Genomic DNA, 63,433 nt, shown 5'->3' on the forward strand with positions numbered 1-63,433 from the left:
CAAGCTGCTGGAGCCCATCATCTGCATGGTGAGAAACACACATTCACATACAGACATACTCACATTCACTGCTCACAAACATACTGGAACATGCTGTTTCAACATACACATCCAGGCATTGCAAACTGACTCTCACATTTGTGTCATTTCTGAACCATGCTCATGATTTTGTTTGTCTTCTGTGTGTGTCCCTCTGCCCTCCAGTCTGACATGCTGTGCTCACTATCCACCACGCAACCCACAGTCAACATGGAGGTCTTGTTCAAGGTCAGGAAGTTCACAGAGGACTTAGAGCAGGAGGTTTGAGAGGCCCTGGTTGGCAGGGGCTTTACTACTCCTTACTCAGTCTCTCCTATCAAGACCCAACTCCAGTCAAATAGTAGCTACAGTATTACAACACTACGGACCTGCATTGGCAGGAATGATGGAGCATTTAAATTTACACACAATTGTGCAATGGAAATGTTTTTTTTTTGCATACCCCTACTCCCTCTGAGACACCCACAAGTGCCTTGCTCAAGGGCACAGCGACATCATTATTTATTTTCCCACGTTGACGGCTCCGGTATTTGAGCCAGCAACCTTTCGGTAACTGGCCCAATGATCTAATCTTGAGGCTAGATTGCCCCTTAGATTGTAGGGTGACTCCCCTAGTGGGTCCTGAACCCAGGTCAGCAGCACTACATTGCTGTGTGTCTGTATAGTTGAGGGTATATTGGTTTAGTAATACTCAATTCAGTTCTGGTACCAGAGGGGACATCAATGCTGTTACACTTAGCCATGATCACCAAGCTACCCTGACTTAATAAAACCTGAATTCAAAAAGAACAAGATGTGTTTGTCATTATTTTATTTGAACTTGTATTATAGTATGCCCACATTTCTGTCCACAACTTTTGAATCAGGTAGGAATTAAATGTAAGGGGCTTAATACAGTTCCAGCCACTAGGGGGTACTCTGGTGAAGCCCATGGGAAATAAAGAAATGTAGTTTAAGTGAATTGGGAAGAGTAAGAATGAAAAACTAAAGAAAAGACTGTAAATGGCTGTGACCTGTGCTGACATGATAAAAAGTACTGTAATGAAACAGCAGGGAGCAGGTCTCAAACCCTCGACTTTCGAGCCCGAGGTACGGCACGCTATCGACTATGCCGCGACTGTGCAGAGTCGATTTCCGCGCTTATAAACACAGGGTCGTTACAGTACTCTTCGCTTTGTAGTTTATATGATAAGCTCATTGGAAGGGTAACAAATTTGGAGGCACCGCTGAGATTTATTTTCATGTGAGCACCGGCCCATATTCCTGGAACGGACAACGAGTGACATTGGGAGAGTAGCTAGCTAGCTAACGTTAGCAGGCTAACCACCTAACGGAGTGTAGTTATCTTGCCATTGCCTGCATTGTCGTTGTTGCCACGTGAGAAGGACAATATGAGTCGAGAGAGAGAAACGTTGTTGGATGAAATCGAAAAGAGTTTATGGACTTTAACTGAGGACAATTTACAGCACTTGTGTGTAGTTGTGGAATAGGAGGTGTAGATGACTGAAGTAAAAGGAAAGATTACTGTGAGAATGAGTATTTAATGGAATCAGAGGATGAGGGAATGTCTTGGCTGCTTCAACTGAAAGACGAAATCAAACTAATATCGGACTCTGAGGATACTGTGAAAAGTCTGTCTACATGTCCCATCCAGTTGGCGCCAACGAGGCAAGTGGACAGCGAACCCAGCGGTGGGACGGGAGCTGCGGCAGAACGACAAGAAGAGGGAGGGGCTCCTCAGCCCAGCAGAGAAGTGGTCTCAGCTCCAGAAAGGCACCCGCCACAGAGAGAGAATGGAGTGAGTATGTCCAGTTATAAAGACTTTAAAATTCATGGACAGATCGGAGATCAGAATCAAAAAGATAAGCTCAGCTTCAGCAGCCTAGAACATCAGATTGAAAATGGACGGAGAAAAGGGTACCATGAATTAGAAATCCTCGAAGCAGTAATCAGAGCTGTGAGCCCAGGGCTTAAGATGAGGAGTTATCTGGAGGGAAAAACAGACATGACACTCTACACACTAAGGCAAATCTTGAGGACACATTATGCAGAGAGGGAACTGTATCACAAGTTGACTAAAACAACACAGGAGCCGGGAGAGTCTGTCTTGGGCTTCCTAGTCCGAGTCTTTGACCTGAGACAGAAAGTGTTATCAGCCACAGCTCGTACCCAATCAGTACTGAAATATGGCACAGTTAGTCAAGAGTCAATGCCTGCAGGCCATTGTTACAGGATTAATAAATGATAATGTCAGGGCAGAGATGAGAGTACATCTCCAGAATATTAACACCAGTGATGAACTGTTACTTGAGAAAATGCAAATTGCCCAGGGCAATGAAAGCGAACGCATGCAAAAGGCCAGGATTTCCCGTAAGTTCACACCCACACGAGTGAACGCAGTACAGAGTGAGGATAACGGGGATAGCAGAGAGGAATGTGCACAGGCAGAGCCCTCACAGACCACAGTCCGAAAACAAAATAAACATATTCCTCTCCTGAGTAAAGCAGTCAAAGAACTGACCCGTCAGGTTGCCTCATTAGTACAGTCAGTGCAGGGCCAGGGTGACCGTTCAGTTAGGAATCACTCCAACAGAAAACCAAGTCCAACCAACAGGGAGAAAAGAAAATCTAAAAGTTGTTATGAGACTGGTCAACAGACTGCCATCATTGCTACAAATGTGGCAGTGATAGCCATTGGGCAGTAGGATGTAGGATCAGGGGCAACGCACATCCATCGGGAAACGCCTGTGGGTCACAACCATGGAACCGGGAGTGACCTCAGATACATCTAGTTCCATCCAATATTGCAGTGGCTGCAGTTCAAAGGTAGAGAGAATGTCAGAGTTGAAGTTGTGTTCATTGTGTCATAAAGCTGCCTATAGTTCCAAAGTGTGCCAACAGGATCATTGGAAACACCTCCAACCTACATGTAAGATTGCCCGCAAGACTGACCACAACTCCCCTTGTCCCATGACACAGAGAGAGTGGGGGCCAACTACCCCAGCTACCACAGGACATTATAATATAGCACAGCTCGTTGGTAAAAAACAAGTCAAGTGTGGTGTTATATGGAGGGTGTAAAGACACAGGGGCTCAGGTGTCCATCGTAAGTGAGGAATGGAGAAAACGTAATTTGCTACGCACACAAATTAGACCTCTGGCAGAAATCATGGGCAATACAGAGAAACTGGATCGGAGGGCAGCCAATTGCACCGAAATTCACCTTTCTGGGTTATATGGACATTTGCTTTTAGTTTGCTTGATTCCAAAGCTGAGCTCATTGCAGGGAAACAGTTGAGGGTTATGATATTAGTCACAAATGAAAGACTGGAGAAACCAATCATTGGGTTTAATGTAATTGAAGAAATAGTTCAAACAAAAAGTAACAAGGAGCCCTCAGAGCTGACGTATACAGTAAAGATGCTTAGAAGTGCACTTAAGCTAGGACAAGGAAAGGCAAAGACTCTACACAAGGAAATGGTGTTATTTGAACCGGACGTGAGAGTGATCTGGGGCCTGGACCTACAAAGTCAGGTCGTGAAAACATCAAAACGGCCATCTCGAAAAGTTGACATTACAGCAGTGAATACTACCAACATGACATCACCTTACCAAGACAAACAGTGATAGGGATTTTACAGAGATTAGTAGCGTGTCACCTGGTTCCTGTGCCCAGTGGAGAAAAGGTTACTGTAGCACAGGTTCAGGACAGATCCCCACCGGAACCTGGCCCTGACAACTGTCAAATAGAGTGATGGGACCCACCGGTAGAGGTTCAGCACTTGAGCCAAGAGCAACAAGAAATAGTCAAACGGATGCTCAGAGAGGAATCAGCTGCAGTTCCAAACTTGGTTTTGGATCAGTGGCTTCTTCCTGCCTGAGGGGCCATTCAGGTTATGTCGATATAGGATTCGTTTTACTGTGGATATAGATATTTTGTACCTGTTTCCTCCAGTATCTTCACAAGGTCTTTTGCTGTTGTTCTGGGAATGATTTGCACTTTTCGCACCAAAGTACGTTCATCTCCAGGAGACAGAATGCGTTTCCTCCCTGAGCGGTATGATGGCTGCGTGGTCCCATCGTGTTTATACTTGCGTACTATTGTTTGCACATCATTTCTGGAATTTTCCAAGCTGTTTACAGGCACAGTCAACTTAGTGTATGTAAACTTCTGACCCACTGGAATTGTGATACAGTGAATTTTAAGTGAAAAAATCTTTCTTTTAGCAATTGGTGGGAAAATGACTTGTGTCATGCACAAAGTAGACTTTCCAAAACTATAGTTTGTTAACAAGAAATTTGTGGAGTGGTTGAAAAACAAGTTTTAATGACTCCAACTTAAGTGTATGTAAACTTCAGACTTCAACTGTACGTGCTCCCAAATTATATGGAATAATGTTATGTTACTGTACATGTGTAGCCCATGTGCTGTGGTGATGTGTTCTGGCGGTCAAACAGAGTCAATATAAGTTGAATGCTCTGTAGCCATGTTGCTATAAATGTAATAATGTATAAAATGTATACTATAAATAGACATTTAATTGTTCTAAAATTATTACAGTTGCAGCCATAGAGTTGTTAAACTTGGATAGAGATTTCATGGTGGTTTTGCAGTTGTGCTGAAGTTTACACAGTGTATGTATGTATTTGTTTATGTATGTATGTATGTATGTATGTATGTATGTATGTATGTATGTATGTATGTATGTATGTATGTATTCGTTTATGTATGTATGTATGTATGTATTCGTTTATGTATGTATGTATGTATGTATGTATGTATGTATGTATGTATGTATGTATGTATGTATGTATGTATGTATGTATTACTGTATGTACTTATGTATGTATGTATGTATGCATGTATGTATGTATGTACTTACTTACTTATGTACTTACTTATGTATGTATGTATGTATGTATGTATGTATGTATGTATGTATGTATGTATGTATGTATGTATGCATGTATGCATGTATGTATGTATGTACTTACTGTATGTACTTACTTACTTACTTACTTGCTTACTGTATGTATGTATGTATGTATGTATGTATGTATGTATGTATGTATGTATGCATGTATGTATGTATGTACTTACTGTATGTACTTACTTACTTACTTGCTTACTGTATGTATGTATGTACTGTATGTATGTATGTATGTATGTACTTACTTACTGTATGTATGTATGTATGTATGTATGTATGTATGTATGTATGTATGTATGTATGTATGTATGTATGTATGTATGTATGTACGTATGTATGTATTCGTATGTATGTATGTATGTATGTATGTATGTATGTATGTATGTATGTATGTATGTATGTATGTATGGTATGTATGTATGTATGTATGTATGTATGTATGTATGTATGTATGTATGTATGTATGTATGTATGTATGTATGTATGTATGTATGTATGTATGTATGTATGTATGTATGTATGTATGTATGTATGTATGTATGTATGTATGTATGTATGTATGTATGTATGTATGTATGTATGTATGTATGTATGTATGTATGTACGTACGTATGTATGTCTGTCTGTAGTTGTGTATGTCTTCGCTGAATAAACTGTGAATGTGTCCTTTGTCGATAAGCCATGTAATAGCCGTCACACCTACAGGGGTGCCTTGTGAGAATTCTTTGGTGAGTGGGTAACCCGCCTCTACCATCTGTTCTATTGGCCAACGTGCAATCACTGGAGAATAAACTGTGTGAGCTAAGTTTGAGACAATCCTACCAACAGGACATTAAAAACTGTAATATTTTATGTTTCAACGAGTCGTGGCTGAACGACAACCCGGATAATATACAGTTGGTTGGGTTTTCGGTGCATCGGCAGGACAGAACAGCTACGTCCGGTAAGACGAGGGGTGTGTCTATTTGTCAATAACAGCTGGTGCGCAGTGTCTAAAATTAAGGTAGTCTCGTGGTATTACTCGCCTGAGGTAGAGCGCTTCATTATATGCTACAGACCACATTATCTACCAAGAGAGTTTTCATCTATATTTTTCGTAGCCGTCTATTTACCACCACAAATCGATGCTGGCACTAAGACCGCACTCAACAAGCTGTATAAAGCCATAAGCAAACAAGAAAATGCTCATCCAGAAGCGGTGCTTCTAGTGGCCAGGGATTTTAATGCAGGTAAACTTATATCCGTTTTACCTCATTTCTACCAGCATGTCACATGTGGAACAAGAGAAAAAAAGAACTATAGACCTCCTTTACTCCACACACAGAAATGTTCAAGTTCATAACTGTGCAATCTCCTCAAACAATAGCATGCTATTCTTTCACTGTAATAGCTACTGTAACTTGGACAGTGCAGTTAGATTAACAAGAATTTAAGCTTTCTGCCGATATCAGATATGTCTATGTCCTGGGAAATGTTCTTGTTATTTACAACCTCATGCTAATCGCATTAGCCTACGTTAGCTCAACCGTCCCGAGGTCGGGACACCGGTCCTGTGGAGGTTAAAGTATTCAGAAAGGCTGTTTTGTCAACATTCTTGCAACATCAAAGAAATGTTTTGCTCACCCTGATACAAACATTATCTGAATGTCAGCAACACTGGACAGTTTTTGTGTTTTGGGAACATATCTCTTGTCATGTCCCTACAATGTTACCACAACTGAATTAAATATTCTGGGAAACTTTAAACAGCAGACTGAATGTGTTCTGGGAATGTCGTTGTAACATCAGGTGAATGTTTTTTGCACCCTAAAATAAATATTGTAGATTCAGCTGCACAACTGGACAGTTTTGCTGTTTTGGGAACATATCCTTTACTATGTCCCCACAATGTTCCCACCAGACTGTCCCCACAAACTAATGAAACATTCCGGGAACGTTAAAGAACAGACAAAATGTGTTCTGGGAATATTCTTGTATCATCAGGTGAATGTTTCTTACACCCTAATTCTTACACCCTAAAAGAAACTTTGTAGAATCATCCGCAAAATTGGACAGTTTTTGTGTTTTGGGAACATATCTTTTGTGATGTCCCCACAATGTTCCCTCTAGACTGTTCCCACAACCTAATGAAACATTCCGGGAACCTTCAAAGAACAGACCAAATGTGTTCTAGGAACATTCTTGTAACATCAGGTGAATGTTTTTTTTACAACCTAAAAGAAACATTGTAGAATCATCCACAAAACTGGACAGTTTTTGTGTTTTGGGAACATATCTTTTGTGATGTCTCCACAATGATCCCACCAGATTGTTCCCAGAACCAAATGAAACATGCTTAGAACCTTGAAAAAAAGACAGATTACGTGTTATAGGAACGTTCAACATCAGGTGAATGTTTTATACAAATGTTTTTGTATAAAGAACCTGACTGTATGCTATCTATGGTAATCATAGGGCATTGATGCCAGCGGCCAACACAATTTCATTCAACCTTCAAATCATATAGGGTGAAAAACTAATTAATGGTAATCAAAAATTGTGAAATCTCGAGTTTTCAATAGACTTCAATCGATATGTCCTAGGATCATTATCTTGCAATATGTGCAATGTGTCAATAGAGTACAACAGTATGAGTCATAATACCCATAAAACCTAGCGGATAAACAGGTAAATGGTTCCAATAGTTTTTCCACCATAAATGTTTCACATAGTGGATTTTAGAAACCCTTAAAATAAGAGCTGTGTTTCATGTAGACCTACCCTGGCGTGGAGTTTTGATAACCGTGTAAATCTCTCAAGGACAAGGTGACTTTTATCAATACATTCCCCTATATTTACCCCTCAAATAATGAAATGTTAATTAGCTGCTAATGTGGCTATGATAAAGAACTACAAATTCCATGATGATCTGGACGAGACTGCTGAATCGAGGCAAATATAAGATTCTTTGAATTAACTATATCATGTTAACTAAATGTAGTAATGAATAAATTGGCAACTTTTTTAAAACAGACAATTCTTTAAACTGTCTTGTGCAAGTTTTAAATTGACACAATACCTGTTAGCAAAGGTGTCATGCAGGAGCTTGCAGGGATTTGTAGTTTTGCATGATTTCTACTTTGATGCTAGTTGGCATCTTCGAATCTGAGAGTAAATAGAGCTGAATATATTGGTAAAAGTCACCTTGTCCGACAGAGTTTACATGGTTATTAAAACATCATGCCAGGGTAAGCCTACACGAAACACAGCCCTCATTTTAAGTGTTTCTAAAATCTGCTATGGGAACATTTTCCCACCACTAATTTATTTGAACCATAAGCCTGTTTGACCGCTTGGTTTTATGGGTATTATGACACCTCCACTGTGGTGCTCTATGGTCTTTGCCATACTGACTTGCAGCATGCAATTTTAAGTTTAACCACTACATGTCAGCACATATTCACAAATTAGGTCAAGTAGGGCAAGAGAGGCCAGTGCTTTTATTTCATTGGCACAGGTAGTCTCAGGGGTCAGAGTACTTGTATAAACTGCCTTAATTTTGCTGGACCCCCTAATGGGGATCCATAATAAATAAAAAATACTAATACTTGTGACATTCTTATGTCTTCTAAAAGCATTTACAAACCAAATAGGTACAGGTATCAATAGCATGTTTATTCTCATCATATAGTTCAAAGGAGCAATTGCACACATTTGGCACACAACACATGGAGTTTGAAATTGTAGATTGTGTAATATTGAGAACTACCTATTGCAACATAAAGGTGGGCTACCTAAATCCCCAACCTCTAGGCATAAAAAGGTTCAAAGGTGAAGCAGGCTTGAATTTTCTTCAAAGTTCTATTGCTGTAAAGAATGGCGCCGGAGGAGATGGCTGCCATTTTACAGGCTCCTAAACAATTGTGCTTTTTTGTGTGTTTTGTCGCATTGTTTGTAACTTGTTTTGTACATAATGTTTATGCTACCGTCTCTTATGCCCGAAATGAGATTCTGGATATCAGAACAGTGATTTCTCACCTTGACCTGGATGAAGATTATTCTTTAATGAGTCTGACACGAAGGATATAATGTTGCTCCCAGACAAGGCCCACATGAAGAAAATAAGGAAAAACAGGGGGGCGGAGATCAGGATACCTTCTGAGAATTCGTTGGCGAGTGGGTAACCCGCCTCTACCATCCGTTCTATTAGCCAACGTGCAATCACTGGAGAATAAACTGGATGAGCTCTGTTCAAGACTATCCTGCCAACTGGACATTTAAAAACTGTAATATTGTATGCTTCACCAAGTCGTTGCTGAACGACGACATGGATAATATACAGCTGGCTGGGTTTTCCGTGCATCGGCAGAACAGCTTCGTCCATTAAAATGAGGCGTGGGGTTGTGTGTCTATTTGTCAATAACAGCTGTAATGTCTAAAATTAAGATAGTCTCGAGGTATTGCTCGCCTGACGTAGACTACCTCATGATAAGCTGTAGACCACACTATCTATCAAGAGAGTTTACATCTCTATTTTTCGTAGACGTCTATTTACCACCACAAACCGACGCTGGCACTAAAACCTCACTCAGCGAGCTCTATAAGGCCATAAGTGAACAAGAAAATGCTCATCCAGAAGCGGCGCTCTTAGTGGCCAGGGACATTAACGCAGCCAAACTTAAATCCGTTTGACCTCATTTCTACCAGCATGTCACATGTGCAACCAGAGGAAACAAAACTGTAAACCACCTTTACTCCACACACAGAGATGCGTTCAAAGCTCTCCCTTGCCCTCCATTTGGCAAATCTGACCATAATTCTATTCTCCTGATTCCTACTTACAAGCAAAAACTAAAGCAGGAAGTACAAGTGACTCGCTCAATACTGAAGTGGTCCGATGATGCAGATGCTACACTACAAGACTGTTTCGCTTGCGCAGACTGGAATATGTTCCGGGATTCATCCAATGGCATTGAGGAGAATACCACCTCAATCACTGGCTTCATCAACAAGTGCATCGACAACGTCGTCCCCACAGTGACCTTACGCACATATCCCAACCAGAAGCTATGGATCACAGGCAACATCCGCACCGAGCTAAAAGCTAGACCTTCCACTTTTAAGGAGTGTGACACTAATCCAGACGCTTATAAGAAATCCTGCTATGCCCTCAGACTAACCATCATATAGGCAAAGCGTCAGCACAGGACTAAAATGTAATCCTACTACACCGGCTTTGACGGTCCTCGGATGTGGCAGGGCTTGCAAACTACTTAAAAGGGAAATCCAGTCGCACGCTGCCCAGTGACACGAGCCTACCAGACGGGCTAAATGCCTTTTATGCTCGCTTCGAGGCAAGCAACACTGAAGCATGCATTAGAGCACCAGCTGTTCCGGACGCTCTGCGTAGCAGATGTGAGCAAGACATTTAAACAGGTCAACATTCACCAGGCCTCGGGACCAGACGGATTACCAGGATGTGTACTCAGAGCATACGCAGACCAACTAACTGACATTTTTAACCTCTCCCTGACCGAGTCTGTAATACCTACATGTTTCAAGAAGACCACCAGAGTCCCTGTGCCCAATAAAATGAAGGTAACCTGCCTAAATGACTACCGGCCCATTGCACTCACTTCGGTATCCATGAAGTGCTTTGAAAGGCTGGTCATGGCTCACATAAATACCATCCTCCTGGAAACCCTAGACCCACTCCAATTCGCATACAGCCCCAATAGATACACAGATGACGCAATCTGAATCGCACTTCACACTGCCCTTTTCCACCTGGACAAAAAGAACACCTATGTGAGTATGCTGTGCATTGATTACAGTTCAGCGTTCAACCCCATTGTGCCCATAAAGCTCATCACTAAGCTGAGGACCCTGGGACTAAACACCTCCCTCTGCAACTGGATCCTGGACTTCCTAATGGGCCGCCCCCAGGTGGTAAGGGTAGGCAACAGCACATCTGCCACGCTGATCCTCAACACAGGGGCCCCTCAGGGGTGCGTGCTTTGTCTCCTCCTATACTCCCTGTTCACCCACGACTGTGGTCAAGCACGACTCCAACACCATCATTAAGTTTGCTGACGACACAACCTCTCAAAGTGGTGCCAGAACAACAACCTCTCAAAGTAAGCAAGACAAAGCAGATGATCGTGGACAACAGGAAAAGTAGGGCCGGACACGCCCCCATTCACATCGATGGGGCTGTAGTTGAGCGGGTTGAGAGTTTCAAGTTCCTTGGTGTCCACATCACCAACAAAAGATCATGGTCCAAACACACCAAGAAAGTCGTGAAGAGGGTACGACAATGCCTTTTCCCCCTCAGGAGACTGAAAAGATTTGGCATGGGACCTCAGATACTCAAAAGGTTCTACAGCTGCACCATCGAGAGCATCCTGAATGGTTGCATCACCGCCTGGTATTTCAAATGCTTGGCATCCAACCGTAAGACGCTACATCGGGAAGTGCGTACGGCCAAGTACATCACGGGGGCCAAGCTTCCTGCCATCCAGGATCTACACTACCGTTCAAAAGTTTGGGGTCACTTAGAAATCTCCTTGTTTTTGAAAGAAAAGCACATTTTTCATCCATGAAAATAACATCAAATTGATCAGAAATTCAGTGTAGACATTGATAATGTTGTAAATGACTATTGTAGCTGGAAACTGAGGTAGATTTTTTATGGAATATCTACATAGGCGTACAGAAACTGAAGATCTCGTGCAACGCTGTGAACTACTCCCTTCACAGAATAGCGCAAACTGGCTCTAAGCAGAATAGAAAGAGGAGTGGGAGGCCCCGGTGCACACCTGAGCAAGAGGACAAGTACATTAGAGTGTCTAATTTGAGAAACGTACGCCTCACAAGTCCTCAACTGGCAGTTTCATTAAATAGTAGCCGCAATACACCAGTCTCAACATCAACAGTGAAGAGGCGACTCCGGGATGTTGGCCTTCTAGGCAGAGTTACAAAGATAAAGCCATATCTCAGACTGGCCAATAAAAAGAAAAGATTAATGTGGGCAAAAGAACATAGACACTGGACAGAGAAACATTGCTTAGAAGGCCAGCATCTAGGAGTCGCCTCTTCACTGCTGACGTTGAGACTAGTGTTTCCAGCCGTTTCCAGCTACAATAGTTTCCAGCTACAACTTCAAAAGGGTTTTCTAATGATCAATTAGCCTTTTAAAATTATCAACTTGGATTAGCTAACACAACGTGCCATTGGAACACAGGAGCGATGGTTGCTGATAATGGGCCTCTGCACGCCTATGTAGATATTCCATTAAAAATCTGCCGTTTCCAGCTACAATAGTCATTTACAACATTAACAATGTCTACACTGTATTTCTGATCAATTTGATGTTCATTTAATGGTCCAAAAAGTTGCTTTTCTTTCAAAAACAAGGACATTTCTAAGTGACTAGAAACCTTTGAACGGTAGTATATATATATAATAGGTGGTGTCAGAGGAATGAAGGCCCAAAAAATTGTCAAAGCAGTCACCCAAGTCATGTTGTCTCTGCTTCCGCACGGCAAGAGGTACTGGAGTGCCAAGTCTAGGTCCAAAAGGCTCTTTAACACCTACCCTCATGCCATAAGACTGCTGAACAATTAATAAAATGGCCACCCGGTCTATTTGCATTGACACCACCCCCCCTTTGTTTTTACACTGCTGCTACCCGCTGTTTATTATCTATGCATAGTCACTTTACCCCTACCTACATGTACAAATTACCTCGACTAACCAGTACCCCCGCACATTGACTTGGTACTGGTACTCCCTGTATATAGCCTCATTATTGTTATTTTATTGTGTTTCTTCTTTTCTTACTTTAGTTTATTTAGTAAATATTTTCTTAACTCTATTTTCTTAAAACTGCCTTGTTGGTTATGGACTTGTAAGTAAGCATTTCACGGTAAGGTCTATCTATAACTGTTGTATTCAGCGCTAGTGACAAATAAAATTTGATATGATTTGAATATTGATCTCTGTACTGTCTCTGGACCAGCTGGTCAACTAGACCTTGAAAGCTAGCTTGACTACTTAGAAGTAATAATTTACCTACATCACAAAATAAACAAATCATAGATATATGGCAATAGTCTCCAAAAAAGCTTAGGTCTGACGTTGAGATCCATTGTGACAACCCACTGGGCAAAAACTGGTTGAATCAATGTTGTTTGCACGTAATTGCAACCCAAAAATGCAATGTGATGACGTTGAATCAATGTCAAAAACTGATTGGATTTGCAAAAAGTCATCAACGTGAGGGAAATGTCTTTTTTTTCACCTGACTTTTAAACTAAATCCAATGACATGGGGATTTGTTTTGTTGATTTGACTTTGAATTCACGTTAGTTGACAACTCAACGAAATGTAAATCAAAATGAAACGTCTGTGCCCAGTGGGAAAGCTGTTGACTTCTGTTAGGGTAGGTGAAAATCATTAGGCTACAAACACAAGTATAGGCGATCGAACCAGTTTTGATCTATTATGTTGTGTTGATTGGATATAATAAGAGTAATGTTATTTGTAACTAGGTGTCAACTCCTCTGAATACCATCATGATTAGCACCTAGAGAGCGTGCTGCTTAAGTTAGGGCCTATGCTCATGGAAAAACTGAGATAGATACAGGAAACACTCGTCATGTGATTTCCAACCACAAGACCTCAATCGCCTGTTGAATACATCCTGTCATCTCAAAGTATTTTATGAAATCATAAGAGTTTTTCAAGCTAATCAACCACCATATATATATATATATATATATACAGAATATTTCCCAAATGGCACCCTATTCCCTATATAGGGCACTGCTATGGGCCTTGACTAAAAGTGTGCACTGCCAAGGGAACAAGGTGCCATTTGGGACGCAACCCTAAGGTTATTACTGTCCAAGAAAAAAAAAGCTACAGTACTTCACAGAACGGTCAGAACATTTAGTAATTTTATTACATAAGAACGTACATACAAAACACACTTTTATAAAAAGTTGATAAAACTCAGCAATTATTTGACATTGTCCGTAGAAATACACAATCCCTACAAACATTTACAATCAACTCTAGTATAGAGTTGTGATTCTAACAACTAACAACAGGACCCCCCCAGACCACATTCTTCTGAACTATCTCCCTCATTGCTTTCACAAATTAGATATGTACACAATTTGACCTAGTTGAAAAAACCTTCAAATGATAAGATAACAAGGGGAGGGGGGTACACACACATATACAAAAAAAACAACTGAGAGGAACAAGTAGCGAGTATATCCATTCAAATCTTTTTCTGCTTTGGTGTTTGTTTACGCCACGTCCGGTGAGAAGAGACTGGAGGAGTGTAGAGAAGCTGTCGACCCCCCCACACTCCAAATACCACCCCTTCTTTCTGCCCCTCTTATCCTCGAACCCAGAGTGAAGTGGAGACATGTGTTTCTCTGCACCTGCACACAGAGAGAAAGGGAAGGAAAAAGTTAAGTCAGTCCTCTCTCTCTCTGCCTCTGCCTCTCTCACGCTCCCCCTCTCGCCCTCCCTCCACTGGAGAAAGGGAGCAGACAGACTGGCGCCTAGTGTGGAACTTTCACTAACCCCAGGCTGATAGCAATGAATCCCCTACACATTCACTGGCTTGGCTAATTGGCAACCATGGTGAGAGGGGGGTAAGAAAAAGAGGGTAAAGGGGACTAGACTCTTTCCCTGCATAGCAATGCCCCCTTCATCTACAAAACCAGTGTCTGATATTGCTATTTGTTGTTGTTAATAATTTGAAGAAGTGTGGAATTTGTTCACACACTTTTTTCCCTGAACAGTCCAATGCCATGTGCCAGCCTATTCACAGCAAACATGTAATGCAACAGTAATAACACATGAATAGATGCAAATAGATGTATAGATACCTACCATTTCTGGAAGTCACACTCCTCCTGTTTAATGGCACAATCGTCCATCTTCTTGGGAGAAATTGCGTGCAAGGTCTGCAGTCTTCATGGAAAAGGAAAATTAGAAATATTATAGCCACTGAAATCGAAATTCTTAGCCAGACTTGACAACAAGATATAAACAGTGACGCATGGAGTGGATACGCTGTGGTTACATGTAATGGCATCACGCACCGATACTTGATAAATACATTTGGACCGTTCATCACGTTACAGCGTTACAGCATCTCTTTCCGATAACATCACATTGTTCACAGGTAAAACATAGCGAAAAACATGACTTCCTTTACATGCACGTCTATTCCTCCATTTGATACAATAGGAATTAAAGAGACATGCAATCAAATTCAGCATAACGGGGACGGAAGCGGGCTAACCATCTTCACCTTTAGTGACAGCACCAAGTCAGGCGTGGTTGCCGCGGAAGACTCGTCTTCTAGCGCGATTTGCAGGTCGAAGATGTAGTCGATAACGTGCTGCAGAATTTCCACTTGGCTGACTGACTTGTTCTGTGGGATACTCGGCACCAGCTCCTTGAGTTTCGAGTAGCAGTCATTCATATCGCACAGCGCGCCCACGGGTTCCTCCATAGATGGCTTATTCCGGGTGATGGAGAGACTCTGATCCGAAATGCAGCAAACAGCTTCGTAGCAGCTTCTGACAGACCTCATTGGACTGATGGCTTTCATGTTTGTGAGTAGGCTACAATTAATTATTTCAATTCGAAATGACGTTCCGATTCGGATAAGAAGGGTACAATATTCTCACTCGGGCAACAACCAGCTACAGTAGTTCTGTTAGTGTGAGGACGGCTTTATACACCATTGTCAACCAGTCGCCGCCCCCTTCTCACAAATAAATAAACCCTCGAACTCTGATTAGCGAGTGTAGAGACTTCCTGGTGGTTCTGAGGAGCATTCTGATTGGATGTTCAAACGTCACTTACGGGGGGGGGGGGGGGGCTATGAGGGATTGACCAACAATTAGACACTTGATTTCAGGTAGACCACAATCAACAAAGCATATTTTGGTGAGCACTGAATACTGATGACAACACATGATAGGCTTTTCTACTTGATTAACAGGCCTAAATGTGTCTAGGCTACTATTCTGCTCACTGACATAGTTTGTGCCAAGACAAATATAGACTTAGGCCCCACTCTGGATCTTCTTTCTTTATCAAATTGAAGCCACACGTTACAGCTTTAACGGAAGTTTGTTCCCGTCATGACTTTGCAGACATCTCGGCATCTGGAATCTTTTTTTTTCTCTCACCTCTCTTGGCGTTACATGATTTTAAAAGATGTCAAGAGACAAGACAGAGAGCAGACAGACAGCTTGAAAATCCTATAATTATAAGAGGTATTAAAGGTGATGGTTTTCACACCATTCACTCCACATTTCTTTATCTAAAAGATTAGGGCTTTATAGGAATAACAATCCTTTCCATTCACAAGAAATTAGATAATTTATCCAAACAGTTATAAAACTTATCATACATGAGTGCTTGAAAGTTCAAACTCCCTTCATTGTGAATTACAGTTTTGAATTTGCTATTATTAGCTATCATATTATTATCTTTGTTTTGTTATAGCCTCAGCAACCCTCTCTGTTTTATGGCTAAATTGTGAACAGTGTCTATATCTCCCCACCACTCTCAAGGATTTTCCTTGTTAATTTTCCTCTCAATTAAAATAAAGATAAAAGATAGGAACAAAATCCAAACAAAATGAAATCTAGTTAGTCACGGCAGACGAAAAAATCATTTGGGTGATGTTGTGAATACAATTCGGGATGAACACACTGAAAATAAGTTATAAATTGTTCTCTTTCTTTTTAACCCATGCATTTTTTTGTTTAAACCAAAGTGTGTCCCTCTGTTCCTTTTTGGTCTTATTTTCCCTTTTCTCACAATCCTGTTTTGTGGAGGAATGCACCCTTGCGCCAGCTGTGTGTCCTATTCCACCCCAGCTGTGTTGATCTAACGCGCCAGTCCCAGACAGCCTGGCGCCAGTCTCCCGACGTCATCCATTCACCCGCTCCAACGCGCCCCTCATGGCAAACGCCCGCCCTCACCAGAACCTCTTCGTGGAGCTCGCTTACTGGGCCCTTCACTCAAAGTCGTGGACCTGCCCCCTTTTCTCTCTTTCTGTTGCCGCAGCCCACTGAGATTTGCCCGACTCTCGACCTATAATGCACGAGATTGACAATACGCTGACTCCCTAAAAATAACCCATTTGGTTCCTCTCCTCTGACAGCGCAACCAATCCCTGTTAGAGTCATAGTAGTAGATAACATTTATGTTGGTGTGTGTATAATCTGAAGAAAGAGGGAGTACATATTTGTCATCAATTGGTGAAACCCAGGATGTGTTAAAGATTAAATTAAAACACACAAACATAGAAAAATATAGATTTAGTAAGGAGTTTTCACGCTCAGTATTTTTATATTATGAACAAATAAAGAGGTAGCTTAATTGTTTTCTGATGGATAAGCACTATCAGTGAAGTTGGCCCAATAGCCCGCCCCTTTGCAGTGGTTGCACAGATGTTAATGTCAGCGGGTAGGCTGCCTTCTGCAGCTTGGCAATAACCCCCCCACACTCATTGACCTTTAATGACTACAAGTCATTCAATGACCTCATTCAAGAGCGAACCACTCATGTTATAACGTGTGGTGTGACCAGTCTTCGGTCCATTGCTATATTAAAAATACATTTTGTGAACGTTATTTGTTGTCCCAACAAGACTTTGACCTCTTAAATATGTCAAGGGTAGGTGGGTGGACAAATATTGTCCTAAAATCTCTGGCCTGGTAGGACAATTACTATTTATACAGTACCAGTCAAAAGTTTGGACACACCTATTCATTCAAGGGTTTTTATTTATTTTTTAAACTATTTTCTACATTGTAGAATAATAGTGAAGACATGAACATTATGAAATAACACATATGGAATCATGTAGTAATTAAAAAAGTGCTGAGCGGCAGGTAGCCTTGTGGTTAGAGTGTTGGACAAGTAACTGAAAGGTTGTTAGATCAAATCCCTGAGCTGACAAGGTAAAAATCTGTTGTTCTGCCCCTGAACAAGGCAGTTAACCCACTGTTCCTAGGCTATCATTGTATATAACTATTTGTTCTTAACTGAATTGCCTTGTTAAATAACAAATCAAAATGTATTTGAGATTCTTCAAAGTAGCCACCCTTTGCCTTGATGACAGCTTTGCAAACTCTTGGCATTCTCTCAACCAGCTTCATAAGGTAGCCACTTGGAATGCATTTGAATTAACCGGTGTCTTGTTCAAAGTGAATTTGTGCAATTTCTTTCCTTCTTAATGCGTTTGAGCAAATCAGTTGTGACAAGGTAGGGGTGGTATACAGAACATAGCACTATTTGGTAAAATATCAAGTCCATATTATGGCAAGAACAGCTCAACTAAGCAAAGAGAAATGACAGTCCATCATTACTTAAAAACATGGTCAGTCAATCCAGAACATTTCAAGAACTTTTAAAGTTTCTTCATGAGCAGTCGCAAAAAACATCAAGCGCTATGATGAAACTGGCTCACATGAGGACCGCCACAGGAAAGGAAGACCCAGAGTTACCTCTGCTGCAGAGGATAAGTTCATTAGTGTTACCAGCCTCAAAAAATGCAGCCCAAATAAAAGCTTCACGGAGTAACAGACACATCTTAACATCAACTGTTCAGAGGAGACTGCATGAATTATGCCTTCATGGTCAAATTGCTGCAAAGAAACCACTACTAAAGGACACCAATAAGAAGAAGTGACTTGCTTGAGAAATGGACATTAGACCGGTGGAAATCTGTCCTTTGGTCTGATGAGTCCACATTTGAGAATTTTGGTTCCAACCACCGTGTCTTTGTGAGACGCAGAGTAGGTGAATGGATGATCTCAGCATGTGTGTTTCCCACAGTGAAGCTTGGAGGAGGAGGTGCGATGGTGTGGGGGTGCTTTGCTGGTGACACTGTCTGTGATTTCTTAAGAATTCAAGGCACACTTAACCAGCATGGCTACCACAGCATTCTGCAGCGATACGCCATCCCATCCGGTTTGCACTTAGTGGGACTAAAATTTGTTTTTCAACAGGCTGTGTAAGGGTCATTTGACCAAGAAGTGATGGAGTGCTGCATCAGATTTTTTTTATTTAACCTTTATTTAACTAGGCAAATCAGTTAAGAACACATTCTTGTTTACAATAACAGCCTACACCCGACCTCAAGCCAGTTGAGATGTTTTGGGATGAGTTGGACCGCAGAGTGAAGGAAAATCAGCCAGCAAGTGTTCAGCATATATGGGAACTCCTTCAAGACTGTTGGAAAAGCATTCCAGGTGAAGCTGGTTGAGAGAATGTCAAGAGTGTACAAAGCCTCAAGGCAAAGGGTGGCTACTCTGAAGAATCTGAAGAATCTTGTTTAGTAATTTTTTGGTTACTACATGATTCCATATGTGTTATTTCACAGTTTTGATGTCTTCACTATTATTCTACAATGTAGAACATAGTAAAAACCCTTCAATGAGTAGGTGTGTCCAAACTTTTGACTGGTACTGTATGTGTTATCAGTACAAGCAACTGCATATTATTGCATATGCGTAAACAATAAATCAATACAAATTGGAAGAATATTGTGATGAACAAAGTTGGGCTATATGAAATTATAAGAATAAGAAAAAGTTATATAATACAGTTATGTTGTTATTATAGGAATAACAGCATACTGCAAAATTATGAACACTTTTTTCGCTTTGGTAGGCTACAATGTTATAATTCTGGATGGTCAAAAATGGCACAGCCTACGCAGTGGCCTGCAAGTTCATTCCCTACGCACCCAGGATTTTTTTATTTCCTATTTGCAGATTCCAGAGCTCTGAATCCGTGTGACACTGGTGCGTCTGGGCAGGGATCAGGTGCCCTCGCGCTGCGCTGTTGGAAAGGCCCCGACACAAACGAGGCTCTCTTTCAATGGATGGGAGAATTTCGAGACTGGCGTCAGTGAGTCTGCCTCGCTCCGCATCCCCGCCCTCTCTCTCTTCCCCGGTCCTCGGTGCAGCTGGACGCAGACAATCAAGCTATCAACAATCGCCATGCATAATTAGCATCGCCCTCCCTACCCCACCTCCCCCCTCGTAACCCCTGTCGCCTCCCCCTCGCCTCTATCCAAAGAAAACCTTTCAAGGCGTTCGTTTTTTTAATTCGCTGTCAACAAAGACTCTCTATTTCTTCTCCTGGTAACAAAAGAGGAGAGAGTAGCTAGAAGTCCAGTGTCATCTCGCTGAGAGCTAGCCCCACACTCACACATAGGCGGTTGGGTTGGAAAGGCAGGCAATTGAAGACAAAACCCACTGTGCATAGAAGTCGATTCAACATCTATTCCGCATTGGTTTAATGTCATTTCAAAGAAATGACGTGGAAGCAACGTTGATTCAACCAGTGTGTGCCCAGTGGGAAGGGCACCTTTTCCCACAAGTATCACGGGGTAATTTACAGAATGAAACTTAATTTGTGTTATCTGTAGTGTCATCCAACTCCTCTCCCTCTCTCTGCCATCAAAGAAGACCCTTGAGTTTTCTTTTAGGCTTTGAGGGGCTTAGAAATTCCAATGCGCTCTCTCATGCCATTGTGTCTAACTCCAGAACAATGTATATGCCAAGTCTGTTAATATTTTGCTCCGATAAAGTCTATCTGATAATAGTAACTAATATCATATTCATTCACAGCATTTGAGAATGTCACATTATCACAACAGCATGAACAAATGTCCATACAGTATAACTGGCATTACTGAAATCTCTTTTTACTTTTGAAAATAAGCTATGATATGTACAATATTTCATGATTGAGGAGATCTTCTTCAGGACAGTTACTAAGGCCTATAGTAACTGAATAGTAACTAAATAATAACGCTTAATAACTTAATTTAATTTAGTTTTGCTATAAGAGTATTTATAGTATATCTTCATTGAGACAATGTTCTTCAGGACAATTATATAGAGTCTAAGGCAGGGTTCCCCAATTGGCGACAATTTTATTTGTCCCCTCAAGGTTTCTGATAAAAAAAAAAAAGCTTTTTCATATTTTTTTTATTGTTGGACATAAAATATTATAAAAACACCAGCAAATCAGCTCCGAGTGATTTTAATTTTGGAATCTGTTCTAAAGTATTCCCACACATAAAGAGAAATGATCGTATACAAGGTTTGAAATTATGATGTTTCAGTCAATTATATCTGTTTGGGCTTCTTGCGGTCAGTTTGCAGTCTACAAATGATTTGTAATTATATTCTGGCCCCCTGACCATCCACTCAAGAAAAAAATCGTCCCACAGCAGAATCTAGTTGATGATCCCTGGCCTAAAATCCCGGTTGGAAGATTCCCAGAATCAGAAGAGAATAAGCAGGAAATCCTGAATCTTCCACCCAGGATTTCTGAAAAACCTGGGAATTTTTGTGAAAGTTTACCCGAATTCTACCACCCATGTAGGTTTACAGTAGCCCATGTAATCACTTCCACACCATGGAAACATGAATAGTCACCGCTATCATATTCTCAGCTAGAAATGTCCCTGTCAACTGCACAATACCAATACCAAAACCAGCACCTTGACCTAGACGCAGTGCCGCGCACAAGGTTTTTCTCTTTTTTGTTGTTGTTGCATAAATACAATATTGGGATGGGCACTGGGAATGACAAGGGAGGAAGGCGAGCTGAAACAAGATAACAGAAGGCCAAACATGGCCTGCTCATAGTGTGCCCAGCCGCCCCCTGTTTTTTATCTCTTTATCGGAGAACAAACTGTTTGTGCCTTTCAAGAAGAGACCTGCCGGAGTAGCCATTTGTTTCAGACATGCGCCTTTTCTTTGGCATAAACACAGAAAAAAGGGGTCTGGGTCCTTTAGTGTCTGCCGCACCTGAGGTACATTTGGAGGCGGGAGGGACCTTGTAGGTGAACACAATGACAGTATGATGCCATAGTCACGTGAGAAATCCTGTTTTGGGTCTGTAGACACATAGACAGACAGACAAGGAAGACGGACGGACGGACGGACGGACGGACGGACGGACGGACGGACGGACGGACGGACGGACGGACGGACAGACAGACAGACAGACAGACAGACAGACAGACAGACAGACAGACAGACAGACAGACAGACATAAGGTATGTCATTATGATCCTGTAGTAGACTAGAGATGTTACAAATTTAGACCCATCTGAGATATATATATTTTTTTACAGGTAATCAGTTTACGATGCACAATGCCTTATATTAGTCTGCATAGTTGGAGATAGTTAAATGTCTCTGCCATCTCATATGGAAAACGTAACTTTGGTTCAGCTGATGAATCTAATAAATGCCGATCCCATACGAATCTTCTAGTATCCATCAGACCCATGTGATTTTTAAATTTGTAATTGAACCTTTATTTAACTAGGCAAGTCAGTTAAGGACAAATTCTTATTTACAATGAAGGCCTACCCCGGCCAAACCCGGACGACACTGGGCCAATTGGGTGCTGCCAATTGTGATGTAACTTGGACCAACGTAAACTGCCATTTGAATATTGGATTAACATGAACAGGAACCTAACAGGCTCTAGCAGTCATAGTGATAGTGTTGCTTCTCTCCAGAGTTTTATGTTTTATGTTCACTGTATTTAAATTGTATGATGACCATGTTGACTTGTGTCTCTCTGTATTCTACATTTTATATTGCTGGCAGCACCTTCTCACTAAGTAAAATTCCAGGTATGTGTAAATGTACTTAGCGAATAAAGGGATTCTGAATCTGATTCCCTCTTTAGGCAAAAGCCATTTGAGGACCCAGTTCTTGTGTGTGTGTGTGTCTGAGAGAGAGGGGGAGGAAGAGGGAGTCAGTTGGGACGAGGGGTATAGATAGACAGATAGAGGGAGTTAAAGAGGGAGCCAGAAAGAGAGGTAGATCGAGGAAGAGGTGAAAGAGGGAAAGGTAGATAGTGCGGGTGAAGGAAAGGGCCCTGCTACTGCTGTGGGTTCAGCTGGTCAGGTCTCCAAGAGACACAACATGGGAGGACAAGAGGTCCCTGGTGGGTATCTCTGCACCTGTGTGCGCTAGTGTGTGTTTCTGGGTCAAGAGGGTCCCTGAGAAATAAGACGGGTCACAGCAGTTACTTTCTCCATCCCCCTCTCCCTTTGCTCACTCTCGTTCTTCAGCCATCTTCAGCTCCACTCCTTCCATCTTCTCCCCCATCCCCCCTTCTCCTCATCACTCCCTCTCCTCCACACACCTCTAATGAAGTGAAACAATGGGATTGAGAGGTGACACACAGCTGATCCCCCTCTCCTCCCTCCTCCTCCCCCTTGCTCTCCTCCTCCACTCACCCTCTGCCAATCTGGGTCACTGATCTCTCCCTTACCCCCCCTTACCCCCCTCCGACCAACCTTTACCCCTTCCAGATGGTTGCACACAAGGAGGGGTCTGGGACACAGAGTGACCTGATTAGGTGAGAGTCTTGCACGAACTAGTGAGAAAGTAAGCTAATCAGAACAGAAACCATGTCTGTCTGTGGGTCGGTCAGTCTGTCTGTCTGTCTGTCTGTCTGTCTGTCTGTCTGTCTAGTCTTTCGTACAGTGGGACGGTTGGTCGGTCGATTGGTCCATCTTGTCTTTATCTCTGCTTATGTGTCTCTCTGCCTGCCTGTGTGTCTGTCCGTCATCCATTCGTATTGTCCGTCCAGCCCCTGCCCCTCTCTCTTCCGCACGCTCTAACGAGTCAGTCTGAATGGTGGGATAGTCTGGGACATGTGTCTAAACATGGAAATTCATCTTATTATTCATGCACAAATGGTATTCATTTTATTACGTATAGCTGAAGGTATGCGGGGGTTTCGTATACTTAACTCAGGGTCAGTGTAACAGATGCAGCGTGGATGGTGATGTAAGATATCACTGAAAGTCTTGTGTGTGAAATATGTCAACCATTACGGGATAGGCCTATTGTTTCTTGTGTTGAGTGCTGGGCTAAGGCCAGACAGGACTCAGTGTAAGAGCTATAGACGTTAATTGGAAACGCATAGGTTTTGTGTCCCAAATAGCACCCTATTCCATATAGTACATTACTTTTGACCAAAAGTAGTGCACTATATAGGGAATAGGGTGTCATTTGGGATGCATTCCTCGTCTCCGATCTGTGTATTGTCCTGTGTGTGCTCATTTCCTGCTAGCCTAGCATACTTTCTTCACTCCGTAATTGGCTCAAAATATCTCCCCACCACTAGGTTAGACCTTCCAATGTGGCCGAGGATCATTGGCTCTCAAGATTCCTCAAATGGTATGTTCTCATCTCTTCTCTTCACATGGCCAAAAGAGGCACGACCCTGAAAACAAAGTTCTCACAAACCAGTATAGCTCTTATACTTAAAATAACATTGTCATTAATAATGATACAAAAATATATTCGTGAGAGTGATGTTCAATTGGTACAGCTGGTAGAAGAATGTGAGCAACTTGCATTTTAGAGAAGTCTCATGGCTATGAACTCACGTAGACTATAGACTAGCTATTGCAAGACTAATGTATTCAATTCAATACAACTTTATTAATCCCACAGTGGCAATCCAAAATATATTGGGGGCTCATCTACTGAGTGCATGATATGTACTGTAACAGAAGCAACTATAATGTTTGCATTTCTAAAATAAAAACTAAGTAATTGGTATTACGTCACCAAGGCCTTTAGCATTGACATTGCTAGAGTGTTGCTAATGTAAACTAGGCAATCTTGGAGTCTGAAGAATGCGCTGAGATAGGGCTAAATCTAATTGAACAGTAAAACCCATAAAGTAACATCAGTGACATCACTTCCTTTTCTGAGAGGCCAAACTACAAACACACAGAGCTAAGAGAGGGAGCAAGAGCGAATGAGAGAGAGAAAGAAAGTGTGAGAAAGGAAGAAATAAACGAAGAAAGGTGAGAGAAAGAAAAATATAAAAGAAAGACGGAAATAAAGTAAGAGGGAGAGAGGGAGAAAGAGAGAAAAAGAACAGACAGATAATAGGTTGATGAACTGAACATACAGAGCTCAGATAAAGACAAAACGCGAAAAACTGTGATAGGCCCTAAAGAACTAAACCCTCACAGACTCACAAAGACAGCTATTAAAGATAGCGGAAGGCCCAAATCATGAGGTGTTAATGTCTCTGCATAGTATTCAAAGTACATGTTGTTGTAGGCTGTGTATGTTCATTAGTGTGAATGAGTGTGTATTGGGTGTGTTGTTATGTACTGTATCTACAGTACCAGTCAAAAGTTTGGACACCTACTCATTCAAGTTTAAAAAAAATATATATATATATATATATATATATTCCCCCCCTCTACATTGTAGAGTAATTGTGAATACATCACGACTATGAAATAACACATGCAGTAACCAAAAAAGTGTTAAACAAATCAAAATATATTTAATATTTTAGATTCTTCAGAATAGCCACCCTTTGCCTTGATGACAGCTTTGCACACTCTTGGCATTCTCTCAACCAGCTTCACCTGGAATGCTTTTCCAACAGTCTTGAAGGAGTTCCCACATATACTGAGCACTTGTTGGCTGCTTTTCCTTCACTCTTCTGTCCAACTCATCCCAAACCAACTCAATTGGGTTGAGGTCGTGTGATTGTGGAGGCCAGGTCATCTGATGCAGCACTCCATCACTCTTCTTCTTGCTCAAATAGCCCTCACACAGCCTGGAGGTGTGTTTTGGGTCATTGTCCTGTTGAAAAACAAATGATAGTCCCACTAAGCAAAAACCAGATGGGATGGCGTAACACGGCAGAATGCTGTGGTAGCCATGCTGCTTAAGTGTCCCTTGAATTCTAAATAAATCACTGAGATTGTCACCAGCAAAGCACCCCCACATCATCGCACCTCTTCCTCCATGCTTCACAGTGGGAACCACACATGCAGAGATCATCCGTTCACCTACTCTGCATCTCACAAAGACACAGGGGTTGGAACGGGGTTGGAACCATATTTGGACTCATCAGACCTAAGGACAGATTTCCACCAGTCTAATGTCCATTGCTTGTGTTTCTTTGCCCAAGCATGTCTCTTATTTTTATTGCTGTCCTTTAGTAGTGGTTTCTTTGCAGCAATTCAACCATGAAGGCCTGATTCATGCAGTCTCCCCTGAACAGTTGAGATGTGTCTGTTACTTGAACTCTGTGAAGCATTTATTTGGGCTGCAATTTCTGAGCCTGGGAACTCCAATGAACTTATCCTCTGCAACAGAGGTAACACTGGGTCTTCCACTCCTATGGCAGTCCTCATGAGAGCAAGTTTCATCATTACATTTACATTACATTTAAGTCATTTAGCAGACGCTCTTATCCAGAGCGACTTACAAATTGGTGCGTTCACCTTAAGACATCCAGTGGAACAGCCACTTTACAATGGTGCATCTAAATCTTTTAAGGGGGGGGTGAGAAGGATTACTTTATCCTATCCTAGGTATTCCTGAAAGAGGTGGGGTTTCAGGTGTCTCCGGAAGGTGGTGATTGACTCCGCTGTCCTGGCGTCGTGAGGGAGTTTGTTCCACCATTGGGGGCCAGAGCAGCGAACAGTTTTGACTGGGCTGCGCGGGAACTGTACTTCCTCAGTGGTAGGGAGGCGAGCAGGCCAGAGGTGGATGAACGCAGTGCCCTTGTTTGGGTGTAGGGCCTGATCAGAGCCTGGAGGTACTGAGGTGCCGTTCCCCTCACAGCTCCGTAGGCAAGCACCATGGTCTTGTAGCGGATGCGAGCTTCAACTGGAAGCCAGTGGAGAGAGCGGAGGAGCGGGGTGACGTGAGAGAACTTGGGAAGGTTGAACACCAGACGGGCAGCGGCGTTCTGGATGAGTTGTAGGGGTTTAATGGCACAGGCAGGGAGCCCAGCCAACAGCGAGTTGCAGTAATCCAGACGGGAGATGACAAGTGCCTGGATTAGGACCTGCGCTGCTTCCTGTGTGAGGCAGGGTCGTACTCTGCGGATGTTGTAGAGCATGAACCTACAAGAACGGGCCACCGCCTTGATGTTAGTTGAGAACGACAGGGTGTTGTCCAGGATCACGCCAAGGTTCTTAGCGCTCTGGGAGGAGGACACAATGGAGTTGTCAACCGTGATGGCGAGATCATGGAATGGGCAGTCCTTCCCGGGAGGAAGAGCAGCTCCGTCTTGCCGAGGTTCAGCTTGAGGTGGTGATCCGTCATCCACACTGATATGTCTGCCAGACATGCAGAGATGCGATTCGCCACCTGGTCATCAGAAGGGGGAAAGGAGAAGATTAATTGTGTGTCGTCTGCATAGCAATGATAGGAGAGACCATGTGAGGTTATGACAGAGCCAAGTGACTTGGTGTATAGCGAGAATAGGAGAGGGCCTAGAACAGAGCCCTGGGGGACGCCAGTGGTGAGAGCGCGTGGTGAGGAGACAGATTCTCTTCTGATGGTTCACAGTATCGAAGGCAGCCGATAGGTCTAGAAGGATGAGAGCAGAGGAGAGAGAGTTAGCTTTAGCAGTGCGGAGGGCCTCCGTGATACAGAGAAGAGCAGTCTCAGTTGAATGACTAGTCTTGAAACCTGACTGATTTGGATCAAGAAGGTCATTCTGAGAGAGATAGCGGGAGAGCTGGCCAAGGACGGCACGTTCAAGAGTTTTGGAGAGAAAAGAAAGAAGGGATACTGGTCTGTAGTTGTTGACATCGGAGGGATCGAGTGTAGGTTTTTTCAGAAGGGGTGCAACTCTCGCTCTCTTGAAGACAGAAGGGACGTAGCCAGCGGTCAGGGATGAGTTGATGAGCGAGGTGAGGTAAGGGAGAAGGTCTCCGGAAATGGTCTGGAGAAGAGAGGAGGGAATAGGGTCAAGCGGGCAGGTTGTTGGGCGGCCGGCCGCCACAAGACGCGAGATTTCATCTGGAGAGAGAGGGGAGAAAGAGGTCAGAGCACAGGGTAGGGCAGTGTGAGCAGAACCAGCGGTGTCGTTTGACTTAGCAAACAAGGATCGGATGTCGTCGACCTTCTTTTCAAAATGGTTGACGAAGTCATCTGCAGAGAGGGAGGAGGGGGAGAGGGGGAGGAGGATTCAGGAGGGAGGAGAAGGTGGCAAAGAGCTTCCTAGGGTTAGAGGCAGATGCTTGGAATTTAGAGTGGTAGAAAGTGGCTTTAGCAGCAGAGACAGAAGAGGAAAATGTAGAGAGGAGGGAGTGAAAGGATGCCAGGTCCGCAGGGAGGCGAGTTTTCCTCCATTTCCGCTCGGCTGCCCGGAGCCCTGTTCTGTGAGCTCGCAATGAGTCGTCGAGCCACGGAGCAGGAGGGGAGGACCGAGCCGGCCTGGAGGATAGGGGACATAGAGAATCAAGGGATGCAGAAAGGGAGGAGAGGAGGGTTGAGGAGGCAGAATCAGGAGATAGGTTGGAGAAGGTTTGAGCAGAGGGAAGAGATGATAGGATGGAAGAGGAGAGAGTAGCGGGGAGAGAGAGCGAAGATTGGGACGGCGCGATACCATCCGAGTAGGGGCAGTGTGGGAAGTGTTGGATGAGAGCAAGAGGGAAAAGGATACAAGGTAGTGGTCGGAGACTTGGAGGGGAGTTGCAGTGAGGTTAGTGGAAGAACAGCATCTAGTAAAGATGAGGTCGAGCGTATTGCCTGCCTTGTGAGTAGAGGGGGAAGGTGAGAGGGTGAGGTCAAAAGAGGAGAGGAGTGGAAAGAAGGAGGCAGAGAGGAATGAGTCAAAGGTAGACGTGGGGAGGTTAAAGTCGCCCAGAACTGTGAGAGGTGAGCCGTCCTCAGGAAAGGAGCTTATCAAGGCATCAAGCTCATTGATGAACTCTCCGAGGGAACCTGGAGGGCGATAAATGATAAGGATGTTAAGCTTGAAAGGGCTGGTAACTGTGACAGCATGGAATTCAAAGGAGGCGATAGACAGATGGGTAAGGGGAGAAAGAGAGAATGACCACTTGGGAGAGATGAGGATCCCGGTGCCACCACCCCGCTGACCAGAAGCTCTCGGGGTGTGCGAGAACACGTGGGCGGACGAAGAGAGAGCAGTAGGAGTAGCAGTGTTATCTGTGGTGATCCATGTTTCCGTCAGTGCCAAGAAGTCGAGGGACTGGAGGGAGGCATAGGCTGAGATGAACTCTGCCTTGTATCGGCAGTTCCAGAGGCTACCGGAGACCTGGAACTCCACGTGGGTCGTGCGCGCTGGGACCACCAGATTAGAGTGGCCGCGGCCACGCGGATCATAGCGCTTGATGGTTTTTGCGACTGCACTTGAATCATTTTTCCATATTGACTGACCTTCATGTCTTAAAGTAATGAGGGAATGTCGTTTCTCTTTGCTTAGTTGAGCTGTTCTTGCCATAATATGGATTTGGTCTTTTGCCAAATAGGGCTATCTTCTGTATACCACCCCTACCTTGTCACAACCCAACTGATTAGCTCAAACACATTAAGAAGGAAATAAATTCCACAAATTAACTTTTAACAAGGCACACCTGTTAATTGAAATTCATTCCAGGTGACTACCTGATGAAGCAGTATTTTATTGAACCTTTATTTAACTAGGCAAGTCAGTTAAAAACACGTTCTTATTTACAGTACAATGACGGTCTACCCTGGCCAAACCCGGACGACGCTGGGCCAATTGTGCACCGCCCTGTGGGACTCCCAATCATGGCCAGATGTGACACAGCCTGGATTTGAACCAGGTACTTGCACTGAGATGCAGTGTCTTAGATCACTGCGCCACTCGGGAGCCAAGGCTGGCTACTTTGAAGAAAGGCAAATGGGGGCTGAATCTCAAATATAAAATACATGTTGATTTGTTTAACACTTTTTTGGTTACTACATGATTCCATTATTATTCTACAATGTAGAAAATAGTATAAAATAAAGAAAAACCCTTGAATGAGTAGGTGTGTCCAAACTTTTGACTGGTACTGTATATCTAATCAGAGTACACACATTTTAATTTGCACTGACACCTAGCCATGTGCCAATGATTATTTACAGTATAGGAGACAGTTGTTAACAATTGAGTGTGTGTGTATATGCACACATTTGTGTATGTTTGTGTCTGGTTATCTGCTAGTGTGTGTGTGCATGTGTTTATCCTCTTTGTGACCACCCTCTAATGGCTGTTAATTAAGAGCCGTGTGTCAATCTAAGTAATATAGTTTTAAAAAAATCCCCACCAAAATATGTTAGTTTAAGATTTTTTGCATTGGCTGCATCTCAATCCACCACCTCCGTCTACGTCGGCCTTACGGATCTGTGGTGGAAGGTGGCCAAGCTACAGCTGTGTTCGTCAGACCATGAGACATCACGAAAACCGGTCTTCTCACAAAAACGTCTGTAGCGTCTGAATGGTTCGTCTAAAGTTGGTAATACTGATGTGCCAACTTTTGTCTGTAGTGTCCTAATGGTTTGGGCTACAAACGAATATGACTCTCACGAATACAATGGCGTTCTCTGTTTTAACCTACGACCCCCACAAGTATCACGGGACTTGTACGAAGGGAACCCATACAAATGAATTGAAGTATGGAGGTAGGTTTGTGTCAACAAAAATATGTGTAAAAAAAATATATTCCCTGAGCTTTCTTATATCTCCTAGATATATGACAGACACTTCAAAACCTTATTCCTCATGATTTCTTTTTTGAATGTCTTTTTTTTTGCCATTTCTAAATGTGTTACTCAATCCGTTGCTATGGGCAAGAGTATTAAAGGCCAAATTCAAATATTATTAATATATATTTTTTTTATTCCTAAAATTCTTAATCAAATAGCTAAATGATCAATGGCCATCTTAAAACAATTCCATGTTAGCTTAGTAGAATGGCTTAGACTATTAGAGGTTGCATTCATGCATTCAGTTGGGATGGGATGCTAAGAGCTATCGCAAAAACAAACATGCCCATAACGGAGCAGTGCGTTCTTGTTTAGGTGTCCACAAGTTTGCGCCTATCCTGGCAATAACTGGGGACATGGGCTGGGAACCCTGTGAGTGGAAGGTCTGCATGGTGAGACTTTGGAATAGACTGTTAGATATGCCAATTGCCAGAATAGCCAGCAACGTTTTTCAATGGGATCTCTCCACAGGGGGAGGCAGGGAAACCGAAATGTCTGACCTTTCCCAACAGTCTGACTGTGAACATTTGTATGAAAACCAAATTAGGGAAGAAATAGACACTATTAAAAAAAGAACTGACGATGCAATATGAAGATAAATGTGTGGAGGAGATGAATCATAAACCCACATTGAGAACCTTTTATTTGATTAAGGGTGAATTTGTGTGTGACAGAGATATTATGTACAACCTACCTAAAAGCAAGAGATTGCTATGTGCACAGATAAGATCAGGGATATTTCCTGTGCGTATTGACACAGGTCGGTATAATGGTGAAACGGTAGAGGAAAGACTATGTAACTATTGTGACCTCAAAGAGATGAAATTCATGTTATCCTCCATTGCCCTTTCTACCACAATATACGCTTGTCCTTATTCCAGAAAGCCCACCAGATATGTGGCTGAGTGATCAGCAAAAACTGAAATGTTTTTTTGTCCATTGTGTATTTCTGTTTTTCCCTGAATTTTTAGATAAAGCCTGGAATAAAAGAAAAAGGGCGACCTATAATTAAATAAAGAAAATATTTAGCTCCTATATAGCAAAGGGCATGTATATACTGTAGATTGTGTGTAGGCCTGTCTCACACTTGAATTTTCTCTTTGTGCCAGACGGTGTACAAACGCCTTCCGTTTCATTTTTCTGTCTTTTATTTATCAGTATTTATAGATTTTTTAAATGATTTCTACTGCTCTAGAGTTATTATTATTGCTTGGATAACCTTATTATTTATTGATTTAGTTTTCATTCTTTACGCAGTACGCACAGCACAGACCACCGGAAGAATTATCACTGTGAATTATTGTAATGTTTGTTTATTTGTCAATTGATCCCATAAGAGATGGGTTGCCAACTGGCAATTTGACACAAAAATAAAATAAATACATAAATTCCCGTTAATGATTGTCTGTGTGGCAGACTTCTACAGCATGGCTACAGGCTTCGAGATAATGACAGAAATCAGGGAGAGAGAGAACCAGAGAGAGAGACCAGAGAGAGAGACCAGAGAGAGAGAGAGACCGGAGAGAGAGAGACCAGAGAGAGAGAGAGAGACCAGAGAGAGAGAGAGACCGGAGAGAGAGAGAAACTAAAAGAAAACATAGGTAGAGAAAGAGAATAAGAGAAAGAAGAGACACACATGACAAGATAGGCATCCTCACAACCACCTAACTACATCTCATACAAACCTCCTAAATGGCCCTAGCCATTTGAGGGCCCAAAGCGAGATTTGTTTTAAAGTTAATTTCCTACAATTCTACACATTTTGCCATGGGGAGTATAGAAAATGTTGCAGTTTTAAAGCAAGCCTTCTATAATTCTTCACATTTTGCCATGGGACAGAAAAGTTTAGCAATTTTATAACAAATTTCATGCAATTCTACAAATTTTGCCATGGGGCAGAGATCATTTTTTGCAGTTTTACAGCAAATTTCCCTAAATTCTATACATTTTGCCATTGGGTGGCGAGAAATGTCTGCAGTTTTAAAGCTAATTTCCTGCAATTACAAAGATTTTGCCAAGTGAGAGTGACTAACAAAATCAATGGGGGCCCCTTGGAGGTCAGGGCCCCTGGGCACATGCCCTGTGTACCTGGTCGGTTTTCAGACATTATTACTACAAGTTTAGATAGCTAGCTAGACTAACTTAGCAATTTAAGATTGTTAGCTGACATGGCTAATTGAGTGACTGTCAGTGACTGACATGCACAACCAAATTTCGAAATTGCACCTTGTGTATTCTACTATTCTAACTCTCAACAGTACATTGAGAACACGACTGTTGAGAACCCCCCAAAAAGCTAGGGCCCTATGTGACCACTTATGTAACTTATGCCTGGAGCTGGCCCAGTATTAATTTACACTGAGAGTTCATCCATCGTCGTGACTCAATGCTAGTGGGCTAGTAAAGGAAAGGTCGAAGGTCAAACGCCTTTGCTGCCGTCTTTTGAATGATCTTTTTAAAAAGTAGATATTTTTAGTTTCCCTTATTCCATCTTGTTCTAAGGGAATAAATGTTATTGGTTAAGTTTAGGGGTGGGAATCTAACTAGGTACCTTATGTATGGCAACCCACATGTTAACGACCTCCACCTCCCACCAACTTTTTATGTGAGGCCTAAAGTTACAAATATGCATCAGTTGACATTGTGTTATGTTGTGGCTTGGCAAGTCAGTAAGTAAGTGGTAAATAAGGGTTCTGTGTGTGTGTTGGCGTGGGTGCGTGCATGCGTGTGTGTGCAACACTCCCTGTTCACTAGTTGCCAGATGTAAGCCCTTGTCCAAATAGGAGATTATTCGCCCTCCTCAACGAACAACAACACTCAATGTTGCGCTAACCTCCCGGTGACATTACGGCAACATCTGGAAAACATTAGGCTTCACCTGGATCCCTGTTTACGCTGTAATCCGAGCAGAGGAGTTACAGATGCAGAACGGAAGGGGCTAGGCAGTGAATGCCTGCTCGAAGGGGTTAACACAATGCACCCAGTTCATGATGGGAACCATCCTTTTCACATCGCACACAATAATAACCCTAGAGAGAATGTGGGTCTTTTTTTCTCCCTCCACACAACGACATTGTGCGCACGGTGGCGGTGGGTGATGCTGGGTCTATGCCTCCTAGTCTCCTTTTTGTCACGCGCTACTTTTAGAAAACAGAAGGAAAAAAATAAAAAGAAGAATACCCCTACGCCTGTCGCTTGCACACAGCTGGCATATTTTGAGCTGCTATTTCCTGTAAAAATTGTGACACGGGAATAATGACGGCTTTGATTGGACCGCTAGTAAATGAGAGGCACTTCCTGTTCTTTTGTATTGGTTTCATTGTGAAGAGATGGGCGAGATGGGGGGGGGGGGTGAGGGGAGGGAAGTGGGGGGATAGGGGTACAGGGAAACAGCTGGTAGAGATACCACAGTCAGGAACATCTCCTTTCCTTTCCGCTCCTCTCCTTTCATACAGATCTAGGATCAGTTTACCCTCCCCCAATAGGGGAGAAAAAAAAACACAACCACCCTAAGAAACTACCCTTGGATCAGGATTACTTCGCCCTTTAACCTAAATGACTGGCGGGAGAAGTGACATTTCAACATAATGATTCTGTCAATGACTGATTGGTCAAATTAATCAACTGGTCAGGGTGAGATGTTTGAATCATCAATATTTTACAGCTGATTGATGATTTTTGAAGATGTATTTTTGAGGTTGAAGATGTTACTCTGTTTTCAGATCAGATTTCAAGCACCTTGAAACTTTTACATGATCAATCAATTTATTTGCCGGTCAACTCTGGTCTTGTAGGCCACACGTGTGCGCGCACACACACACACACACACACACACACACACACACACACACACACACACACACACACACACACACACACACACACACACACACACACACACACACACACACACACACACACACACACACACACACACACACACACACACTGTTAGATCAGATATGGCTCAAGACATCCAAAAGGAGATACACATAGAAGACGTTAAAACAACTCAGAAATGTCTAAAGATTATAGCTGTAATCTTATTTTCTGTGTGTTTTTAACTCTCTGTGCTGTCTTGGTCTTTTTATAAAAACACTTGATTTCTTATCTTCGGGAGCAGGAGAGCAAATGTGTCAAAGTGGGGTCTCTAAAAATGGTTCTAGAAGACCTCTCTCTCTCTCTCTCTCTCTCTCTCACACACACACACACACACAGGCGCGCGCACACACACACACACACACACACACACACACACACACACACACACTGGTTGTTCTATCTTAGTGAATTTTTCCATTAGCGTTTGCAGAGATCACAGGTTGTGGTGCTTCCTGCCACAGTGTTTGTCACCACAGCAGCTAACCAGTATGTGCTCTCTCTGCTAGCTTGAGTATTATACATTTTTTTCTCGATCACGTACAAACAATTTTTGGGATCTGTGTTGAAATGTAATCTATAACAGAACAGCAATGATCAAATGCTCAAATACATTTACAGAAGTTCAGATCATTTTCTTGCCTTTGTACCTGACTTGCATATCTTAGACCACCCTTTGCAAAACTTTAAATACAAATGTCATCAGTGAATACACAATTCACTGCTAAGTGTTTTGTTCACAGAATGTTAACATTGTTTCATCCGAAGGGAAATGTATGCAAATTCACTGTGTCCAGCCATCAGTAAACACTAGTGCACAAAAGTCAAAATCACCCCATCAGTGTCATACCATGTACAATATAGGGAAATATTTAAGCAATAGGGACTGTCTAATGTTTACGTTTTTTTTTACAAAATTGCAGACATGCAGAGATACAGAGAATGAAGTTGGGTTACTTCTTGGTAGGCCAATACGTTCATATCCACGTCCATTGTATTCACCTTTCATTATTTCAATTGTGGACTGTGTATCTGTGTGCCAATGAAAGTCTACAAAACTATGACAAACCAGTATATGTATTGAATGTATAAATTATTCATGCACACACTTATTTTTTAAAATCAGGAATAACATTTGATTGGATGCGTATTAAATTGTTTGGTGAAATATGCATAAAAGGAGTAATTGCCCATAATTCTGCACCTTTGGATAGTCCAATTTTGATCATCATGATTTTGTGACTGCAAAGAAAATATATTGCAACCCAATCTCCAAATAAAGCGTCAGGCTGTGGCGTAACAGATGTAACAGTGTTATGCCATTGCATTAATCATTGGCATTAAAATGGAGATTGTCCCCCCTTTGCTGCTATAACAGCCTCCCCTCTTCTGGGAAGGCTTTCCACTAGATGTTGGAACATTGCTGAGGGTGACTTGCTTCCATTTGGCGACTGTCCCAATTCATCCCAAAGGTGTTCGATGGGGTTGAGGTCAGGGCTTTGTGTAGGCCAGTCACATTCTTCCACACCAATCTAGACAAACTATTTCTGTATGTACCTCGCTTTGTGCATGGGGGAATTGTCATGCTGAAACAGGAAAGGGCCTTTCCCAAACTGTTGCCACAAAGTTGGAAGCACAGAATCGTCTAGAATGTCATTGTATGCTGTAGCGTTAAAGATTTCCCTTCACTGGAACTAAGAGGCCTATCCTGAACCTTGAAAAACAGCCCCAGACCATTATTCCTCCTCCACCAAACTTACAGTTGGCACTATGCATTGGGGAAGGCAGTGTTCTCCTGGCATCCGCCAACCTCAGATTTGTCCATCAAGACTGCCAGATGGTGAAGCGTGATTCATCACTCCAGAAAACGCATTTCCACTGCTCCAGAGTCCAATGGCGGCGAACTTCACACCACACAAGGTCCCATTCTGTGAGCTTGTGTGGCCTACCAATTCATGGCTGAGCCGTTGTTGCTTCTAGATGTTTCCACTTCACAATAACAGCACTTACAGTTTACCAGGGCAGCTCTAGCAGGGCAGAATTTTGATGAACTGGCTTGTTGGAAAGGTGACATCCTATGACGGTGCCACGTTAGAAGTCACTGAGCTCTTCAGTATGGCCATTCTACTGCCAATGTTTGTCTATGGAGATTGCATGGCTGCGTGCTCAAATTTATACACCTGTCAGCAATGGGTGTGGCTGAAATGGCAGAATACACTAATCTGAAGGAGTGTCCACATACTTAAGTTTATATAGTGTAAGTAGGGCAGCATTAATCCTTTTGCAGAAAATTGTGTTCTTAAAAAAAAGAAAGATTTAACAATACAAAACATACACATACATCAACAACATCATACAAACATCAACTACATCACACCTGTCCAGACCCACTAGCACCCCCCCCCCCCCCCCCCATATCTAGCGCCTGCATCCCTTTCCGCAACATGGCTTCAAACTGCACCATTTTGTTTCTCTCCGTAGCCCATGCCCTTGCAATTTTTAGATAATAAAGCATTTGAAGGGTCAAAACCCTTCCATTGCGTAAACGATGGAGGATTGGTTGTTTTCCAGTTTGCACTGCACCCTCATATGCCATGTCTTGAAATATGTAGACAGACGGATTAAAAGTACATTTGCATTGTAATACTTCTGACAGCCAACTTTCTGACTCCGCCCATAGCCTTTGGACTTCATAAGATTCCCAGAAGGCATTGATTATTGTGTCATTATTAGTTTTACACTTCAGACATAATTTGTGAATTTTATCTCTTGTATACTCAATTCTATATATTAATTTATACTTGATTAAGCATACATTTTAGTTAACTGTAGTCTTGTTAGTTATGTTCCAACATTCCCTCCATCTTGTGCCAATATCAGTTATTTTTAAGTCTTGGTTCAAATAGTTTATATTTTCTTTCTAAGAAATTGTCAGATGGATAGGCTCTCTTTAAAGTTTTGTATAGTTTATCTATCATATGAATATCATTTTCTGACTCAAATAGGATTCCCTCCAGATTGCTCTGATATTCAAAAGATATCAAACCAATTTTATTTTATATAAAACTTTTAAGTTGCATTCTTTTTTAAATAATGTCTTTGGTGAGGTAATTGGTGTTATCTTTGGGAGCCGTGCCATTCTGAAGAGGTTTCTTCTACCTGTAAGATTTATGGGAAGATTGTTCCATTCAATTAGATCTGCTTTTGTATTGTTGAGTAATGGAATAAAGTTATCTTTATACATTTGTTGATTGTTGTCAGCTATTAAACACTAATATTTTGGTTGTGGTCCTCTTAAAGGATTGCTGTATATTGTGAGTTATTATTTGTATTTTTCCTATTGCCATTATTTGATTTTTCCCCCCCATGTAAATGTTATATACTGGGATTTTAGAGTTTTATTTTTTTTTTTTTTATTTCACCTTTATTTAACCAGGTAGGCAAGTTGAGAACAAGTTGGCCAAGATAAAGCAAAGCAGTTCGACAGATACAACGACACAGAGTTACACATGGAGTAAAACAAACATACAGTCAATAATACAGTATAAACAAGTCTATATACAATGTGAGCAAATGAGGTGAGATAAGGGAGGTAAAGGCAAAAAAGGCCATGGTGGCAAAGTAAATACAATATAGCATTCTAGAGTACATAGAGTATTCTGAAATTATTTTTAGCAGAGGAGGCATTTAGTTTTCAATATTGGTCAGTTATATCATGAGATCATCCGCAAATACATTTAGTTAACATTCATATTTACCAATACTGACACCTGTTACATGGGTCCTGTCTAATTCTTTCTTTAAGGTTCAATTGCCAGTGCAAACAGAAGGGCGAGAGGGGACATCCCTGTCTTGTGCCCCTTTCTAAAACCATTTCATCAGATAATGTATTATATGTGTATATATTTGCTTTAGGACATTTATATGATATTTTTATCAAATGTATTATTTCAGCTGGAAAGTTGAAAGCTTCCAAAGTTTTCAATAGAAAAGGCCATTCAAGATGGTCAAAGGCCTTTTCGTCATCAACAGTCATTATTGATACATTTATACCTTATTTTTTTCATATTGTATTAAACTGAAACATGTTCTTTTATTTGTTTGTAAGTGTCTATTTTTAATAAACCCAATTTGATTGATATGTATCAAGTCTGGTAAGACTTTTGCCTCTCTATTGTTTATAAGCTTTGTTATTATTTTATTGTCACAAATAATTAAACTTATGGGTCTAGAATCAGTAGGGGACTCCCCAGATTTTCCAGGTTTTAATATAACTGAAATAACTGTTTGATACATGGAACTAGGAAGTACTGAATTGAGTGACGTGTGTTGTCATTTCTGTAAATAGGGGTGATACTGTAACGGTCGTCGTATGAAGGAGAAGAGGAGGACCAAGATGCAGCGTGGCATGTGTCCATATTTATTAAATGAACACGGAAATAACAAAACTAACAAAGAGAACGACCGAAAACAGTTCTGGCTGGTGCAGACACACAACAGAAAGCAGAAAATAATCACCCACGAAACTCAATAGAAACTTCTGACCACTGGGAATGTGATGAAAGAAATAAAAGCTGAAATAAATCATTCTCTCTACTATTATTCTGACATTTCACATTCTTAAAATAAAGTAGTGATCTTAACTGTATGTCAGTTACTAGGATTAAATAGGACTAGGATTAAATATCAGGAATTGTGAAACTGAGTTTAAATGTATAAATGTAAACTTCCAACTTCCTTGCTTTTTTTTGTTTAACCTGTATTTGTTGTGTCTCTTCAAAAGTAAAAGATTGGATTCCTGCTTAAATTGACATTTTATTTGATTATTTACCTTGTATATATGTTTTAATGGGGTTTTTTCTCCAGAGATTTGTCTTGAATTTTAGTTTCTAAATCCGCTATTTCCGAATATGAGATTATCATTTCCTTAATGTAAAGGCATCCCAGATTATATAGAGGGTAGGCTTTACTCCATCCTCTATGTCTACATTTGTAATGGTAAAGGATTTTATTTTTAGTTTACGTGTTTAATATATTTTGGTTCCAGAAGATGCGCTCTGTTCATTCTCCAAATTGTGGCACACATTGTGTGCCTTTGGAACACAGGAGTGATGGTTGCTGATAATGGGCCTCTGTACGCCTATGTAGATATTCCATAATAAATCTGATCAATTTGATGTTATATTAATGAACCAAACATGTGCTTTTCTTTCAAAAACAAGGAGATTTCTAAGTGACACCCATGTATATCATACATTTTTTTAAATCCAGAAATTGTTGAGTGGATTTTATGAAATTAAAATGTAGTTAGTTCTTGAGATGTTCTTACTTTGATTTTAAAAAAGGAATAGTCTTTTGTAGTTAGGAATAGTAATCTCCAAGTGTCCTGTAAATTATTTGTAGAGATGACATTTGTCAGCCTCTTTGGAGGCTCCCCAAATGTGCCTTTTTTATTACTACAACTTTCAATCTTATCTTATGTACGATTTAGGTCACCTGCTAAAATATTAGTTCCTGTCTGCATTTGACCTAATATATCTTGAGTTCTATCTAAAAAAGAAACACCAGATTTGCCCTTGGTGGGATAAACAATGACATCAATGCAGTCGTGTTCTTTTGATTAATGTATTTGCAATTTTGAAAGTATAATTTAGTTTTGATGAATGTATTTACGTTTTGAGACGGCAACTATATTTTGAAAATACATTTACTGTTTAGCAAAAGACCACAGAGACCCCCCCCCCCAAAAAAGGCTTGTATGTGATTGAGAAAAAATGTATTGACACACACACGCACACATAGGGATACAGGCAGGCACACACGCACACCCTGACTGACACACACACACAAAAACTATAGTAAGTGCTCTGTAGTAAGTATTTTACATTTTCAATAGTTACAAAAATATAATTGTCATTTGTCAGTTATTTATGAATATTTGGTAATAGTTTGATTCTAACCCCCTGTGCAGAGGAATCTGCTGCGTGTTGGTGTATGTGTATGTGTGTGTAACGACCGTCGTCGGTGGAAGAAGGTGAGGACCAGGGTGCAGCGTGGTATGTGTCCATATTTATTAAATTAACACGGAAATAACAAAATAACAAAGAGAAATGACCGAAAACAGTTCTGGCTGGTGCAGACACACAACAGAAAACAGAAAACAATCCCCCACGAAACACAATAAAAAACAGGCTACCTAAATATGGTTCTCAATCAGGGACAACGATTGACAGCTGCCTCTGATTGAGAACCATACTAGGCCAAACACAGAAATAGCAAATCATAGAAAAACTAACAGACAACCCACCCAACTCACGCCCTGACCATACTAAAACAAAGACATAATAAAAGAACTAAGGTCAGAATGTGACAGTAACCCCCCCCCCCCCCCCAAAGGTGCGGACTCCGGCCGCAAAACCTAAACCTATAGGGTAGGGCCCACTCCACCATAGTCCTTCTCCGCCTCTTTACCCGCCTCTGTGGCCTCTTTAACGCGGCGACCCTCTCCACTGACCTCGGACTGGGGACCCAAGCCACGGGTCCCGAATGGACGGAAGATTCCAGCAGCACCGGGCGGATGGGAGATTCCGGCAGCACCGGACGGGCGGGAGACTCCGGCAGCTCCGGAGTGATGGGCGATTCCGGCAGCGCCGGCGTGACAGGCGATTCTGGCATCTCCTGGCTGACTGACGGCTCTGGCAGCTCCTGGCTGACTGATGGCTCGGCCAGCTCCTGGCTGACTGACGGCTCTGGCAGCTTCTGGCTGACAGACGGGAGACTCTGGCAGCTCTTGGCTGACAGACGGGAGACTCTGGCAGCTCAGGACAGACGGGAGACTCTGGCAGCTCAGGACAGACGGGAGACTCTGGCAGCTCAGGACAGACGGGAGACTCTGGCAGCTCAGGACAGGCGGGAGCACCTGTAGGGAGGAGATGGAGAGACAGCCTGGTGCCAGTGGCTGCCACCGGAGGGCTGGTGCGTGGAGGTGGCACCGGATGGACCGGACCGTGAAGGCGCACTGGAGCTCTCGAGCACCGAGCCTGCCCAACCTTACCTGGTTGAATGCTCCCCGTAGCCAGGCCAGTGCAGCGAGGTGGAATAGCCCGCACTGGGCTGTGCTGGCGAACCGGGGACACCATGCGTAAGGCTGGTGCCATGTACCCCGGCCCGAGGAGACGCACTGGAGACCAGATGCGCTCAGCCGGCTTCATGGCACCTGGCACGATGCTCACTCAAGCCCGGCCGATACGAGGTGCTGCTATGTATCGCACCGTGCTATGCCTGTAAACCGGGGACACCGTGCGCCTCACGGCATAACTCGGTGCCTGCCCGGTCCCTCTATATCCACGGTAAGCATGGGGAGTTGGCTCAGGTCTCCTACCTGACTTAGCCACACTTCCCGTGTGCTACCCCGAAGACATTTTTGGGGCTGCCTCTCTGGCTTCCTTGCCAGCCCTATTCCCTCATAGCGCTGGCTGGCTCCCTTTACCTACTGTCTCTGCTCTCCTGGCTGCCTCCACATGTTCCCATGGGAGGCAATCCCTTCCAGCCAGGATCTCCTCCCATGTGTAGCAACCCTTGCCGTCCAGAATGTCCTCCCATGTCCTTTCCTCCTTATAGCGCTGCTCCTGCTGCTACTGCCTGTTACCACACTGCTTGGTCCTTTAGTGGTGGATGATTCTGTAACGGCCGTCGTCGGTGGAAGAAGGTGAGGACCAAGGTGCAGCGTGATATGTGTCCATATTTATTAAATGAACACGGAAGTAACAAAATAACAAAGACAAACAGTTCTGGCTGGTGCAGACACAAAACAGAAAACAATCACCCACGAAACACAATAGAAAACAGGCTACCTAAATATGGTTCTCAATCAGGGACAACGATTGACAGCTGCCTCTGATTGAGAACCATACCAGGCCAAACACAGAAATAGCAAATCATAGAAAAACTAACATAGACAACCCACCCAACTCACGCCCTGACCATACTAAAACAAAGACATAATAAAAGAACTAAGGTCAGAACGTGACAGTGTGTGTGTGCGTACCTGGTATGTGTGAGTCTAGGCATGTGTGTGTACGTTGCAATGTACTGTATGCCTATGTGTGTATGCACTGCAATCTGTGTATGTTTAAGGAAGATTGAGTAAGATGATACATGGACCCTGAGTGTTTGCTTGACCCAGCCTGTCTGGCACTGATGGGTTCTGTTCCACCTCTCCTCTCCTCCTCCTCTCAATTCCTCTCCATCTCCCTCTTCCATTTACATTTACATTTAAGTCATTTAGCAGACGCTCTTATCCAGAGCGACTTACAAATTGGTGCGTTCACCTTATGACATCCAGTGGAACAGCCACTTTACAATAGTGCATCTAAATCTTTTAAGGGGGGTGAGAAGGATTACTTTATCCTATCCTAGGTATTCCTTAAAGAGGTGGGGTTTCAGGTGTCTCCGGAAGGTGGTGATTGACTCCGCTGTCCTGGCGTCGTGAGGGAGTTTGTTCCACCATTGGGGGGCCAGAGCAGCGAACAGTTTTGACTGGGCTGAGCGGGAACTGTACTTCCTCAGTGGTAGGGAGGCGAGCAGGCCAGAGGTGGCTGAACGCAGTGCCCTTGTTTGGGTGTAGGGCCTGATCAGAGCCTGGAGGTACTGAGGTGCCGTTCCCCTCACAGCTCCGTAGGCAAGCACCATGGTCTTGTAGCGGATGCGAGCTTCAACTGGAAGCCAGTGGAGAGAGCGGAGGAGCGGGGTGACGTGAGAGAACTTGGGAAGGTTGAACACCAGACGGGCTGCGGCGTTCTGGATGAGTTGTAGAGGTTTAATGGCACAGGCAGGGAGCCCAGCCAACAGCGAGTTGCAGTAATCCAGACGGGAGATGACAAGTGCCTGGATTAGGACCTGCGCCGCTTCCTGTGTGAGGCAGGGTCGTACTCTGCGGATGTTGTAGAGCATGAACCTACAGGAACGGGCCACCGCCTTGATGTTAGTTGAGAACGACAGGGTGTTGTCCAGGATCACGCCAAGGTTCTTAGCGCTCTGGGAGGAGGACACAATGGAGTTGTCAACCGTGATGGCGAGATCATGGAACGGGCAGTCCTTCCCCGGGAGGAAGAGCAGCTCCGTCTTGCCGAGGTTCAGCTTGAGGTGGTGATCCGTCATCCACACTGATATGTCCCTTGTCCCCTCTCTCTCCCCCTCCCCTCCTCTAACCTTTCCTCTTTCCTCCTACATGCCCTTCTCCTTTCAATTCAATTCAATTCAAGGGCTTTATTGGCTGTCACACCCTGATCTGTTTCACCTGTCTTTGTGATTGTCTCCACCCCCCTCCAGGTGTCGCCCTTCTTCCCCATTATCCCATAGGTACTCATACCTGTGTTCTCTGTTTGTCTGTTGCCAGTTCGTCTTGTTTGTCAAGTCAACCAGCATTTTGTTTCTCAGCTCCTGCTTTTCCCCAGTCTCTCTTTTCTCGCCCTCCTGGTTTTGACCTTTGCCTGTCCTGACTCTGAGCCCGCCTGCCTGACCACTCTGCCTGCCCCTGACCCTGCCATCTGCTGCCTTTGCCCCTACTCTGGATTACCGACCTCTGCCTGCCTTGACCTGTCGTTTGCCTGCCCGTTGTTGTAATAAACATTGTTACTGCAACACAGTCTGCACTTGGGTCTTACCTGAAATGTGATAATTGGCATGGTTAATATATGTTAACATTGCCAAAGCAAGTGAAGTAGATAATAAACAAAAGTGAAATCAACACTAAAAATGAACAGTAAACATTACAATAAAGACATGTCAAATGTAAAATGATGTATAGCGTTGTAACAATGTGCAGATAGTGAAAGTACAAAAGGGGAAATAAATAAGCATAAATATGGGCTGTATTTACAATGGTGTTTGTTCTTCACTGGTTGCCCTTTTCTTGTGGCAACAGGTCACCGATCTTGCTGCTGTGATGGCACACTGTAGTATTTCATCCAGTAGATATGGGAATTGATTAAAATTGGGTTTGTTTTTCAAATTCTTTGTGGATCTGTGTAATCTGTGGGAAATATCTGTCTCAAATATTGTCATACATTTGGCAGGAGGTTAGGAAGTGCACCTCAGTTTCCACCTCATTTTGTGGGCAGTGTGCACATAGCCTGTCTTCTCTTGAAAGCCAGGCCTGCCTATGGTGGCCTTTCTCAATAGCAAGGCTATGCTCACTGAGTCTGTACATAGTCAAAGCGTTCCTTAAATTTGGGTCAGTCACAGTGGTCAGGTATTCTGCCACTGTGTACTCTATGTTTAGGGTCATTCACAGTGGTCAGGTATTCTGCCACTGTGTACTCTCTGTTTAGAGTCAGTCACAGTGGTCAGGTATTCTGCCACTGTGTTTGCACAGTGTTTTGTTAATTCTTTCCAATGTGTCAAGTAATTGTCTTTTTGTTTTCTCATGATTTGCTTGTGTCTAATTGTGTTGCTCTCCTGGGGCTCTGTGGGGTCTGTTTGTGTTTGTGAACAGAGCCCCAGGACCAGCTTGCTTAGGGGACTCTTCTCCAGGTTAATTTCTCTGTAGGTGGTGGCTTTGTTATGGAAGGTTTGGAAATCGCTTCCTTTTAGGTGCTTGCGGGTATCAGCCTAATTGTGCTCTGTATGCTTTATTTGGTGTTATACGTTGTACACAGAGGATATTTTTGCAGAATTCTGCATGCAGTCTCAATTTGGTGTTTGTCCCATTTTGTGAATTATTGGTTGGTGAGAGGACCCCAGACCTCACAACCATAGAGGGCAATGGGTTCTATAACTGATTCAAGTATTTTTTAGCCAGATCCTAATTGGTATGTCGAATTTGATGTTCCTTTTGATGGCATAGAAGGCCCCTCGTTGCCTTGTCTCTCAGGTCGTTCACAGCTTTGTGGAAGTTACCTCTTCCCCCTTCTCCTCCTCCTCCTCTCCCTTTGGCCTCCATGCTCCTCCCCTCTTCTCTCAGGAGGCCTGATGTGAGCTTCGGATGTTATGAAGGCAGGGAGGCAGACTGGCTGGAGACAGAGAAGGCTCCCCCATGGCACAGCATTACCAGCCCCTTACACCAGATCTTTGTCCAAATGACATCCTACTACTCCCTCATAGTGCACTACTTTTGACTAGAGCCATCATGGCCATGGTTAAAAGTAGTGCACAAAAAATAAGGAATAAGGGTGCCATTTTGGACAACGGTCAGGTCTGACCAGGGAACCAGCAGCAACAGAGAATGACTTGACAGAATGAAATCGTTTTTTTCAATTTAACCTTTATTTTACTAGGCAAGTCAGTTAAGAACAAATTATTCTTTACAACAATGGCCTAAGAACAGTGGGTTAACAGCCTTGTTCAGGGGCAGAACGACAGATTTTTACCTTATCAGCTCAGGGATTCGATCCAGCAACCTTTCGGTTACTGGCCCAGCACTCTGACCAGTGGGCTACCTGCCTTGAGGGACAACAAAAGTTAGACGGGTAGAGAGAGAGAGAGAGCAAAGAGAGGAGATACAGTGTAATAATAATAGTGACAGAGAAACATAGTTTTATTTGGAAATCCCCCCATGATTTTGACACAGTCAACCATGTCATACCACCATCATATGCTCTCAAGGTAGCCGGGGGCAATGTAATTTCATCACCCACTGTCTAGGTGACCACTTACATACAGAAAATAATTGAAAGGTTGCATGCCAGCAGTGGTGATTTTAGCATGTATATCTTGGTGGGGCAAACAAAAAAAAATACACATTATTATGCATGCCTACAAAGTCACTAAACAATACATGAATTGCACTATAACGGTGACAAACGGTGCCCACAAACTGTTAAGGCCTACATAAAGCTGTCCCAACAACAGAGTCCCAACAGCAGTCCCAATACCTTACTACTGCTACACCTGGTTATCAGCGGAGCCTTGTCTGGCAGCAAAACAACCCCATTTACTGCCTTTTAAAAATAAATAGCTGATATGGCTGACTTGCTTATACAAATGTGGTTTCTATTGACAATTGAGATGAACAAATTTTGGCATAAGGGGACAACGAGCGCATGAGAGGCAATCCGTAATTTTGATTAAGACATGAATGAGCGAGCTAGGACGGACGTAGTCAATATAACTATTTGTTCAGCGACAGAATTCAGAAAATGGGCCGATCTTACAGTATTCTCCTTGCACACCATGTCAGAACCATAGGATAAATAAAGGGGGCATAAAAGTAGACAATGAAAGCTCTTACAATATTCTATGATTACATTTATCTAAAACAGGCTATAGGCTACATGTGCACCACCAAGTCAGAACAGCAGGCAAAATTAAGAGCGACACAACATACACTTATCTACAGTATACATACAGTGGGGAGAACAAGTATTTGATACACTGACGATTTTGCAGGTTTTCCTACTTACAAAGCATGTAGAGGTCTGTATTTTTTTTAATCATAGGTACACTTCAACTGTGGGAGACGGAATCTAAAACAAAAATCCAGAAAATCACATTGTATGATTTTTAAGTAATTAATTTGCATTTTATTGCATGATATAAGTATTTGATCACCTACCAACCAGTAAGAATTCCGGCTCTCACAGACCTGTTAGTTTTTCTTTAAGAAGCCATCCTGTTCTCCACTCATTACCTGTATAAAAGACACTTGTCCACACACGCAATCAAACAGACTCCAGCCTCTCATGAGACCTGGGAGGGTGTTCTTGGGGTTGTACTCATCCTTCTTCTTCCTCCAAACATGGCAAGTGGAGTTTAGACCAAAAAGCTCTATTTTTGTCTCATCAGACCACATGACCTTCTCCCATTCCTCCTCGAGATCATCCAGATGGTCATTGGCAAACTTCAGACGGGCCTGGACATGCGCTGGCTTGAACAGGGGGACCTTGCGTGCGCTGCAGGATTTTAATCCATGATGGCATAGTGTGTTACTGATGGTTTTCTTTGAGACTGTGGTCCCAGCTCTCTTCAGGTCATTGACCAGGTCCTGCCGTGTAGTTCTGGGCTGATCCCTCACCTTCCTCATGATCATTGATGCCCCACATGGTGAGATCTTGCATGGAGCCCCAGACCGAGGGTGATTGACCGTCATCTTGAACTCCTTCCATTTTCTAATAATTGCGGCAACAGTTGTTGCCTTCTCACCAAGCTGCTTGCCTATTGTCCTGTAGCCCATCCCAGCCTTGTGCAGGTCTACAATTTTATCCCTGATGTCCTTACACAGCTCTCTGGTCTTGGCCATTGTGGAGAGGTTGGAGTCTGTTTGAGTGTGTGGACAGGTGGCTTTTATACAGGTAACAAGTTCAAACAGGTGCAGTTAATACAGGTAATGAGTGGAGAACAGGAGGGCTTCTTAAAGAAACAGGTCTGTGAGAGCCAGAATTCTTACTGGTTGGTTAGTGATCAAATACTTATGTCATGCAATAAAATGCTAATTAATTACTTAAAAATCATACAATGTGATTGTATGTGTTTTAGATTCCGTCTCTCACAGTTGAAGTGTACCTATGATACAAATGACATGCTTTGTAAGTAGGAAAACCTGCAAAATCGGCAGTGTATCAAATACTTGTTCTCCCCACTGTATCTTCCCGGCATATTACATCATTTATGCAGCAGCATACAATACATTTTTGTACTCACCTTGTTGTGCTGTGCTCACTTGAACAGGAAGGTGGACAAATGTTGTCATCAAACTGTCATCAAGGTCTGGCATTTTCTGGACTTATGGTGCTTTCAAGATAACTGGGACCTCGGAAAAAAACAAGGTGGAATCATGATGACGTCAGTGATTTTCAGGTCAGAGCTCTAGAAAGAGTTCCCGACTTGCAATCCCGAGTTGGATGACCGTTCAAAACGTATTTTCCCAGTCGGAACTCCTTTTTTTCAGAGTTCCCAGCTGTCTTGAAATCACTGAAGTCATATTTCCCAGTTCCGAGTTTCCAGTTGTTTTGAGCACGGCAGAAGTCATGCTGGATTGACAACATGGCCAATGTTGAATGTTTATCCTTTTAAGCTTGGAAAAGAGACCCTTAAACCCAGACTTGGGACCACACAAACACTCCACTGAATCTATTGATTGCTTTGCAATGCTTGCCATTTGCCACTGATTCATCCCAAACCAATCATTGTTGAATTAGCGATTTCCAGATTGTTGTGTAATGTTTATGGCCAATGGCCAATGAGCACTGATACATTTTATCTATAATTTCTCTTCATTATTTCTCTTCATTATGACAAGGATTAAAAAGCATTTAACAGTAGATTGCCAACTTGATTCATGATGATAACTGCTAGCTTGCTAGCTAAGAACAGTCCAATCAAAGCTACTGTAGATATAACGTGATTTGACATCATTTATCTGTGGCCAATGACCTTGAGCCTTCTTAGATGGGCACTTCTAATGTAACTCAATGGCAGCATCCAAGGGGCTTGAATTTTTGAGTTCCACCCTTAGATTTGGCGGTGACGTAGTGTTCCCATGAGTGACAGAACAATGAGCCAATCACGGCGCTACTAGAGAACATTACCAACACTCCGCAAAAAAGAGACCAAGTTCGTATGCGGCTTTATAAACTTAAAAAAATATTTTTCTTTACATTGTTTGCAAACTGATATGTCAAAATAACATGCATAAAAGGTACGGCTCAAAACAGCCCCACCTGCCCTGAATGACGGGTCGCTGGGTGGGTCGCCACTGCATGATGGGTCGCCACTGCATGATGGGTCGCCACTGCATGATGGGTCGCCACTGCATGATGGGTCGCCACTGCATGATGGGTCGCCACTGCATGATGGGTCGCCACTGCATGCCAGGGATAAATAGTAGTAAGGGGTTTAAATGAGTGTGTGTGTGTGTCTGTGTCTGTGCATGGATAAATATGTGAGTAAGTTAAGGACTCCTATGAGCAAGGGAGAGAGAAATAGCAGCGAGACAGAATAAGAGAGAGACAGAATAACAAAAATAACTGCCTGGTGACAACAGTCGACTTCACAGTTGGTCAAATAGTGTTGTTGTTTTGACTGCTCCACTCAACAAACACTGACCTGTCTTCTCACCACAGGACCTTTGTACAAACACACAAATGTACAAGCATGGGCATACAAGCACACACACGCACGCACGCGCCATCCACAACCAAAAGTCATACCCCCACACTTCCAACCCAGTGAACACTGAACACACATGAAACCACTCACATTATGCATCCACACACACACACACACACACACAGGACAGGAAGTCAGTAGTGAAAACCAACCACCTCTCTCTCTTCATAAGAGCCTGTAGGCCAGGTCAAAGTTACCCAGTCTCACTCTCTCCATCTGAGGAGCAATCCGTCACTCCAGCCAGCGCACGCCCCCTTCCTCACCCCCGTCCCCTCTCCCCTAGTCCCCTTCAAAGGGTGCAGGTGATGGATGGGGTGCGTTGGTCCTTGCTGGGAGCCTAGTGGGGGCTTGGCGGGGGGTTATAGCCGTGAAATTGGGCGCCGTGCGGAGGAGCTAATTGAAGTGAGGGTCACTAGCGCGTGTCTCCGGCTATGGCAGCCAGCGAGGTGTCTGATTGGCCCTAACAGAGAGCGAGAGACAGATAAGGAAGAAGATGGTTGTGTGTGTGTGTGTGTTTGTCAGTTTGACCAGAGGTATATGGCCACTCAGGCTATAGGGTCGTTGGAGGAACAAACAAACGATAACAAAAACAACAACTAGGAACAATTTGGAGGGCTTAGCAAACGAAGTAAGACAAACAAAAGTGGGGATGTTGGTTGATAAGGGAGGGAGAGGTGGAAGGGTAATGGCTTTTAGACCGAGAAGTGTGTGTGTGTATGTGTGTGTGTCATAGCTTTGTATGGCAGGAAAGAGAGGACAAGTCAGTGGTTTCAATGGAGACTACCCAACATGACAAACTACACACACACATACGCACACAAGCAAAACATTTTAGCGGCCCTTCTCGTGACAGCGAAGATGAAACATTTTACATTTTTAAAGTTCAGTTCCTGCAATTCTATGGGGAAGAGAGAAAAATTAGCAATTTTACAGATACTTTTCTGAAATGGTTCACATTCTGCCATAGGGTGGAGGCAAATGTTTGACGTTTTTAACGTGATAATTGATGATAATCGGGCCCCACCCAGGTTGGTAATTCAACCATGCTTACTACAAGTTTATATAGTTGGTCGCTAGACTCATTCACCAATCTAAAAATGTTTAGCTGACGCACAGCCAAATTTAGAAATTGCACATTGTGTATTCTATTATTCTAACTCTCAACAGTAAGTTGATATCCCGACTGAGTAAAAAAAAAAAAAAAAAATGGGACATGGGCCTACAAGTGGGGCCTCTGTTTCCATGCAGCCAGTTGACCATCACTGGTCCATAGCATGAGACCCTTGGTAGAGGTCAGGTAGAGGTCAGGGGGGTTACAATCCCGGCCTAATTCCTGGAACAGGTTTTCAATACTGAAGGACACTAGCTCAGACATGATAAGAATCACATTTCCATTTACTATTGATCATAAACGGTATAAGGACAAAGTACAAAGTATTAGCCTTACAGTAGAGGCGCTGTCCTAAATTCTGTACAAAGCATTATGCTAGCCCCTATGAGCAAAGATGTTGAAAATACACCTTGTTTTGTTGAAAATATATATTTTGGGTTGAAAACACGTTGAAAAGACATCTTGGGATCAGTAGAAGATTAAACAGTTAGCATATAAACATTAGGGGGTCAGGGCATTGATTGGTGTTTGAAGGCAGATCTTCTATAGAGGTCGTTGTGTTCAACGAATAATTATGAACGGACTCTGTGAATGAAAGTCCTGTCGTCTCTGCCTGTTTGATGTTGACCGTACCGTACTATTATCAAATAACCAGCACTCAGATCCACTGATAGACATCCAGGTGGGCTGCCGTGTGTGTGTGTGTGTGTGTCTAATCTATGTTTGTGTATGTGTGTGTGTGTCTAATCTATGTTTGTGTATGTGTGTGTGTAATCTATGTTTGTGTATGTGTGTGTGTGTGTCTAATCTCTGTTTGTGTGTGTCTAATCTATGTTTGTGTGTGTGTGTCTAATCTATGTATGTGTGTGTGTCTAATCTATGTTTGTGTATGTGTGTGTCTAATCTATGTATGTGTGTGTGTCTAATCTATGTTTGTGTGTGTGTGTGTCTAATCTATGTTTGTGTATGTGTGTCTAATCTATGTTTGTGTGTGTGTGTGTCTAATCTATGTATGTGTGTGTGTCTAATCTATGTTTGTGTATGTGTGTGTGTGTGTCCCACTTTATTCTTTAAACACTTGAGCACACTTTAATAAGCACCACTATCCCAGGTCAAGTGTGTTACACCTACTAGTAGAGCTACGTGATTGTTGTATTCCCTGTTTTCCAGATGACTTGCTCCCTCTGCAGAAGATCCTAAGAATTGCAACTGCATCCCAACTAACCACAAGTCAATCCTCAAACGAAGGGCTAAATTCACTCCGGACAGTGGAAGATCAACGTTATAGTGCCATTGACATTTAAAGGTAATTTCCGATTGTGCGTCGTTTACCGTGAATGCAGTCTCAGCGAGCATGTCAACTTTGAATTTAAATGTCAATCGCGCTATAATGCGGATCTCCTGCAGTCCGGATTGAATCTAGACCTAACTCCCCTAGCCTTTAACTTGTACCTTATGTATTCTATTATTCTAACTCTGACTGAGTTTCCCCCCCCAAAATATATACAAAAAATATTTACGACCTCTTATGTCGCTTATGTCTGGGGCTGGCCCTGCTAACACCTCACTACTGTGACTGATCATAGATACTTGAAACTTATACTGAAAAAATGGTTTCGTAAGGTAATGGTTTGAACTTATGATAATGGTTTGACTGCTGTCATAAGCTCCCAAACTGTGTTGTCCAACCTCTGACCAATATCATTTCAAAGGAAAAACAGGGAGGAATCCTTTTCAACAATATGGAGAGAGAGTATTGTGAAAATGCCAAGGGGATCAAAAGCATACAGTATGTTGTGTTCCCTCCCTACTTTAATAAGAAAAGAACAATATTGTTGTATCATGTCATCATCTGACCCTTGGCATTCAAGTCCCTTTCTGATCTCCCCCATCAGGTAAACCAATTGCTTTTAAATGTTGTCACCAAGCTGAGAAAAAGTCAATCTTGGCTTTACTAGTTTTTATGAATTTAATGAATTCAAACAAGCAATCCAGACAATAGTACAAATATTTGAGTTGACAGCACACAGATATGTGCGCACAGACCTCTCCCTCTCAGACAGACTTCTCCGGGCCCCATAGTAACACACAGGGCCTCATTCGTCTCCTCCCATCCCTCTATCTCCCCCCTGCTAGGATCCCCACAGCTGCGCGGACCAGGTGCGTTCCCCCACACACACACACACACACACACACACACACACACACACACACACACACACACACACACACACACACACACACACACACACACACAGAGATTTCCACCCGCCAACGGACACACAGCAGGAAATGCCTAATACCAGTTTTAGAATGATGCCACTATGCCAGCGTGACAGGGTGCCTGCAGGAGCTGCCACTCTTCCTCCCTGAGGAGAGAGCGAGAGAGATAAAGAGGCAGAGATGGAGAGAGCGAAAGAGGATGAGAGAGTTAATCATAGAAATGAAGTGCTATTTAGCATTTACTTCAGAAAATAGATTGAGAGGAGCAGTAGAGTATCTCCCTTCAGCTAGATTGTATATCAGAAAAAAAAGCTTTTGAGAAGGTCAGGCCTCTGGTTCTGCAATAAAAATAAATTAAAAAGCTAACGGAACACACGTCGTAGTTCAACAGTGTCAAGTTCTGACCTTAGTTCCTTTGTTTTAGTATGGTCAGGGCGTGAGTTGGGTGGGTTGTCTATGTTCGTTTTTCTATAATTTGGGATTTCTGTGTTCGGCCTAGTATGGTTCTCAATCAGAGGCAGTTGTCAATCGTTGTCCCTGATTGAGAATCATACTTAGGTAGCCTGGTTTCACTTTTGAGTTGTGGGTGTATGTTTTCCGTGTTAGTGTCTGTGCCACACGGGACTGTTTCGGTTTGATTTACGTCACATTTATTGTTTTATTCAGTGTTCGTTATTCATTAAAAAACATGAACGCTCACCACGCTGCGTTTTGGTCCTCCGATCCTTCATACTACTCCTCTTCCTTACAAACAGTTAGTCATATTGGAATTTCTGGCCTTGTCTAAACCTCAATATCCCTCTGGCTTCCTCGAGTTGTATAGGAGAGCTGGAAGTGTGGCAAAGAGATTCTAGCCTTGTCCAAACAAGAGGCCTTGGTTTATAGGCAACAGGATGAGAGGCTTTCCTCTTTCTCCTCAGTCAGAGGAACTAGGAGTGGTGGTGGAGACCTGGTGTTACAGACTGAGCGGGAAGCAGCTCCACTCACAGTGATAAGACACAGTGTGTGTGTGTGTTACAGCCCATGTCAACATCAGGCCTATTGTACTGTGTACTGAGAAAGATTGGGTCCTCCCAAGATCAGCTTTAGCTTCCCTGGTCTGGTTTATTCAGTGCTTCCTAGAGGAACATGGAGCATGATACTAGGATAACGGTACAGAGAGGAGGGAGAGAGAGGAGATAGGGGGAGAGGGAGCCACCATGGTGGGAATCTCACAGTCACTAAGAAGGGTGTGGAGCTTGGGTATGTTTTCATGTGTGTGAATGTGTGTGTGTGGGTGGGTGGGGATTCAAATCAAATCAAATCTTATTGGTCACGTACACATGGTTAGCAGATGTTATTGCGAGTGTAGCGAAATGCTTGCGCTTCTAGTTCCGACAGTGCAGCAATATCCAACATGTAATCTAACAATTCTACAACAACTACCTAATGCACACAAATCTAAGTAAAGGAATGGAATAAGAATATATACATATAAATATATGGATGAGCAATGACAGCTATGCTATGCAGACGACACAAAATTAATCTTCTCCTTTCCCCCTTCTGATGACCAGGTGGCGAATCGCATCTCTGCATGTCTGGCAGACATATCAGTGTGGATGACGGATCACCACCTCAAGCTGAACCTCGGCAAGACGGAGCTGCTCTTCCTCCCGGGGAAGGACTGCCCGTTCCATGATCTCGCCATCACGGTTGACAACTCCATTGTGTCCTCCTCCCAGAGCGCTAAGAACCTTGGCGTGATCCTGGACAACACCCTGTCGTTCTCAAATAACATCAAGGCGGTGGCCCGTTCTTGTAGGTTCATGCTCTACAACATCCGCAGAGTACGACCCTGCCTCACACAGGAAGCAGCGCAGGTCCTAATCCAGGCACTTGTCATCTCCCGTCTGGATTACTGCAACTCGCTGTTGGCTGGGCTCCCTGCCTGTGCCATTAAACCCCTACAACTCATCCAGAACGCCGCAGCCCGTCTGGTGTTCAACCTTCCCAAGTTCTCTCACGTCACCCCGCTCCTCCGCTCTCTCCACTGGCTTCCAGTTGAAGCTCGCATCCGCTACAAGACCATGGTGCTTGCCTACGGAGCTGTGAGGGGAACGGCACCTCAGTACCTCCAGGCTCTGATCAGGCCCTACACCCAAACAAGGGCACTGCGTTCATCCACCTCTGGCCTGCTCGCCTCCCTACCACTGAGGAAGTACAGTTCCCGCGCAGCCCAGTCAAAACTGTTCGCTGCTCTGGCCCCCCAATGGTGGAACAAACTCCCTCACGACGCCAGGACAGCGGAGTCAATCACCACCTTCCGGAGACACCTGAAACCCCACCTCTTTCAGGAATACCTAGGATAGGATAAAGTAATCCTTCTCACCCCCTCCCCCCTTAAAAGATTTAGATGCACTATTGTAAAGTGGCTGTTCCACTGGATGTCTTAAGGTGAACGCACCAATTTGTAAGTCGCTCTGGATAAGAGCGTCTGCTAAATGACTTAAATGTAAATGTGACTTAAATGACAGAGCGGCATAGGCAAGATGCAATAGATGGTATAAAATACAGTACACACTGTACATATAAGATGAGTAATGCAAGATATGTAAACCTGATTAAAGTGGCATCATTAAAGTGACTAGTGATCCACTTATTAAAGTGGCCAATGATTTCAAGTCTGTATGTAGGCAGTAGCCTCCCCTTGTTAGGGACGTTTAACAATCTGAAGGTATTTTTCACTCTTGTGAACATGTGCATGTGCGTGTGTGCACATGCTGTGAGCATGTGTGCATGAGCATACGAACGCGAGTATCTGTGTAAATCTGTGTATGCCTGTGTATGCGTGTGGAATGTGTGTGTGCATACTGGACAATATGTCAGTGTGTACATACTGGACATTATGTCAGTGTGTACATACTGGAGAGATGCCAGAGACAGAGTAAAGGGTAGAGCACGGGGAGGATGAAAAAGAGTCGTTTGTGGCCAGGGCCTGCTGACAGGTGGGCTGGGTCGATCCCTCTACCCGTCCACCCCCCCCCCCCACCCCCCCGCACGCCCTCCCTCCGCCCACACTAACTCAGCCAGGTGCCGTTGCTGTGGCAACAGGGTGGCCCTCGACCGACACACACACACATACTGTGCATCACGATAGCATGCTAACCACAGAGAGGAAGGGCTACCAGGCGCTGTCACTCAACCATAAAACACAGTCCATTTTTCCCCGACAACCAATGACAATGCAGGTGTGGTACAATATCCTGTTGTGATGGTTGCAAATCATTTGTAGGTGGAAAAGAACAGACATTGGTATCGTATGCTATGCCGTTGGCCTGAATGCTTATCCTGTGTGTTGTCATCATGGTGGTGTATACACTGACTATACCAAACATTATCAACACCTTCCTAATGTTGAGTTGCACACCCTTTTGCCCTCAGATGAGCCTCAATTCGCCGGGGCATGGACTCTAAAAGGTGTGGAAAGTGTTCCACAGGGATGATGGCCCATGTTGACTCCAATGCTTCCCACAGTTGTGTTAAGTTGGCTGGATGTCCTTTGAGTAGTGGACCATTCTTGATACACACGGGAAACTGTTGAGCGTGAAAAACCCAGCAGCATTGCAGTTCTTGACACAAACGGTGCGTCTGGCACCTACTCCCATGCCCCGTTCAAAGGCACTTAAATATTTTGTCTTGCCCATTCACCCTCTGAATGGCACACATACACAATCCATGTCTCAATTGTCTCGAAGGCTTAAAAATCCTTCTTTAACCTGTCTCCACGTCATCTAGACTGATTGAAGTGGACTTAACAAGTGACGTCAATAAGGGATCATATTTTTCACCTGGTCAGTCTATGTCATGGAAAGAGCAGGTGTTTTTCATGTTTGTATAGTCAGTGTATATGGAGCTTCTCCCACCATCTTCACTGATCAGCCCAACAAGAGGCCTTCTTCTCTGGGGGCACTTGTGTGTGTGCACTTGTATGCGTGTAACTGTGTGTTTGAATCTGTATGTGTACATGTGTGTGTGTGCATGCGTGTAACGGTGTGTGCACTTGTGTGTGTGCTCTTGCATGCGTGTAACTGTGTGTTTGAATCTGTATGTTTACACGCGTGTGTGTGTGTTCGCTTGCGCGAGTGTAACTTAGCTACGTGTGTGTCTGTGTATCTGTGTGTGCATCTGTGTGTGGGTGGGTGCACATGGGTTTTTATAAAACAAGTACTAGAGTTATTTTGGTCTGTGGCTCACCACAGCTCACATTCTCCCTGTCATGTTCTGTTGTCACACGGCCTTGAAGAGCAAGAGAAAGACTGAAAAGAAGAACGGCCCCACGGACAACATGCTAGCCCTGCTAGCCCTGCTTATCATAAGGCTCTTCGCTTTCCGAATAAACACCATAGAACCCATTGAACTCACACTGGATGGTAATGCAACATGAACACCATAAGACACGGGCATGCTTAATGGTTATGTCTGAATGATGTTTTAGCCAGTAATATTAGTCATTCATCATTTATGTGTAATTCATATATTAGTAACTTATTTTGCCCACTGTGTATGTATGTTGGTGAGTATGCGTATGTGTGTGCACGCACATGTGTATTTGCATGTGTGTGTGTGTAGTGTGTGTTGAAAAACAGGTCAAGTAAGACCCTCTCAGCACAAGTAAGGTCCCAAACCAAGCTTCACCTGAATGGAGAGGTCTGGCTGCTATGAACAAGCCAGTCAGTTCATTCGGATGTGACCAGTCATATCTAGAGCTGTCGCTGCTGATGAGCAGTATATGTACAATGGAAACAACTCACCACAACAAACATCACTGTTTGTCCTGAACCATCTATACCTAGTCCACCTACCACTAGTCACTTCCACCCTCAATGAGCTGGGGCGCCTACCTACGCAGTGGGAGGATGGGTTCACACATATAGGTGTGTGTGTGTGTACGTGTGTGTGGGCGTGTGGTCACACACTCACCTTAACGTTTTCCGTCCACAAGCTGCCAGGCCAAGCTGCCACCACCGGATGTTTTTTGAGGCCAGTTTTGTTTGACAATCCTGCTGCGTAGCGTGAGCCTCACGGAGCTACAGGGGGTTAAGGTTTAGTTGACTTATTCATATCTCTGTGGCTGTTCTCAGTCATAAATAGGTTACTGAATGGTATCAGGTAGCACAATGTCTTTTCAACATATTTTTAAAAAGGTCCAATGCAGCTATTTTTATCTAAATAGAAAATAAACAAAGATGGCTTCTAAGCAAAGAGCAGTGTCGCGAGCAAGAAGTTTGCTAGGACTGTCTGGGAGTGGTCTGAGTGGGGAGGGGAAAACTAGTTATTGGCAGACAGGTATGGATCTATCTTTCTTATTGGTCTATTAACTAATTTACTGCCTGGTGATGTCACCATGGAAGGCCAAAACTCCATCCCACCAAAACAGGCAGAAATTTCAGGCCGTCTTTTCAAACAGCTCTGACACTAAACGCGCATTATCATAATTTTCACAATTTCAAAGTATTATTCCAGCCCAATAGTGTGGATATATATATATAAAAAAAACACAGGGAAATCATGTTGACTGCACTAGTGCTTTGCCATCTTTTCACCCAAAAATGCGCATTTTCAACATATTTTGCTCATAGGGTAGCTATGCGGTATCTTGTACATGGTCATATGCTCACTTTCTGTAGTGAATGCAAAACAGTTTGACGAAGTATTTACATATGAGAAAAATAATACGATACATAAAAGTATGATGTTTGTATCTATGTAGAGCCATGTACAAATCCAATAGCAGCCCTACACACACACAAATGCACACGCACAAGCACACACACACACACTCCAACAGGAAGAGTGTGGGTGTTTGGGAGCAGCTGCATGGGAGAAGTGTCAAACATGGTTTCCTCCTGAATCTCTCTTCTTTCATTCTCTCTCCCTCTTGTGTGCACGCGCTCACACACACACACATGCGCTCACACACACCTGCGCTCACACACACACACACCATCTCCACCAACTATCTTTACCACTCCATAGCTCTTATCAGGAAGCAGAACCATATCATGCAATTCAAAGAAACAGGAGATTAAAATCTGCAGAGTTAGCACAGCTAGTGTGTGTGTGTTTCTGTGACTAGCGTAGAGAAAACGGAAGGACTGACGCAAAGACCGTTACTTATACAGTGTCAGCCAAAAGTTTGGACACTTACACAATCAAGGGATTATCTTTATTTTTAATCTTTTCTACATTCTACTATTTCAGAACAATAGTGACATCAATAAAGACATCACAACTATGAACTAACACATATGGGATCATGTAGTAACCAAAAAAGTTTTAAACAAATCAAAATATGTTTTATATTTGAAATTCTTCAAAGTAGCCCCCATTTGCCTTGATGACAGCTTGGCACACTCTTGGCATTTTCTCAACCGGCTTCATCAGGTAGCCACCTGGAATGCATTTCAATTAACAGGTGTGCCTTGTTAAAAGTTAATTTGTTGAATTTCTTTCCTTCTTAATGTGTTTGAGACAATCAGTTGTGTTGGGACAAGGTAGGGGTGGTATACAGAAAATAGCCCTATTTGGTAAAAGACCAAGTCCATATTATGCCAAGAACAGCTCAAATAAGCAAAGAGAAATGACGGTCCATCATGACTTTTAGACATGGTCTGTCAATCCGAAAAATGTCAAGAACTTTTAAAGTTTCTTCAAGTGCAGTCGCAAAAACCATCAAGCGCTATGATGAAACTGACTCTCATGAGGACTGCCACAGGAAAGGAAGACCCAGAGTTACCTCTGCTGCAGAGGATAAGTTCATTAGAGTTACCAGGCTCAGAAATTGCAGCCCAAATAAATGCTTCAGAGTTCAAGTGACAGACACATCTCAACATCAACTGTTCAGAGGAGACTGCGTGAACAAGGCCTTCATGGTCGAATTGCTGCAAAGAAAACGGACACCAATAAGAAGAAGAGACTTACCTGTGCCAAGAAACACAAGCAATGGACATCATTTGGACAAAATTTGACATTTGGAATAATTTGACAGTGTCTTTGTGAGACGCTGTTACGCACACCTCTATGAAGAGGGAACGCAACACCCTGCTACAACTAAACTCTGTGAAGCGAAAAAGGTATGGACTGTAGGTGCGAGTAAAAATGACAACAAGCAGAATGTGGTACCTAATCCAGGCACTTGTCATCTCCCGTCTGGATTACTGCAACTCGCTGTTGGCTGGGCTCCCTGCCTGTGCCATTAAACCCCTACAACTCATCCAGAACGCCGCAGCCCGTCTGGTGTTCAACCTTCCCAAGTTCTCTCACGTCACCCCGCTCCTCCGCTCCCTCCACTGGCTTCCAGTTGAAGCTCGCATCCGCTACAAGACCATGGTGCTTGCCTACGGAGCTGTGAGGGGAACGGCACCTCAGTACCTCCAGGCTCTGATCAGGCCCTACACCCAAACAAGGGCACTGCGTTCATCCACCTCTGGCCTGCTCGCCTCCCTACCACTGAGGAAGTACAGTTCCCGCTCAAGTCAAAACTGTTCGCTGCTCTGGCCCCCAATGGTGGAACAAACTCCCTCACGACGCCAGGACAGCGGAGTCAATCACCACCTTCCGGAGACACCTGAAACCCACCTCTTTAAGGAATACCTAGGATAGGATAAAGTAATCCCTCTCACCCCCTCCCCTGAAAAGATTTAGATGCACTACTGTTCCACTGGAGGTCATAAGGTGAATGCACCAATTTGTAAGTCGCTCTGGATAAGAGCGTCTGCTAAATGACTTAAATGTAAATGTAAATGTACCGTTTACAAGGACTTTATTCCTTTACACGGTAATATGGGGAAAAGGGGCTGGACGGCACCAAAGCAAAGAAAGTAAATCTCAAAGCCCCCCCCCCTCTCCTATCTTACCTGCCTACCCACTACTTACCTAATTTAGCACCACCTGGTGCCCTAACCAAAATACAGGGAGGGGGTGGTCTGCCCAGGTCTTACCTAGTGTGCCTAGACAGCGAATATGCTACGGGTATATGTATGCCCGCGGGCCTCTTGCCTAAGCACTCCCAAGGTGCCTTCCCCTTCCCCCCTGGGAACAAATGAAACAGAATATTAAACAATTTCACAAACAAACTAAGAAACAAAGGACATCAAATAAGCTCTATCTGAGCAACAAACTCACAAAACAATGAACTCCCAGCAAAATCAACCTCTATCAAAATCTCTCTGCAATGACTTCCCAGAAAAATCTCTCTACAAAAAGATCTCTCTAGCAAATCTACCTCCAGCAAAATGTCTAGCAAATCTACCTCCAGCAAAATCTCTCTCCTGAACAGAACACTGGCTTTTATATAGCGTCAGAAGGAATGGGTAATTGGAGACAGCTGCGTCTTGACGAGGGGGCGGGGTCAGCTCTCCACTTAGCCATGGAGTCGACCAATCAGCTGCTTGAGGGATTTCAGGAAGCCATTTCCTGAAATAAACACATGCAAATATACAAACTAGAGTAGGTGAACGGATGATCTCTGCATGTGTGGTCCCCACTGTGAAGCATGAAGGAGGAGGTGTGATGGTGTGGTGGTGCTTTGCTGGTGACACTGTCTGTGATTTATTTAGAATTCAAGGCACAATTAACCAGCATGGCACCACAGCATTCTGCAGCGATACGCCATCCCATCTGGTTTGCGCTTAGTCCCACTATCATTTGTTTTTCAACAGGACAATGACCCAACACACCTCCAGGCTGTGTAAGGGCTATTTGACCAAGAAGGAGAGTGACGGAGTGCTGCATCAGATAACCTGGCCTCCACAATCACACGACTTCAACCCAATTGAGATGGTTTGGGATGAGTTGGACTACCGAGTGAAGGAAAAGTAGCCAAAAAGTGCTCAGCTTATGTGCGAACTCCTTCAAGACTGTTGGAAAATGATTCCCCTGAGAGAATGCCAAAAGCTGTCATCAAGGCAAAGGGTAGCTACTTTGAAAAATCTCCAATGTCAAATATATTTTGATTTACTTTAACACGTTATTGGTTACAAAATGATTCCATATGTGTTATTTCATAGTTTTGATGTCTTCACTATTATTCTACAATGTAGAAAATAATGACAATTAAGAATAACCCTACTTTTAACTGGTACTGTAAGTACAGTATGTGTCCTATTTTCATGAACTGTAAGTATTGTCACTTAATGTGATGTGGATGTTGAGCGGCTTCACTGCAGGTAGATTGTATGTTTTAATATTCAATCAAATTAAAATAAATATATATATGTTGTCACTTAACACCTTCTGATAGTGTCATGATAAATGCTGAAACAAGTCCAACTTCGTTTAAGGTCTATTTATACTTTGGTTAAGAGAGTGGCTGATGATAATAGAAATATGTTACGGTTAGAATCATAAACAAGGAAAGAGTAACCAAGGAGAAAATATACAGTGTAATTTGAAATGACACAAACATACCTAGCTCAACGGATAAACTTAACATTCAGAGTCAGACTCTTGGGGCAACTCCCCCATGGCTTCCTTTTGGTACTAAGATTGTGTCTTTGTCTTTAGCTAGTGGAGAGAAGGATCCCGATGAGCACAAGACACTGAAAAGACGTCTTTTCAATGTCTTGTGCTCACTGGGATGGAGTGGTATACAGGCTCAAAGCTCATGGCGTTTGGACACAGTCCGAGACAGGACAGTCACAGGACAGGAGGCCTCAGACAGGCCCTATTGTGTCCAGATGGGCCTTTATTGAGTCCACAGCTGGGCACAAAGAGCCTGCCGGTATGCCTCTGCAATGTGTCATTCTCTCTCTCACACACACACACACACACACACACACACACACACACACACACACATGCACACGCACACACACACAATATTGTGACTTAGTGGTTAGTGGACAAAATAAATAACATCATCCTGGGAAAAAACATATCACTGTATAGGCAATGGGACTGAGAACATGACATTTGATACATTTGGTGTCTCGTTAAATTAGTCCACTAGTTTTCACAAATCAAAGAAAGGTCAATCAGCCAATCAGGTTGCCAGGTGCAGTCCTTTGAGGCTAACCTTTAGGTGGGGTTCCCCACTGGAAAACAACTATTGGTTTGAGGTGAAACTGGCAACCTGGAGGTGTAAATGAGTCATCGACATGGGAGTGGCTAGTTAGTTGGTTGACAACCAGAAGGGAAGTGATGCAATCTTGTTTACCAGAGCTCCAGCTCCATCTCTGCACCCCCGCTGCCCCCACTTCCCGCCCCCGTCCCAACCGCCACCGCTAGTGGCGTCCTGCACTGTGACTGCAGCCCTAATGCAGAGAGGTGCACCCACGCACCCCTGCTGCACACTCCTGTGAATCAAAACACAACGGTATAAGCCTCGAGCTCAGCCCTTCAATACACCACAGATATTATTATAGGTAACAGCAATTTGGTACTGTATGCTCTGTCCTAGATTGTCTGCTATTTATTATTTGTATACAAAACTCCACACAACCCCACACGGGAAAATAAAGTTATTTGAATTGAATTGAATGAAAGGGACAACATTATTACTATAATTAAGA

At 43.2% G+C, this 63,433-nt stretch overlaps 1 protein-coding gene across 1 annotated transcript; it reads right to left on the minus strand.

Annotated features, from left to right (window-relative positions):
* Positions 1–13,887: 13,887 nt before the first annotated feature.
* LOC115138927 (DNA-binding protein inhibitor ID-3-A-like) lies at positions 13,888–15,697 on the minus strand. The gene is made up of 3 exons (XM_029676107.2): positions 15,286–15,697; positions 14,862–14,942; positions 13,888–14,404 (listed from the first exon to the last, which is right to left on the minus strand). The coding sequence occupies exons 1-2, from the start codon at positions 15,586–15,588 to the stop codon at positions 14,889–14,891; spliced, it is 357 nt and encodes a 118-aa protein (XP_029531967.1). The 5' UTR covers positions 15,589–15,697; the 3' UTR covers positions 13,888–14,404; positions 14,862–14,888.
* Positions 15,698–63,433: the final 47,736 nt, after the last annotated feature.

The sequence above is a fragment of the Oncorhynchus nerka genome, linkage group LG12, assembly GCF_034236695.1.
Source record: "Oncorhynchus nerka isolate Pitt River linkage group LG12, Oner_Uvic_2.0, whole genome shotgun sequence".
Taxonomy (NCBI): Eukaryota; Metazoa; Chordata; class Actinopteri; order Salmoniformes; family Salmonidae; genus Oncorhynchus; species Oncorhynchus nerka.

What these genes read in the sequence shown, in the direction of transcription:
- LOC115138927 (XM_029676107.2), bottom strand. Translation starts at nt 15,588, where the DNA reads ATGAAAGCCATCAGTCCAATGAGGTCTGTCAGAAGCTGCTACGAAGCT. An exon ending in ACTTGGTGCTGTCACTAAAG is followed by an intron (nt 14,943 to 15,285) that starts GTGAAGATGGTT and finishes TTTTCCATGAAG; the next exon opens with ACTGCAGACCTTGCACGCAA.